The 70,688-nt window shown below is 50.6% G+C and overlaps 2 protein-coding genes across 6 annotated transcripts; both read right to left on the bottom strand.

Moving 5' to 3' along the window:
- Positions 1-18,047: 18,047 nt before the first annotated feature.
- Positions 18,048-28,726, bottom strand: KCNA2 (potassium voltage-gated channel subfamily A member 2). Of its 4 annotated transcripts, none has more exons than XM_030473206.1 (2): positions 28,638-28,726; positions 18,048-26,692 (listed from the first exon to the last, which is right to left on the bottom strand). In XM_030473206.1, the coding sequence occupies exon 2, from the start codon at positions 25,457-25,459 to the stop codon at positions 23,960-23,962; it is 1,500 nt and encodes a 499-aa protein (XP_030329066.1). In that variant the 5' UTR covers positions 25,460-26,692; positions 28,638-28,726; the 3' UTR covers positions 18,048-23,959. The 4 variants fall into 4 exon arrangements, with proteins under 4 accessions (XP_030329066.1, XP_030329064.1, XP_030329067.1 ...); XM_030473204.1 differs by lacking the exon at positions 28,638-28,726 and adding an exon at positions 27,484-27,769; XM_030473207.1 differs by lacking the exon at positions 28,638-28,726 and adding an exon at positions 27,252-27,410.
- A 10,129-nt stretch (positions 28,727-38,855) lies between these two features.
- Positions 38,856-55,809, bottom strand: LOC115602256 (potassium voltage-gated channel subfamily A member 3-like). 2 transcript variants are annotated; one of them, XM_030473194.1, is made up of 2 exons: positions 52,326-55,809; positions 38,856-42,909 (listed from the first exon to the last, which is right to left on the bottom strand). In XM_030473194.1, exon 1 carries the CDS (start codon positions 55,664-55,666, stop codon positions 53,897-53,899), a length of 1,770 nt encoding a protein of 589 aa, XP_030329054.1. In that variant the 5' UTR covers positions 55,667-55,809; the 3' UTR covers positions 38,856-42,909; positions 52,326-53,896. The 2 variants fall into 2 exon arrangements, with proteins under 2 accessions (XP_030329054.1, XP_030329053.1); XM_030473193.1 differs by having other exon boundaries at positions 38,856-42,867.
- Between the last annotated feature and the right edge of the window lie 14,879 nt (positions 55,810-70,688).

Below are 70,688 nucleotides of genomic sequence, written 5' to 3'. Positions count from 1 at the left end.
TGCTAACAGAGGACAGCAGCTGCAGAAAGAGGTTGATTTGCAGCTGTTTCATGAACTTGAGGTCCAGAATATATGTATTCCTTTAAAAATCATTCACCCCTGGGATGAAAACCCAAGTTTTCCCCATAACAAGTGTTATCTCAGGCTCACTCCTTTAGGGCAGGGAGGAGAAGGGGGGTTTGGTGGTGGATACCAAGGTTTGCATCAGCCAGGACAATGTAGGCACTGGAAAGGTCCCATTTGCCCTCTTGCAGCCTCCTCAGCCTGTTCCACTGCTGCAAACCCCCCAGTTTTCTGCTGGTTTAGAGCTCAAATGTGCTCATGGCAGAGATGGGGAAAAGGTAGGACTCTTCTTGGTGACATCTGTTAGATCATGAACCATGGAATCCCAGACTGGTTTGTGTTGGAAGGACATTACAGCTCATCCAGTTCCAACCCCCTGCCATGGGCAGGGACACCTTCCACTAGAGCAGGGTGCTCCAAGCCCCTGTGTCCAACCTGGCCTTGAACACTGCCAGGGATGGGGCAGCCACAGCTTCTCTGGGCACCCTGTGCCAGCGCCTCAGCACCCTCACAGGGAAGAGCTTCTGCCTCAGAGCTCATCTCAATCTCCCCTCTGGCAGGTTAAAGAAACCTCATTCCTGCAATGGAGACAGAGATGCTGGAGGCAAAAGGCAAAGATCTGGTTCAGGAATGGCCTGGATGGAGGTGAGGGTACAAGTGCCCTCTGCAAAATTTACCCTCTTTGAGGTGAAAAAGGGGAAAAAACACCCACTCAGCACCTTCATATAGTCCCTTGAGCAGAGAGAGTTTACGCTTAGACCTCTTAAACACAGCTACATTCATGAGGAGCAATTAGATACTGATACTCAGCTCAATGAAGTCTGAACCCAACAAGGTAAGATATTAAAAACAAGCATTTTCTTTAGTGAGAAGGTGTTTGCTCCTAACTCCAGGTGGCTCCTGGGGGCTGATTTCTCAATACTGACCCAAAGTGGTCCCCTCTATCTCTCCTCCTGCTCCTGCCGGCTCAGCAGGCAGCACCGCACCCCCACTTCAACAGTGTGTGCCCTGATACGAGGCAGCCAAATTGGCTGGTGTAAAACAAAACAACCCACAGAAACCCACCTCTCCTCATCCCCTCCATTAACAAACCCTCTTCCCTCTCCCTGGATCCCGCAGGGGAGGAAGATGCAGACAGGAGCTGCCAGAAATCTGTCACAACATCCCCAGCGCTGCTGCATGAGGAGTAGGGATCCACACCCTCAGATAGTCACATCTTGGGTTTGATTTCCATCTAACAATCCAAACACAAGCCCTCCTCCCCTGTAAGCTCTGCCTGGCCTCACTCACCTGCTTTAACCCAAGAACAGCATGTGTCTGGCTGGCACAGTAACACCAGCAGCCCCAGAGATGGTCTCAGACTGGTTTAGCTTTGCTAAAGGTCCTTTTCTAACCTCAGGCAGGGGGAGCTGCTCACCAGGTTATCAGCTTCAGGTGCCCAACTAGCCCCAGCTTTGGAAGGTTGTGGCTCCCCCGATGATGCTGGTGAACAGGTTTTCCTACTGGTTGGGACAAGATGTGCTGGTTGGGCTGAAAATCTGGGTGAGAATCTAGGAATTGGGCAGGGAATAGGAAGGAAAAGGATCTTGGTGGTGAGCAGCACCCATGGTGTTGAGCACCCTGTTTGGCTCTGGATCCAGTGCTGGTTGCAGCATCCTCCCTCCCCATTCCAAACTGCTTTACTAAGGGGGTGAAAAGGCATGATAAAGATGCTAGACCATCACTGGGATATAGACGAGAGTTGCCCCATCTTCTCTGCCCCACAGATCACACGCAGCGACAGGTTCATGCAGAACCAGGCAGGGCTCTGCAGCAAAGACCCCAGGACACACATCTCTGGAGATGTGATAGAGGAAAGGTTTGGAGATACTGTCCCATCCCCATCTTCCTCCATGGGCAGTGGATGTTGATCACTCCTGGAGGATCCTGGAGCGGATGAGCCCTGTTTGCACCCATAAAACTGCAAGATGTGCTGCACCCTCAGAGAGCTGAACCTTGGGGAGCCTCCAGAAGCAATTCCCAAGTGGGAAATAGCTCCCTGGATTGTTGCCTCTCCAGCACTGGCTTTCTCTGCTGGGATTATGAAGGAAAATTCCTTTTATCCTAACATTATTCACCTCGATGGCAGCCCACATTCAACCCAGCAACCTGCCACTATCCCCCCAGCTCCTGGACACTTCTTGGACTTGGACCTAAGTGTTCAAGGCCAGGTTGGATGGGGCTTGGAGCAACCTGCTCTAGTGGAAGGTGTCCCTGCCTGTGGCAGAGGGTTGTAACTGGATGATCTTAAGATCCTTTCCAAGCCAAACCAGTCTGGGATTCCACAATTCATGATTTAACACTTACTTTCCAACTCAAACCATTCCACGAGTGACTTTTAGGCAAAACATTAAAGCTATTTGCCCAGCAAATCCTGGCTTCATTGTACACTGACAGCCTGAGGAGGGGCCAGAAGTTGGATGTTTTGGGAGGGGGGAATGTCACTGGGGATCCCCTTGAATCCCCACATCAAACCAGAGCTGCACTGGCTTGGATGGAGGGACAGCCCTCGCTCCACTGCCTGGGCACCCCCTGTCCTTGCTGGTGATGAGAAAGACAACATACGAAATCCCTGTTTTGGGGCAGCAATGACTAATTCTCCTCCAGGAGCAAGGAAATAACCCTGGATCTTTCTCACGGAAGGGGTAGCCCTTGGTTATGAGGCCGAGTGAACCCTCAGTGGAAGCTTTGGAATTCCTCTCCTCCTCAGATGAGCTCCTCGCGCCTGATTTCTCCAACGACTAAGTAGGAATGAGGCCTCTCTCCCACCTCATTGGTACGACACATCCCTCGCTGGGATATCTCCATGAGATTCATTCCACACAAACATTTAACTTTTGTTTTTATTACCATTATGGCTGAATAACCTCATAGGGAAGCCCCAGTAATGGTATATGGCCCCACTGAAAGTACATGGCCCCACTGGTGATGCCCACTCATGCACAAACAGGGAAACTCAGCTTTTCCCATCAGCAAAAACCCAGGGCATCCACTGTTTGTGTCTTCCTGCCTCTCTACTGGTGCTGCTCCATAAGAGCACCCAGGTTTTGGGATGTGTGCATCCAAATGCTCCCCTCTCTGGCCTTTAATTTCCACCTGGGATGAGGTACACAAGGAAACATGCTCCCAGGAAAAGCAAAAAGTGCCATCAGTTACAAACCTGGTCTCTCAGAGCTTTGTATAGCGGCTGCTTTGGGCATGGGGAAACCAAGGCACAGAGGGATCATCCTGAAGGGGCTGAAGGAGCTGAGGCTGGGGCAGAAAGGGTGCAAACCCCTATGACTCCAGCTGTGGAATCAACAGGTCAAATCCTAACATGGGCTATCCCCAGCAATTCCGGCTGGCTTCTGTGCCAGGGGTGACTTAGAAGAGGAGTTCTGAGGCTGAATGATGGGAAAGTGCCCTTCAGGAAAAGCCTCCAGTTTAAAACCCCATTTTCATTTTGCTCTCCCCAGGGATAGTGAAGGAAACAGAGCTGCAAATCAACCAGGCTCGCTCCACTCCTCCTGCTGCAGGCAGGGAAACACGACAGCCTGGAAAGCCAGAGAGGCCTGGATCCTCCCACAGTGGGAACCTCTGGAATCAAGAGGCAGGGATGTCCTGTTTGGTGCTTCATCCCTCTGCATAGTGCAGTTCACAGGGCTGGGCTGTAGGACACGACTCTGCCATCACAGGCAGGATGCTCCTGGCTCTTCTGCATGGCCATATTGGTGGGACTGGTCCAGCACCAGGTTCAGGCTTATTTGAATGCGAATAAGATGCCACCAGCTTGAGAACATGCCCTAATCCCAGGGAAAGGACACACAGGGTTGTGGTGTGGGTCTTCTTTTCCCCAATGTGTTTCTTCCCCACTCTTCCCCTCCAAAACCTGCCTCCATGTCACCTGCTCCCCTTTGGATCTGAAACGGCGTCAAAATCCATCCACAGGCTGGTGGGAGTCGATCTTGATAGGGAGAAGCTGCTAGGGACAGAAAGGCAGAGAGGATTTTTCATCCTCCTTTCACAGTCGAGATTTTGAACACTTATTTTTGCCTCAGGGGTGTGATTGAAGCCCTTTAGTCGCCAGAAAAAGTGTCTTGCAGGGGGTTTGGTATCCTTTCTGCAAGCATCCTTGGGGTAAATTGCTTGGGGTGAACAGGAACATGGTGGGATTTGCAGCATATTCCTCAATCACTGGAAACCACTTGTGTGAACAGTGTTACCTATGGGAAATCACTCTCTTTTGAGCCACAGGCTGGGTTACAAGATCACCCAGTGCCAGGGATGCCCAAAGTGATGGCAACTCAGTAGGACACAGACCCAGGGACACACAGGCTTGGGGACAAGCCTGGAGCCAGGACTTACGCCATACATGGGGCTGTGAAGGTGCTGCAGCATCTCCTGCATGCTGAGACCTTCAACGTGCTCTGCACCAACACGTCTTCCTGATGCACCAGCCCTGTGCCACTTAGAAAGACATGCAAGGAGGGAAAAAATGCATCTTGCATGAGTGCCAGGTTCAGTTTGCTGTGCCCATAACATAGAATCCCAGGCTGGTTTGGATTGGAAAGGACCTTAAAGCTCCTCCAGTTCCAACCCCCTGCCACAGGCAGGGACACCTTCCACTAGAGCAGGTTGCTCCAAGTCCCTGTGTCCAACCTGGACTTGAACACTGCCAGGGATGGGGCAGCCACAGCTTCTCTGGGAAAAGTCTGTGCCAGCGCCTCAGCACCCTCACAGGGAAGAGCTTCTGCGTATATTTAACCTCAACTTCTCCTGTTCCAGTTTAAACCCATCACCCCTTGTCTTATCACTACAGTCCCTGACGAAGAGTCCCTCTCCCCGTCCTTGTAGCCTCCTTCAGACACTGGAAGCTGCTCTGAGGTCTCCACGCAGCTTCTCTTCTCCAGGCTGAACAGCCCCAATGTTCTCAGCCTGGCTCCATACAGGAGCTGCTCCAGCCCCTGCTCATCCTTGTGGCCTCCTCTGGGCTTGCTCCAACAGCAATATGTCCCCTTTTGGTTTTCCCTCAGCAACCCCGAGACCCTCCCTCCCTCCCCACTTTCTCACCCGTTCTCAATCAAGGCCCATCCCCTGCCAGAGGAATCCTCCTGCTAAACACGACCGCCCCTGCCAAGATAAAAGCGAAGCTGTGAATAATTCATGTTTCAATCTTTTTTACCACCGTCTGCTGTAAATATTTAAACACCACCAAGATGTCTAGAGCTGAATTTCGGGAGGATGAACCTGAGCAGAGCTTCCAGCTTAGGGGGCAGCCTCATGGAAGGGGAGTGAGCATGGGAAGGGTGGTAGATGCCATGGGGATAGGTTGGGACATTTATTTGGCTGTGTGTATGCTGGGGCAGGGACAAGGGAACTGATTTATATCTTGGTAAGGAGCAGATGTCCAGGGCTTTATCATAGAATCCCAGACTGGTTTAAGTTGGAAGGGACCTTAAAGCTCATCTAGTTCCAACCACCTGCCAGGGACAGGGACACCTTCCACTAGAGCAGGTTGCTCCAAGCCCCTGTGTCCAACCTGGCCTTGAACACTGCCAGGGATGGGGCAGCCACAGCTTCTCTGGGCACCCTGTGCCAGCGCCTCAGCACCCTCACAGGGAAGAGCTTCTGCCTTAGATCCAACCTGAACTTCCCCTGTTTCAGTTTGAACCCATCACCCCATGTCCTGTCCCTACACACCCTGATGAAGAGTCCCTCTTCAGCATCCTTTTAGCCCCCTTCAGATATCAGAAGGCTGCTTCTAAGAAAAGAGCAGTTCAGAAAGGGGTGATTCCCACTGTAGGGAAGCAGTGAACATTTTATCTAAAGGAGTATCCAAATGACATGGTTCAACTTCAACTCGCTTTCCCTCTTCTCCGTTGGCTCAAAACCTCACTGGAATTTCACCCAAATTTATGATTGCCAAAACAGTGATCAGCAAATTCCCTCTGCTCCAGTCTGCAGCTCCCTGTGCTCTGCTTCCCACCTGGAAAATCAGGAAACAACCACTGACATTAAAATAGCACATGGCCTTGTGCCATCTCCCAGCTCCTGGTGTAACATCCAGCCCACACATGAGGAGCTGGATATTTACTGGGGATATTTACCTCATCCCAATGGACTGGGAACATCTGGGAGCTCATTGCAGGAATCAGGGATCACCTCCAGGGATAAACCCTGTCCCAACACTGGTTTTGTTTCATTGTTATTCCCAGCGTGTAGGAGAACAACATGTCCCTGGGAAGCTACTGTGAGCCTGAGCATCTCCTTCTGTTCCAGCATCACATTCCCATAAGAATGGCTTGGAGCAATTATTGCCACCGTGTCTGCAGAGCTGTGGTGCTCCTGGGTCCTCAGCTGCGTGTCCCTTGCTGGCCACCTTGTCCCCCCGCACACAGTGAGCCTGCATGTCCCCAGGGCTCTGCTTTGTGTCCCTTTGAGGGATGCACTCAGCTGCTGAAATTCTGGGCATTCTCTTCCTGGACATTTAAGTGGTTTTCACCAGGATGGGGGTTTTTCCAGCTTTGCAAGAGCAGTTTTAAATCCATTGAGTGCTCTTTGCTTTTGCATTTCTGCCTGCACCAGCCCGCGGATATGAAGATGTGCTCATGGTCCTGTTAGTCCTCCTCCTGGTGAGATTCTGTTTGCAACCAACCTTCATCATCCTCCAGTGAAAAGAGGTTTTACTGCTGGCTCCAGCCCTTGTTTCGCACCCTGGCGTGATGTCCCAGCCACTGAGCTGTCACCCGGGGAGCAGGGACCAGCCACCACCAGCAGCTCCCACTCGTGCCACAGCTTAGATCTACAGCGGCTTTGAGGCCATCCCTGGACAAGAACCAGGTCCAAGGTACTTCTAAGGAGCCTGACCCTATAATCCTTCTGTTAAAGAAGAATTTCTTTATGCCACGTCTCTGGCAGTGTTCAAGGCTGGGTTGGACACAGGGGCTTGGAGCAACCTGCTCTAGTGGAAGGTGTCCCTGCCCGTGGCAGGGTGTTGGAACTGGATGAGCTTTAAGGTCCCTTCCAACCCAAACCATTCTATGATTCTATGATTCTAAGACAATGTCTGGTCTGGAAATAGCTTTTCCACCTCTGGAGGCTCTTTGTGGGGGTTGGTTGATTTTCCTCCCTAGAGTTAGAGTAAATGAAGAGTTTGGGACACCAACAAATTTTACAGCTTGAATATTTGAATGGGCGTTGCTCTTAAGCTAAACATTGCACTCAGGTTTAACCTTTTAAAAGCATTTTCCCAACCAACTTGGCATTTGAAAGAAAAAAGACTTTTGTTTTCCCAATAGGATGCTTTGAAAACTTCCAATCTTTTTCCCCACCTACATTCCCAAGCCAAGATATTAATCCAGACAATATGTTTCCCACAACAGCAACAAAAGGCATCAGTGAGTGAGTCATTATCTTTCTGTGAAATAAAGGAAACACTTCCCCAGCTCTCTGCTCAGTGATGGCTCTGATTTCTGCACCAGCCAAAGCAGTTGCGGAGGGTCCTGGCCAGATCTGGGGGTTTTTTGGGTGGAGGTGCAGGTTCAGGTCATCTGGGCAGGGTTTACTCCTTCCCCTGAGGCTGATGGATCTACAGCATTCTTGGCATCACAGGCTTTGCCTGGTTGGCTTATTCCACCCATCCCCGGAGATTTTGGAGCCTGTAAAGGGGAAGGAGAACGTGTATGAACAAAGCACTGATGTGCAGATCAGCTGGGGATGGTTTCCCAGCTCTTGGTTGCTCTCCCCACTTCTGGAAATGAAGAGAGAGGGAAATGTCCATGCACTGGGGGATTTACCAGTCTGTATGGACTGAAGCACCCCATGGGGGACACCACCCCTTTCAGCCCAGGGACCACACTGAGTGCAGCAGAGCCCACAGGCAGCTCAGATAGATAGATACTCATTCCATGGGAACTTCACTGTGGAACTTCACTATGGGAACCACTGACCAGCCTCAAACTGTCCCTAAAGCCCCAGGGCTGATGGGGGGAACCTGCTTGGCACTGCGCCATCAGCCATGGGGCTTCATTGCACAAGAGCTGGGAGCAGGATGGAGCACATGGGGTGCTGGGTGATGTTGCTGAGGGTGGCTTCAGAGAAACAGAGAAAGAGAGATGAGGGATGACAAAGAGAAAATGGGCAGATGAAACCCTTGGCTGATCAATACCCTGCAGAAGGCCGCGGGAAGGCTGGCGGGTTCACGCTGTACTGAGTGGTTTATAGATTTCCTCTAAATAGCAAGATGCAGCTACTGGTGTTCCACATTGGGAAGGGTACAAACCTGGCCTAGGGGGACAGGGGGCAGAGGTAGGGACTGCTGGCTTGGCCTCTTCCTCCTTTCTCCCCCAGCAAGCACATTCAGCAGCATGAATGTGAGGGGTGAATGGGAGGAGACACCCCAATAAATGCTCCTTCCCACCCAGAATAAAACACCTTATAACCACTGATGGTGTATTGTTGCAGAGGATGGGGTTTTAAAGGACCCAAAAGACACCAAGCACACTGTCTGGGAGACTTTGTGCTAAAGGGAATTGCCCAAGACATTGTAGGACAAAGAAAAGAGGCAGAACAGCCCTCCCTGCAGTGCACAGGGCCAAGGCGGCTTGTGGCCATCATCCTGCCTTAATGTACCCCCCACCTTGGCAAACTCCCAGCAGCAAGGACCCCAGAGTGGGCACATCCATCCTAGCAACACATCCTCTTCATCCCACTGAGGACCCCACAGGTAAGTGGGTGAGTAAGGGTAAAACCAGCCCTGTTGTCTAAGCAACATGGGAGGGAAAAAAATGGTGAAGGAGAGATTTTTCTGATACTTAAAATGCTCCGACATCATCCCGAAAGGAATTGTTCTCTGGTACCATCCAGAAGAGTTTGAAGAAGTTTCCATTTAAGCCAACAAAGGGTCAGGGTGAGAGGCTGGAGTCGGAGGGAAGTGACTAATCAATCACTCATCATTTATTTATAAGGATGGCAGATGCGAGCGTGAGCTGAACCGCTAAAGACAGCAGCCAGCTACAGCCATTGCAGGGGGATTTGGGAGGAAAAATGGACAACCAAGGCAATAGATTCAGAGAAAGGTCATATCTAGAGGGTCAGATCAATAGGGAGAAGAACCATATGAGACTTCTTGTCTCTCCAAAGGCCTCTGAAAATCTCCCTCTTGTTCCCAATGCTTTTACGAACTAAGCAGGGAGTCACTAAAAAGGAGTGGCCTTGCTCCATCCCCAGGACATGATGAAGAGGTAGTTCTTCACTCCTGAGACACTTGGGTTCAGCCTGATCTCCCTGCAGATGCTTCATCAAGTCCTTCACAGTGTCTTTTGCTCCTCTGTTGGACATGGAAATCCTCTTGTAGACTGACTGGGTGGAGAGGGCACATCTGTACGGTTTGGGAATGTGTAGCTATGAGGCAGTTCCAATGGGCATAGCCTTCAGCTGGTATTAAGAGAGAAAGGAATACAGGATATCCTGAGAAAGAACATCTTGTAGCTCCCACTTAGGAGTCTGCATGTAAACACATGCCAAATATTCAGGCAGAGTCTGCCCTCTCTTGTGGGACCCAAAGGCATGAGCCTTCCCACTCCTATGGGACTTGGGTACCTACAACCCTCACTATCACCCTCCTGCAGCAAAATTCCACCCTTGATGAAGCCAGGGAAGCAGGACCAGGATCTCCAGGCATTTTAAGGTCCATTAACTGTCAACGTACGGCCTGAGCCTCATCAGGCATGAAGTTGGAGTAAATCCAGCGATATGTGCAGGGTCAGGGCAGCGGGATGGTGGCAGGGGGATGCTGGCAGCACTGGGAACCAAAGGCAGGCTGAGCTGGGTGGTTGGGGATGAACCAGACCAGTAGCATAGAAAATACAGTGCTATGAAGCCCTGTTAACCCTTGCATTCCTGTGGGACCTTGGTGCTCCTCTGGGATCCACTTGCAGCACCAGAAACCACTGCTATGAGCAGTGATGACTCGAGGTAGAAGATGATCTGTATTTGGTGTGGGAAAAGATGGCACCTACGGGAACCTGGAACCGCTTGACTCATCTCCTCATCTCCCACATGTCTTCCTCTCTCCATACAGGCATCCCCAGGAGAACTTCATGGGGTCTTGTTGCCAAAAGCACTGTCATGGTCAAAGAGGCCTTCCTCCATGTCAATCATCCAGCTTAATTTAGACACCTGCCTTCAGGCCAGAAGAGTAACTGCCTTTAAAAGACCCATTTCTCTGCATTCATGGTGAAAGGAGTCAGGGAAACAAGCTCTGATGGACGAGAGATGCCCTCTGTTGGTGCAAAGGATGCCACCCAGCAGAGCCAATTGAGGACCTTACAGTCCTTTACTGCTCCCCAAACCCCTTCCCCCATGTGATTGCTGAGGCTCGTGGTGCTCACGATGTTGTGTTGGCTGGCCACCCAACCTGTCTACACTTGGCAAGAGCTTGCCTTTGGAAACCATCCGGCCAAGACATGAGCAGGCACTGTGCCACTGCAGCAGACGGTGGGAGCGCAGGCAGCCAGGAAAGCACATCCCAGCACACCAAGAGTACACGGCCCAGAAAAGAGCATCCAGAGGGGTCTTCTCTCTTGTCCATAGCCATGAAAGGCACCAGCTGAGCGAGCAGGGGGGATGTCCTTATGGCTTCACTGTGAAAATAATGGATGCAGGCATGAAGCTGGTGGTGGGAAGCAGTTACAGTCATGCGAACCACACATCTCAGCACTGCTCTGCCTGGGCATGCATCAAAGCCATCCCATCCCACACAGCTCCTGACAGTTAGGACTTAATAAGGGTCTTTCAGGCAGCAGTGCCCTGGAAATCCGAGTGGCATTCCTTGAACTAACAGTGAGCATCTCTGGTGCATCTGAGCTTGTTTCCCTGACTCCTTCCCCCAGGAATGCAGAGAAATGGGTTCTTTAAAGGCATGTCTCTTCTGGCCCCGAGGCAAGAGGCTAAATTAAGCCGGATGAATCATGCAGAGGAGTTTCTCTCTGCTGACCGTAACAGGGCTCCCAACACCCAGACCGAATGGAGAGGTCCTCTTGGGAATGCCTCTGTCAGCATGAGATTCCCCAGGGCAATGGGGACCCTGGCTCTAAGGCTCTTCGCTCCTAAAGAGCACCACCATGGTGAAAAATCCTCAGCTCCTGGCCATAGGGGTTGGTGTAGGGTGAGAGGGTCATCTCTGCCCAGAGCAGGATGAGGACAGGGATCAATAGGACAGCCATCTTCCTGTGCATCAGCAGCCTCTTAGAATATATTTAATACACTAAAACACATTCCCCCAATTTTCTATTTCTGGCAAATGAATGTCTAATCCTTGAGCCGCGATGCTGCAGCTTTGTGCTGAGCCGGCGCTTCTGCTGCTGCTGGGGAGGGAGAGGACGAGCTTGCAGGAGCCACAGAGCACAGCAGTGAAATGGAGCTGCCCCCAAGCCCCTGCCAGGGAGAAGCCACCTCAGCAAACCCTCTCCCTCCAGCCGAGCATCCCAGTGGCATCCCCTTTATCCTGCCCAGCACCAGAGCAATGCCTGTTATCCTGCCCAGCACCAGAGCAATGCCTGTGTTGTGGTCAAAGGTGCTTTTGCTTCTCTTTCTGGTTCTGCCAGGGGCTGTTTTCTTCTAGTGACAACTCCCACCATGGTCAAGGTGCCACCATTCCACCTGGGTACTGCTTGAGTTAAACCCATGCGCTGCTTTCCCTTACGGCATCATCACTAAGGCTGAACTAGGGCATGGAGGGGAAAAGATCTAAAACCAGTGCTCATTGGGATTTAATGGAGGTATTTGCATGTCCATGCATAAAGGGAGTGTGTTCATATACACGTCGCATGGTCGTGGTCTGGTCTGAGGTTCACACATGACAACCAATGCAGAGGAGATTCTCCAGTGCTAAAGGAGCTGAATGGCAAAGGCAACCAAAACCCCAGGTCCCACACATGATGGGGGGCTACGCACAGTAGGGAGCCCCTGAGCTGAGGCTGAGCGCACTGCAAATCCCCCTCAGACAGCAGTACCTATGTGCTGCTTGACATCAAACCCAGGCTCCTTCCAACACGAGCTGAATGCCAGCAGCACCCAGGAGCATTCATGTGGATTTGAAGTGCTCCCAGGAGCCCCAAAACCAAGGCACAGGCACCCGCTGCCTTAGGGCTGGGCTTCTGCTCTGTTAAACACAGTGCTTTCACCACGCTGGTGAAGTGCTGAATGCTCCATCCCTGGCAGTGTTCAAGGCCAGGTTGGACAGAGCCTTGGGCGACGTGGTCTAGTGTGAGGTGTCCCTGCCCATGGCAGGGGGTTGGAACTGGATGATCTTAAGGTCTTTTCCAACCCAAACCATTCCATGATTCTATGAGGCCAGCTTGTCCCCCTGCAAGGACCTCGCATCCCTTCCCACCGTGGGAAAGCTGCTCCTCACATAAATGTTCAAATGGCCAAAAATACTGTGATTTTGGCATCAGTCTGCTTCATTCATTTCAGGTTGAACAGGAATGTTGGGGGGGTTGTAAGGGTGGAGAGGGGTGTTCTCCTGGCTCTGCACTGGTTTGTGAGGACCACAAACTCAGGCTGTGCAGCACAGGGAGACTTCTAGAAGCCAAATAGTAAATTAAATGTCATTAGGGTGGTTGGGAGCTGAGCAGAGGAGGCCCTTGCCCTGCAACCAGTACAACTGCAGTAAGAGCTTCTGCATGAGACCATGGCCTGTGCTCCTCCAGTGAAATCACTGCAGACGGTTGAGCCATCTGAATCTCTTCTTTCCTAAAGCACTTTAGAGCTACTAATGAAAAGCACTGTGTAAGAGCCACATAATGTCATCATCAGAATAATAATAGTTACTATCAACGCCTGCTTCTTGCCAGCCTTATCGGATGCCACAACCTCTTTTTTGTGTGTGTCTGTCCTCATGCAATGATGCCCTGCTATACCAAATGCTCTGCTGTGGGGTTGTTTTTTTCGTCCTTAAGAGTTTCAGGGCATTACAGTAACCCAAAACCTTTAAAAACATTTGTGAGTAAAGTGCTTTGGGCTGCCTGGCTGGGAGATGTTATGCAAGTGCAGAGCATTCTTCTTATTTGATGGAGGTCCTTCAGGGTTAAATTCTCCTTCTGCCTTTTAAAGAGTGGAAATAACCAGCATGTGAATGCTCAAGAGCATGGGTCGGACTAGTCTGGTTGTGGAAGATGTTGCAACCATCTGGACCCCTTGTGCAGTTGCTGGAGGGAGGCCAACAGCCAAGGGGAGCCTCATCCCTTCATCCTTCAGAGATGCCAGTCTCTCCATTAAGCCTCAGGTGACCCCAGCAGACCAGACTGGTTTTAGAGAGCTGAAGCTGGAGAAACAGCTTCCAGCCCTGCTGCTTTCTGCTGGGCCTCCCATGGGGATAAACCACGAGGTTTGGAGCAAAGTCCTTCCACCGTGCAGTGCTGGCAGGAGGCAGAGAGCAGCCACAGCAAAATGGGAAGGCAAGCACTGTGGTCCATCTTCCCTTTCCACCTTCCTCGCCTGGTTTTGGGCTCCCCAGAACCCATCTCAAAGATCTCACCCAACACCAAGGACCTGGGACAAGCCTACCTCACCTTCCCCTACAGCAGCTAGAGGCGGGTGATGCCTTTTCCAGATGGGATTCAGCTGCCTAGAGGCATCTCCTTGGGGATGGGAGGATCCGCATTTAGAATCACCTGCCCAGAGACCAGCAAACACCTTTCTTTACTCAGACATGATTCACCCATCCATTCCCCACAGCATCCCTGGGGATCGGTGGAACCTTCACCATGGCCACACCATCTCCGAGGTCCTCTCCAGGGATGATGTGGGAGTTGAGTCGGTCCATCCAACTGATCCTTTTGTAAACCTGGACAATACGGGGTTGTATCTGCTGTTGCCTCCTTCTACAACTCAGCAATGTATTATCCCCAGAGCCAAAGCTGGTAAGCTGCGAGATAAAAATGCTATTTCTGCCCAGGATTTCTGCAGCTGCCTCTGAGCGTTTGCAGCCACTTTCTAGTTATTAAGGCTCAACTCTGAAGAACCGTGTTCCTTCAGCAGAGATTTGCCTTTAATTAGCCAAGGAGAAAAGGACACTGGAAGACAAGCCCGCGCCTAAGCGGAAAGGCTGCGCTCTCCACGCTGCGCCGTCGGCAGTTTTTCGTAGGCAGGGAGCAGGTGCCTGGCAGAACAGATTTGTTCTGCTTCCCTTGCCCGCCCCCCACCTTCATCTCTTCCTTAGGAAAATGTGTCCTTGGGGCCTGCTCCTGCCCGGTGCCTGTGGTCCAGAGGAGCGATGGCAGGAGGGAGGTGGAGCAGGATGACCTTGGCATCTCCGTCTCCCCAGACCCCAGCGCTGCTCTTGGCTGGAGCTGATTTTGGCTGCATTAAAGCAGCAGCAAAGCAGCTCCCTGCAGCAAACTCTGGGGTTTCTCTGCTAACACTGAGGCTGTAGTGCTTTATTCCCTGGGGTCCCTGTGAACTCAGCAAGCCATCCTTCAAACCAACAACCTCCCAAAGACTCGTCTGTATCATCATGGAATTCTGGCTGGGATCAATGCCCCCATCTCCTCTGCTCACCCAGGGCAGTGAGCAAGCTTTGCCCTAGTGACAGCCACAGAGAACAGGAGGGGGCAAACCCTGCTGAGCCTTTGGGAACTCTCCCACACACCTTGGTCCCAGCTTCTCCAACCCTTTGTTAGGATAAAAAACTGAGGCAGTCTCACCACGGGTCTTCTGGCATATTCCCAGCACAGGACACTGTGATGTCTAAGCAGGATCTTGCCTTCCTCATCAAATTAGGGTAACGTTGAAGCAAGGGGCCTAAATATTGGGGTAGCTCTAAATATTTGGGTAGAGCCGGCTTTAATCTGTGGCTCACACCTCATTATTTCATCTGCTTCATAGATGCAGGGCCTCAGAAGACTCTGTTCTGCACCTGTAAAAGCATAGATTTATGTTTCTTTAACACACCCAGCTATTGCTCTCATTTGCCTAAAGCCCCCTTCTCCTGCCCCCTACACCGTACCAGGCTGAAGAGGAGAGCACTGCTCCCAGGAACAGGTTTTTCAACACCCAGCACAAATGCAAAGGAGGGAGAAGAAGGAGTAAGGAGAAAGTGGGAAGCAGAAAGAGGGACCTGGCCTGATTTCCAGAGCTGTGGGATAAATGTGCATCTCAGCAAAAGCTGTGCAAGTGCCAAAACTTTGCCTAGAGGTTACCTAAAGATAGGCTGTGGGGGCCCCACTTCACACCCACCCTTGCAAGTTTTGTACACCCAACTGCTTGGTTAAGGCTACTCCAGATCGAGGGTGCTGCAGCAGTGATGGTTTGACTCTGCATCTGCAGAGCATCACCAGGAGAGCGGCAGCATCCTGGATGTGGGATCATTTTCCCTTCTCTGCTCTCAGCATCTTACTTAATGGCCTCTTCGCAGCTCTGGTTTGGGATGTGCTTTCAGGATCCTCTTTGCCAAATGGAAGCGGGCTCGCTAACAGACAGTCAGGAAGACTAAAAATTCCCACTTGTCCCAGGGGCACAGGCGATGGGCTGTAATGGGGTCCGAGCATCCTGAACTTTCCAGGACAAGTAATAAGAGGTAGTGCTTTCTTGGCAGTTGCATCTTGTCCTTCCTTGATGCAAATGAGCTGGATTTTGAGGGCTTTGAGCCCTTAAGCAGGGAGAGGAGCTTTTGCAAAGGTGTGTGGCGTGGTGCTCCTCGTGACAAAGAAAGAACATCACTGTGCCACCTTGGAGGTCTCTTTAATTTATGAGCTCTGGAGCAAATCCATGAGGGTTTTCATGGGGTTTTGCCTGGCAGAGAGGCAACACTCAGCAAAGAAAGTGGAGGAAAGTAGGTCATTTAGCAGAGGCGTAACCAGCCAAGGCTGCGCTCAGCAGGGACCAGCCGCTCGCCGCAGTTGGGATCACAGGCTGGGAGCTGCCGATGGTGGGGCTGGAAGGGCTGCTCGAACATGGGGAGGTCTCCGTGTTGGATGGTGTCGTTCTTCCATCCCTCTCCTCGTCTCTTTGAATGGTGTAAAAGGACAAGCAGCTCGGCTGGCAGGAGGATGCAACACCCCTGATGGCAGCTCCCGCATCCTCCAAGTGCAGCCGGATGGTGCAGCACACTGATAGACTGGCAATTTAAAATCATTACTGTAGCTGCCTCACAGCCTCCTCCTGCCAGCTCTTCAGAGAGCCTGTGTGGAGCAGACTAGTCTGCAAACTCCTTGTACCACTTTATGTTTAGATATTTATGAGGCCACAAGCCTACAGGATACAGATAAGAGAAAGGTTTGGCATCTGCTGAAGCCGGATGGAACTTCTCCTGGGCTTGGAAATGGGGCTGAGGAACACAAAATGGCCTAGTTTGGGGATTGCTTCCACTCAGCATTATAGCAAACACTGTGACATTTCACTCAGGATGCATTGCTCATAAACACTTATGTTACTTTTTGTGCACTCCAATGGTTTTCTACACTTAAATGTTCAGAATTGGCTGCTCTTAAATACCTCTTCTCCTCCTGACAACATCCATCCACAAGCTCAGCCACTTATTTATGCATTTTTGCTATCCCAGTATTGAGCTAAGCTTTGCGGTTTGCTGCAGCCATTGGAGATAGCTTAGCAGGATGTGTTACAGATGGGGAAACTGAGGCACAGAATAGGAAATGACATGCCCTGCGTCACACGGTGGCCTTAGAAACACTCAAACCCAAGGACTCTGACTCTGAGCCCACACCAGGGGCTCCTCCATTAGCAATACAAGGGGATGTGGGGGTGGTTGAGATGGAGGTTTAGCATTGCTGGGCTAACCCTTGGGTTACAAGGTGATGCCACTTCCCAGCGCTGAGCAGGACCAACCCATGCCATAGGAGAAGGATCTCTTCTCCTGATGTTTTACTCTCTAGCCCATGAGCACAGGGTTACCCTAGCTCTACCCTGCAAGAAGGGAAGCCCAGAGCAGTGGTGTTGCCTGTGAGAGCCACCAAGCAAACGGGCAAAACCCCAGCTCTACCCTGCAAGAAGGGAAGCCCAGAGCAGTGGTGTTGCCTGTGAGAGCCACCAAGCAAACGGGCAAAACCCAAGACACAAGTACCAAGGGCCCCCAGCACCTTCCCTGCCCTTTGCTGCCCCAAGACACTCCTCGCAGGAATGGAGAAGACACAACGGCAAGAGAAAATATTGCTATGGTTTCTCCCAAGGGATGGAGCAACCAAATCATCCCAGGGAACCCATCCCTACTCCCTGCCAGAGATCCTACTAGGAGACATCTCTGGGGACACGAGGTTTGTAAGCCCACAGAGGACATGCTACTAGCACCATCCTTACCTGTTTGCTTCTCCCTCTTCTAAGAGGGATCACCAGCTTCAAAACAATACCCATTGGGTACCTGCAGGTTTATCCCCCCAGCACCCCACATTCCCATTACCTGCATGGACATAGAATCCTAGCCTGGTTTGGGCTGGAAGGGACCTTAAAGCTCCTCCAGTTCCAACCCCCTGCCACGGGCAGGGACACCTTCCACTAGAGCAGGTTGCTCCAAGCCCCTGTGTCCAACCTGGCCTTGAACACTGCCAGGGATGGGGCAGTCACAGCTTCTCTCACATGGTCGATGATATCTAAGTTGGTGGAGTGGAGAATGATGGGGAATGTGGGCTTGACCCTGGCTCCAGCCTCTTCCCCTCCACCTGCATTGCTGCTGGATCCCATACACTCCATGCAGTGTGTCCACCCTTGCTGGTGCCCATCACCAAGACCCATCAGCTCCTCCAGGGGGTTTCCCCTTCCAACATTCCCTGGGGACTGGCTGATGATGCAGCACCAACTGATTTTTCCATTCTTCCTTTTCTGACAGAAAAGGCTGTTTCTTTTCTGACAGAAGGCTTAGCCGTACAGCAAAAACCCACCCAGACTACCAAAAATCTGGCTGTTTGTCTTTCCCTTCCCATCCCCCTCCCCAGAACTGATACCCAAATAACTCCTCAATAATATACATATTTATTTCCTCTTAATTAGTGCCGATATTTACAAAAATTGTGATACTCTGTGAAGAATAAATTATATACACTCATGAGAAACCAGACAGCAAATGCTCAGTTGGGCTATGTATGTACACAGATCTGTATACCTATATACAACGGTCAGCCTTATTGACTCGGGTGCCTCTTACCCTGTTATCCACCCGACCCCTAGACACCCCCAGGTCGTCAATAAGAGCAGTAATGTCTATACACACTGTGCAATTCAGATACAGCTGGTGTCTAAAGTTTTTGTCTAGCAAACGCATGGTTAAATGACTTGAAATTCCCACGAGTCCTTCTTTAACAGTTTATAGGCCTCTCTCCATTCCTGGTCCCATTTCTCCCGTAACCATGGAAACAAAAGGTTCAGCTCCAGCATCCTTAGGATGAGTCCTTCTTGGATTTCCTCTTGCTATCGATTCACTCAAATTAGGCACCGCACGCAGGGTTGATCCAATACCCATTTTTATCTCTTGTGCTTCAGTGGATGACATTGGAGGACAAGAGCGAAGTCTCAAGCAATGAGGGAGCAAGTGCAAAAGGGTAATTTACAGTCTTAGAGGCAGCAGAAGATTGAAAATAAAAGTAAAAATCAAAGAAACAAACCCTAAAAGACCAATCCCGACCTCAGGACAGCCAGGCAGGGCTGGGGAGGGGATGTGGTCCCCATGAGGGTCCATGTGTACAGACCTTGTGTGGTTACATGATGTCCAGCAGCTCCTACAAGCCAAACCATCCCTCTCCTGAAGAAAAAACATGGATAAGGGATTTATCTCTCATCACAATTGGGCTGGGGGATCTTGTCCCCGGGTGTAAATCAGTGCTGTGCTCTCAGGGATGATTTACACTGCTGGAGGATGATTCCTCTCCCCCATGATGGGATGCAGCAGGGTCAGAGCACACATTTCAGAGAAGGGGGGGATGAAATTTGGGCAGCCAAATGCAGTAACCTCATGGGGAGGCCAAGGCTGGGGAAGGGCAGTGCTTTGGCCAGGGCCAGAACAGTGGCTGGTGCATAGGGGGGAATCATTGTCCCCACTCAGGGACCCCAGCAGGGGACAGCAGCTGGTCCCCAGCCAAAGGGACTGAGGGACAAGCTCAATGTGGAAGAGGTCAAATGCTGCCAGGGGTGCAGGGACAGAGCCATAGCCTTATTTTGGGTGCAAAACAAAATAGTTTGGATCTGACTCCTTCTTTCCTCATCCCTCAGCCCCTTTCACCCTAGCAGCATGCTGACCAGCTCCCACTGACTGAACAAACCCCTGGGACTCCCCCCCATGGATGCAGATCTTGAAATAAACCCATCCCAGCTTCAAAACAGGGCGATGCTTTTTGCCACCACCCTGGGACCAAAAGCCAGCATAGCTCAAGGGACTTAAAATACTAACACTACAGAAATAAATCTTGAAAACCCCCACCCAGAGCAGCAGAGTGCTTGAATTCAGCTAAATCCCATCAACTTCTGCTCAGCTTTCCCTGCACATCACAGAAACAGTCGTGACAGGCCCAAGCTGGGGATTCAGGATCGAGAGCAGAGATGCTGTAGAGCTGCTGGTCTGCAGAGGCACGCAGGGAGCCAATGCCACCAGCTCTCAGGATGCTCCACTTCTGAGGCCAGATCTGGATCTCCTTTGCTTGGGCCCATCCCTAGGTGCATTGCCAGCTCTGGTAAAGACTTTGGTAGCAATTTCAAGGGCTGACCCAGGAATTATCTGACAACAAAGCAAGGCCCTTCCTGAAATACCTCCTCCTCCTCTCTCTTTTGCTCTCCTTCTGCGTATTTATGCACAAATATGCCCATATTTATACACCCACGTGCTACACTCTCAAAACAACAATCTAGAGATCCTTTGCTTCCTATAGCTCAGTGTTCAAATCTGCAGGACTTTGACACAGAACATCACTGCAGAGAATAGTTTTCCCAATAAAACACATTGGCCCATATAGATAATTTTTTCCCTAATCACTTGGTGGCGTCCAGCTGCTAGATGAACCTCACCCCATTGCCCTTAGCAGAGATTTTGGGACATATTAAAGGGCTGATGGGTTGCTTGCAGGCTTGGACATGTGGTTGGGTGTTAGAAGACAACCTGCACTATAATCACCACTTTCCATCTCTCCAAAACCATGGCACAAAGGATAATGCAAAAATACAGGGTCTTCTCCTCTGGGCACCAACCCAGGAGCACCTCCACAGACCAGAGGGCTTCAGTCCTCCATCCCACCCCTGGAGAGAGGCAAATATCTCCATGGGAGGAGGAAAGGAACCAGACACCTACATTAAGTGGCCTGCTGCAATCTAACACAGATGGTGGGACCCTCGCCTTCCCCGGTCCTTAATTTAGCATCCTCAGGCTGAGCTACTCTGCAGCTCATTTTTGCACCCTTTCAGAGTCAAGGGGAGTTTTGGATGCTCAGCATCTCTGCAGACACAGGCCCAGAATCTCCTAAACCAAATCCCTCAAGAAAAAATAAATAAAAGAGAAGAAGAAAACCTACAGTCTCCTGAAAAACTGGTTCAAGATCACATCAGTGAGTCAGAAGCAAAGCTAGAAATAGCACTAGAGCTCCGACCTGCAGGCACAAATCCCATTAAAAGCTATAGGGGAACCATTTGTCTGTGCAGGGGAGAGACTGGACCCTTCTGCTTCGTGCAGCCTCATGGATTGCCTCCAGCCACAGCCCCCACAGACCTTCCTTGCCCCAAACCAAACATCCAAGCGCTTATCCGGGTGTTTTCCTGTTTCCCCAAGGACAGATCAGAGCTATTCTCCCACCAGGGCTCATTTTCCCCAGGAACATCTGCACGGGTCTATGCAAGAGGTGCAGGATCCATCCTGAGGAAGGGACTGGCCATGGTCCTGCTCCAGGAGGAACGTGGCCTCTCACTTTTCGAGCCCGTGCATCCCTGCAATGCGGCTCTGGGGATTCCCAAAGCAGCCAGGACCTCCCAGCTTGGCGAGTGGGTTTGATGTGCCTCATCCTGCTCACACACCCACTTTCCCTTCCTGCCCAGCCTGGGAAAGCCCACAGGGACACCATACCCAAAACAACTCAAAACCCCATGATCTTCCTCCTTACTGAACCACAACAGCTGCCCCAAATCATCCAAAGCCCACAGCATTAAAAACCACCAGTGCAAAGTCCCATTGAGTGCCAGCATCCTCCCAAAAACCCTGCAGCAACCTGCCCTCAGCCTTGGTGCTTTCCCACACCCCAGGGATGGGATCACCCAGTGCTAGGAGCACCCATAGGTGGGAAGGCAAAATCCCAGTGCATCAGGCAGCTTCCCCGTGCAAACTCACATCCCTATGGACCCACCACAAGCCAAATCAATAGAAACTGGACAACTGCCCTGGGAATTGTGCCCGAGGCAGCAATTTATGCCAGCCCCATCCCATTTGACAAGCTTCAGAAGCAGAGATTTATTGCTTTCAGTTGTGTTGCTTCTTTTTGTGTGTGTTTTAAGGTGTTAACGGGCTATAGGGGCTCCCATTTCAGAGCTGCAGCAGTGAAGAGGGAGGAGAGGGCTCCTAATGTAACGAGATGTAATTAAAGACAGGCTGGGGGTCTCATGCTGCGTGGTGCTGAGCACCTTTGAGACCAAGCACATTGACGCTGCTGGTCCTCTGCACCAAGCAGGAGCCAGGACTCTCGCGCACTAAGTGGACACTTGGTATTAATTATAGCTTGGTGTGAATCAATTGATCAATCAAATAAAAATGAGGAGTGATTCCACCTGCCCAAGTGGAGCCACATCAGCACAAGAGGTGGATCCAGCCCCAAAGCAGCATTTGGAACCATTGCTGTAGAATACGCTAGCACCGTTTGGTTTATTGTTATTAGTATGGGTTTCCTCTCTGAGCTCAGGACAGGGCTGATTGACCTCCCTCTGCATGCTCTCCTTGTGTCCATACTTCACAGCAGTACAGCACTGACCATGCCCCAGTTCAGCCCAAATTTACCCCAACTCAACAGGCTCCTAAACTCCATCCCACACCCCTTGGGGGAGGCTTTGCTTGACCATGACCTTGGACCAGGTTTGCATCCCTCTCCCCTGACCTGCCAGAAGAACAGGGCACACATCCCTGGGGATTGTCAGCAGTGGGGGGAAACACAAGAAAAGGCAGACAGGGAATAGGGAAAGCAGGTGAGATCTTCCTGGACCGACAACTTCCCCAAGGAATGCCAGGATGAAGAAGAAGCAGAGACAACCTCAGGGTCTCTGCACCTTGACTCACCCCTCCTAAAAACTCTGGAAGAAGGCAAAGCAAAGGCTCAGAGGTACCAGCTCAGATCCAGCCTACCCTTAGCATGTGCCCTCTCCACCATAAAGGAATAAACCACCAGCCCTGAGGTTCTACATGATTGAAAAGGAAAATGTGCCCAAATGTGCCCAAAACACACCCTATCCTGGTAATCCCATGGGTGCCATGGGGCAGGTCATCCTGCTCCCAGCCCATGTCCCACCATCCCAGCACTCTGAACTGGAAAGCTCCCAATGCCTCAAGCACTCACATTTGCTGAGGATTTGGCCCTATAGTCACTCTCTAAATATCTATACACACACACACACACAAATTATATGAGGAAAGGCTGAAAATTGCTGACCAAACAAGTAGGAGAGCCAGTACGTGCTTTTCCACCTGCTCCTCATGCCCTCTCTGATCTACTGTGGGTTTCTGCTCATGACACCAAGATTAATGACTAATTACTCGCCCTATAATGAGCGCAGGTGTTTAACTTTCAGCTCACCTTCCCTCTCTTGCATTAGTTGGCTCTTGTGTCTGGCTGCTCAGACACTCAGGCTTTGCCTTGTTATCTATCAAACTGTTGTCAGCACATGCCTTCCCCATCCAGGTTTTAAATCTAATGGAGAGTTTTTAACTCCCATGAATCTCCTTCGAGCCACCGGAGAATCTATAAACACTATAAACATGAATACTGTATAGTCTACTAAGAAAATAGATATTTGTGTGTGTATTAAATATTCAGATTCATGCAACGAATATCCATGCAGCTGTACTGTATTACTGGTTAGATTTCACTGCAGTGTAAATATGTTATAGGCCACAGCATAGTTGCTCCAGTTTTTATATATATAGATATAAAAAAAAAAGATGCTTTTTCCAACTCATTTTCAATGTGTCAGTGGAGGTGTCTTTGGTGATCCTGGAAATATTGGTGATGGAAGTGTCATCTAGAGAGATGAATTCAGTCCAAGTGCTTGATTTATTTACTCATCCCTCCCGATGCCTGGCATAGAAAATTTAAGACTTAATAAATAATGTGCCTTCATACTAATTATCCCTCCCCTGGGCCTCACACTGGCATACTGCAGTGGCTCCAACTATTGCAGCATGCAGCATTTTCAGTTATGAAACACGAGCCTGGGTGATGAGTTCGCACTTGGCATTCCCGGGGCGGAAACCTGAGCCTTCCAGCAATTTGGACACACGACTCCATCTTCCCTTCATTAAGCTCTGCCTGACCTTTCCCAGCCGTTCCCCATGCCTGGAAGCTGGCTCTTACCCAGCTCCATGGGACAGGGAGCGGCGTTCGTGGTACCCCGGGGTGGTCTGGAGCTTCCCCCCCACATCCCCATCCCATTGCTCGATCACTCCGTATCTTTGGAAACGACCTGGGATGGGAGAAGGGAACCAAAATGGTTTGTTGTTGGGGTTTCTTTTTTGCACGAACGCTTATTGGGTGTGGAAATCAAAGGTTAAAAGTCACTTACACAGCTATTGCTTCCCATGCAGAACCAAATATACACTGTAGAAAATACTGTAGTAACTACAATGCAGAGCAGCACTCAATATCTGCAATTGTTCCACTTCAGCTTTAAATAGGTTACTAGATTTTAGCCACTAGACATCGGTTAGCATTTTGGTGATATTCACATAGTTTGTGTTAGCTAGGGTGCAATTGGCTGTCTTCAAGTTCTCCTCCCTAAAATCCTCATTGCTATTGTTTACGCCTTCCTGAATCTCCATATAATCAGACTTACTAATAGTAGAGGCACTTCTGCTTTTCTTTAGGTCAGGGGAAGAGGGGATCTTTGGGCAGCTGGTTACTTGCAAATATTGAGCCTGCTCCTCTCCCTCCGTCTCCCGGTGGTAGAAGTAATTGAAGTTAGACACTATGACGGGCACTGGTAAGGCAATCGTTAATACGCCAGCGATGGCACACAAGGAACCCACTATTTTCCCCCCGATGGTCGTGGGGACCATGTCTCCGTAGCCAACAGTCGTCATGGAAACCACAGCCCACCAGAAGGCATCGGGGATGCTTGGGAACTGGGACTCGCTCTCGTCGGCCTCGGCAAAGTAGACGGCGCTGGAGAAGAGGATGACGCCAATGAAGAGGAAAAATATCAAGAGGCCCAGCTCCCGCATGCTGGCCTTGAGAGTCTGCCCCAGGATCTGCAGCCCCTTGGAGTGCCGGGAGAGTTTGAAGATCCTGAAGACCCGCACCAAGCGGATGACTCGAAGGATGGCCAAGGACATGGCCTGCTGGCCTTGCTGACCATCCTCCGGCTTCTCGGCCATCTCCGTCCCTAAGGTGATGAAATAGGGAATGATGGCTACGATGTCTATAATGTTCATGATGTTGGTAAAAAACCCAGCCTTGCTGGGGCAGGCGAAAAACCTCACCAAGAACTCAAACGAGAACCAGATGATGCAAAGTGTCTCCACGATGAAGAAGGGGTCTGTGAAAGAGGTGGACTGCTGGTACCCCATGCTGCTGTTGGAGTAGGGGGGATGGCTCAGCCCGCTGCCATGCATGTCTTCGTTCTCATCCCGAAAAATGGGCAATGTTTCCAGGCAAAAGCTGACGATGGAGATTAAAATCACCATGACGGAGACAATAGCTATAATCCTGGCAGGGCCTGAGCTCTCAGGGTACTCAAAGAGCAACCACACTTGTCTCTGAAACTCATTCTCAGGCAATGGTCTTTCCTCTTCTTTGATGTAACCTTCATCCTCCCGAAACATCTCCATTGCTTCTTCCCCCAGTTCATAGAAACGAATCTCTTCTGAGAAGATATCTAAGGGCACGTTAACTGGCCTCCGCAACCTCCCACCAGACTGGTAATAGTACAAGATGGCATCGAAGCTGGGTCTGTTCCGGTCAAAGAAATACTCATTCCGGAGCGGGTCGAAATATCTCATTCTCTTTTTAGGATCCCCTAGTAAGGTCTCTGGAAACTGGGCTAATGTCTTGAGCTGTGTCTCAAAGCGCAGCCCCGAGATATTAATGACCACCCTCTCGCAGCATTCATGGTCGGTCTCAGGGTTATATGTGTCCTGCGGGTGACCGGGAAGAGCTGCAGCTTCATCTGCAGGATCTCCAGTAGCAACTGTCATATTGGGGTTTAAAAGAAATCCTTATGCTAAACTCTTCCCAGGGCCCAGTGGTGGGATCAGATTCAGGTCAGGGCTACTATCCTGCAGAAGGACAGGTACGTAGGTTTGGAAGTGTCTCATGAAAAGGCGAAGGGATGAGATAACAAAAAAAGAGAGAAAATAAAAAAAGAAAAGGAAAGAAAATCGCCCCTGCTGAGAAAGAGAGAGATGAGATAAAGTTGGAGGGAGGACAGCAGCTCTCTTCACTAGCACGTCTACCCCCTTCCTTGCAGGGGGTGTAATTTGCCTTCTTTGGGACAGAGTTCAAAAACTCCCATCTCAGCCCATTAGGTGGAAGAGAGAAAACACCTGAGGAACTGTCACCTATTCAAAACCAGCATGGAAAAACTGGCATTGGCAAGCCAGGACTATTATTTTGGTTAAAAATAAAAAATCCAATTAAAAAATAAAGAAAGGAGGGGGAAGGGAAGAGCAAGGAAGGAAGAAAAATAACCCCATCCAGCCCTAAAGTGGCGAGGGGACCCCGCGGGGTGCCGGGGAGAGGCAGACCAGGCTCAGCTCATTGCTCATTCCCAAGCATGCAGCTAAGGGTTAACATTTAACCGTGCAATCTCAGGCAATCTCCCCCTCTAGGAAATCTCTAGCTCTGGGTTTAAGTTCGGCACCTTCCCAATCCTCTTGCCATAAATCGAGGCGACATGCTGCCCTCCCTGCCTGCAGCCAACTGGGCAAGCTTTGCGGCTGCCCCGTGGACCACTGCAGTCCCCCTCCTCGACCGCTGGTGTCCTGGCTCCTGTCATCCTCTGCAAACCACCATGGCACACAGAAAACAAATCACATTACCTGGAGAAGCCAAATCTTAGTGTCTCTTTAGTAACACCGATTATCTGACCCTGGGGAAATCCTAGAGAGAAATACAGGCTTCCAAGATCCCCATAATTTCCTCTCTCTTCAAAGTTAAAAATAATGGTGAGTCATCGTAGAAAAAGGAGAAGGGACATAAAAGGGGTTAGATTCCCAGATGGTGGAAGTCAGGTCTTGTAATGGTTTGGACTGGAGAGAGAGAGAAAAGAGAGACAGAGAGACAGAGAGACAGAGTCTTCTTGGTAGCTGTTGCAGATCTGCACTTCAGGGCAGATGAGCGTCTGTCTGATGCCTCCGGTACGACGGTGAGAAGATGCTAAGCTCAGCAAACCCCGATGTCCCCAGTGTCCTCGGGAGGTGTGGCATCGCCTGGAAAAAACACCAAGAAGGTAACGAGCTGCTGGGGGCTTGAAAGGAGCATCTGCAAAGCCCTGGCTCCTCCAGGCATCCTGCTGCCTGGCCAACCCGCACTGCAACACGAGAGGAGGGCGAGAGCGCGCTAGCGGCAAGGCGGAAAAAACCAGAGCCCCATCTCCCTGCGCTCTCCCTCAGCACCACGGCGTGCAGCGGGGCAGGGCTGCCCCTGGAAGCCGGTGCCAGGCAGAGGGGGTGGGGGGGAACAACGCAGCCCCCATCCCTCCAAAGCCCCAGTGGGTTCCCACCATCACCAAGCACCCAGGAGTCGGTGGTACCCACTGGGTGCAGCTCCCACGCCATTGCGTCACTTTCCCAGGTGATTCAGGAGGCTCCGGCTTCATCCGCAACACTGAACCCCCCACTGGTCCCTGTGAGCCCCCACCAAAGCCACTTGCCCCCCCCTTGAGGGCTCCGATGAACCCTGAGCATCGTGGGCCTGACTGTGGTACCCACACGAGCTGTATCCACGTCCTCCCCATCCTCCCAAAAGCCAAACCTCTGACTGACCCACCCCGTGGGAATTTGACTCAAAGAATTTCTCATGGGGATGTTCAGGCTCCGGTCACCGGCGGGTGCGGGGTCATCTCCATCCCTGCTCCTAAGGAGCACCCATTCCCACAACCCTACATTGCCTCACACCATGGAGATGCTCAACCCAGAGAGGTCCAAGCAATCTCTCATTTTTTTGCCTTGATTCTTTTTTTTCCCTCCCAAAGAAAAAATAAACCAAAAAATCCTCTAACCTCCCTTCTTCAGCTCCAACTCGACTTGTCTACTTTGAGCCAGGATTACAGAACCAGGTAGGGGAGGCAGGTGGAAAATAACCCCATGGTCCCAACCTCCTCAGCAAAGATTTCAGCCGTCTCCAGGCCATTTATGCCTGTTGGTTCCTCTCTTCATCACCCGAGGTGCAGATATTGTCGCAGATCCCTCTTTTCTTGGAAATTTCCCTTTTCCGTGCAACCCTCCTCTCCCTTCTCCTTATGCACTAGAAAAAATAGTACAACCCTGACAAGGCTTGCAGCATCCAACCGCTTCGCTTAACCCTTTTCTGCCAGGCCCACAGCACAGGAGGTTGCATTTGTCCCAGTTTTTCTCCTTTGCCTGCATTTTCTCCCCATTACTTGCTCCCCAGCCACTCACTCAGGAGTTCAGCTGGATTTGACCTTCCCTGGCTCCTCTGAGCATCACACTAAAGCACCACAAACCCCATATTGCTGCTGCTGCATCTCTGGCAGCCACAAACCCCCATTTCACCTCAAATCAACCCACCTTCAGTTATTTTTTTTTTACTAAAAGCAGTTTTTTCTCCTGCCCATGCTCTTTCTCCTCCCCTTTCCCCCTTCCCAAAACATCCCAGCTTTGCTTAACAGCACAGAGATTTACTTTTCTTTTTAACATGTTGATTTTTATTTGCCATGAGGTCCAGGCTCTTTCCTTCCCAGTCCAAATCCAAGCAGTGATGCTCGGTGCTTATCGGGTACAGTTACGGCATCATCTGAGTTGACATCACACATCCCAGCACTCAGTTTCCCCTACTTTCTCCTCATTACATGCTTTCTGGCAAACACACCTCCCCCTCCCCCAAGCATCTTTGGGGTTAATTCATGCAAATTTGGGGTTGGAGAAGGGGGGGAACGGGGGGCATGGAGGAGGTGAAGATTTGCCCAAAACCCCTCAATTTCCCCCTGCCTCCAGAGAGCACTGCGGGCAGGAGCCATGCCTGTATTTAGGAAGGGTGAGATTTTGGGTGGCACCTCGAGGACAAGGTCATGTTTGTGACTAAACCACGACCCCCTCCATTTGCACAGTTTATGGCCGGGCTGTTTTTAAGCAGGGCAGGAAGGGAAAAGGATGGAAGGAGAGGGGGGGAGAAGAGAGAAAGGCAACAACTTACAATTGGCTCTGCAGTCAGGCATGCGGCGAATGCACAAGCAGCCGCTCTGCTCCGCGCCGCTGCTGGCACCTCTCACCTACAGCCCCCAAACTCCAGGAGTCAACCCCCGAAGGCAGCAGAGCTTTTCCATGAATATTCATAAGATTAATATGAGCGTCTTCCCCCCTCCTCCGCTCGCCTCCCTCCTCCCAAGCAAGAGACCTAGATTTCAACCACTGGGAAATAATCATATCCCTGGATACGTGATGCTGCTTTACTGATCCATACCATATTCTTGGTAATAGCCTGGATCTGCTCAGGGAGAGCTGGGGGATGGAGAACTACCAGCTCCATAGAGCTTTGGGGAAGGAGATGGAGCAGGACTGGACTCACAGGGACCACACTGCTCTGCTCTTGGCTGGGGTGAGGATGTAAAAAGCAATAATTTTATATCACTTTGCATTTACCAACCTCCCTTCATAAGGAGGAATCTCCCACCCCCAAGGAAGCAGATGGCCAAGCTCCTACAGAATCGGCATATCAAAACCTATGGATCAAACCCTGCGTTAGGGCGCAAGGGAGATACATCTGCTTGGACCCCTGCTTGGACAAAGAGCATCAGGGCAGCAACAAGTCCTGCAAGGTGCCTGGCACCCAGCAAACATGATGGATGTTCCAATGATTGCCTCCATTCCAGAGTAATGGAAAATAGTTCTATTCCCATACACAGTGGTCAAGGAGCTGCTGGTGCCAATGGCAATTGCCCCAGGGACAACAACTCAGGGTGGGATGGGAGGGCAGGCTCCACCCTGAATATCCAAGAAAATCAGTTCTAAGTATAATTCCCAGCCATACAGGGGGATGTGTGGACCTGGTAGGGCTAAACCATATTATTTTAGCTTCCCAAGGTGCCAGGAGTAGCGGGTGGCACAGAAACAGAGTGAAGGCAGCATTGGGGAGTGAGGAGGATGCTCCTCCCAGCACCCGTCTTGATCCTGCTCAGCCAGATCCCAATACTGAACATGAATTTCTATTCCTATGGCAAAATCAGGAATCCTTCACTTGCTGCTGCAAACAGCCCTTGCATGGATGGGTTTCCTTACTGCTTGTGCCCAGTGTAACAGGAGGCTCCGGATGAGGGGGTTTAATGTCATCTGCAGGGTTTTAGCCTTTTCTAAAGGCAGATCTGTCATAGCAGGGTAGGTTGAATCCAGAAAAGGATTTGCCTCAGGCTGATCCTTACGCAATACACAGAAACTGAGGCCTTGCAGAGAACAACTCTAGTGCAATTAGATTTCTAAGTTGTTATTCCTGCTGCCGCCTTGAGAAGGTTCTGCAAAACCAGGGATTCTTTTACATCCAAACAGCAACAGCTCCTCAGAAAGAGGCCGAATCCTGTCTCCAGCAAATCAGGGGAATTTCCCTGAATTGAGTGACGTTCCCCTGATTTACTATCCTAATTGTGGAGCTATTCTTACAGTCTGCACTCGCCTCCCTCAGCCACGCTGACAACTCCAGACGTAACCCAGGCTTTCAGAGAACTAGACAAGCTGATGCGCTGCACCCACTTGTCTGTTTTACATGGATTTAACCAGCCAACGTCTCTGCATCAGTATTGCAAGTAAAAAGTAGGTCTCTTCTGGATTATTTCTCTCATCCAAATGGACTTTGTAGTCACCCAAACTGGAAACCTTACCCCATTTGTGTGTGTGGCCCTAGGAAATTCACTTGGCAAAAGGATGTGGGGTAGGGGAACCTCAACCCACCCCACTCCTACCAGTTTGATGCCAGATAGGGACTTCAGACAAAGGCCTGTAGGGACAGGACAAGGGGAATGGCTTTAACCTGCCAGAGGGGAGATTGAGATGAGCTCTGAGGCAGAAGCTCCTCCCTGTGAGGGTGCTGAGGCGCTGGCACAGGGTGCCCAGAGAAGCTGTGGCTGCCCCATCCCTGGCAGTGTTCAAGGCCAGGTTGGACACAGGGGCTTGGAGCAACCTGCTCTAGTGGAAGGTGTCCCTGCCCGTGGCAGGGGGTTGGAACTGGAGGAGCTTTAAAGCCCCTTCCAACCTAAACCAGTCTGGGATTCTATGTTTAGGTTGTGCTGCTGTGGGCTGTAATGGTGGGCTGTGAAGAGCTGGGAGGGCTCCTGGTTCCTGGGAAGGAACATCACAGCCAAAGGAGAACCAGCAAATATGCCTGTCTGCAAAGTTAACATGAAGTTCTCCTTTTGTATTTCTCCAAGGTGGTTTTGGTAATAAAAGATGTGATTATTTTAAAAATAGCTCCTTTGGGGACCAGTCTGAATTATCATTTGGTTGACACCACTGAGTGGCAACCCTTTTGCCTCCGAAGGTGCTCCACCAGCCTGGACGGCCTGTCTGGAGAGGAGCTGGGCACTCTCCATTGAAAATAGAAGTCATTTAGCTCAAAACACAGTAAAGAACTTCAGGTCTTGAGTGCTCGGTGAGGTGACTGTGAATATTTCATGCCAGGCTGCTGCTCGCTCCAGGGTTGCTAATGGACCTGCTGGCGCAAGGCGAGCGTCAGTCCGGGAGGGCTGCTTCCACTCGGGCTGCTCCAGTTAAGAGGCTCTCAAAGCTGCTTTATTTCACTTGCACAAACCAAAAGGACAGGACAAGTCAAATTAAGGAACAGAGAAGAAATCAATAGCCTCCTGCCAGCCAGGCACGGGTGCTTTCAGCTCTGGAAGGAAGCCCGCCAGCTTCTCAGGCTGCATGTCACCCATGGATGAAGGCCCACCATCCCTTGCCAGGGCTGGGCATTATTTAAGGTGTCATCAGAGCCTCTGTGTCCCCACAGACTTGCTGCAGACCACCACCTCCTCGCCAAGGGGACCCAGCCGTGTCCTTGTGTCCTGCTCCAAAGGGACCAGGTAAGCAGAGTTGCTTCAGGGCTCCAAAAGTGCCTTGATCCAAGACGCCACCCAAAATGACTGCTTTGCTGAGCCAGGGCTGCTTGTGTCACCCCAAGAGAGAGGAGAGGCAATGAACCTCTCTCAGGTCTGAACCAGCTCATGCCCAAGGGAGCATCCCTCCTCCTCCAGCTTCAGAGCTCACCAAAAGGCAGGGAAATAGGGGAAAAGTTGAAACCCTCCATTGTTGAGCTTAGGGAAGAGAAGATTAAGGAGAGATGGGAGAAACCTCCAGTGGAGATGGCTGCATCTGTAAGCAGATTGCCTTTGCCTTGGGGGAGCAGTTAGGAGACCTCAGCGTCCCCTCTGCACTGCTACAATGGGACACAACCCCTTTTTAGCCATCAGTCTTGGAAGTGGCTCCCCATGCAGGTGATGACCAGCATGATACCGTCAACCATCACAGCACAAATGGGACAAGCAGCCCAAGAGATGCTAATTTTAGACCCTGTGGGTCTCATCCCCAGTGTCTGCTAGTGTCGGATGGGGACCAAGAGCTGTTGAAGGTCAGATCTGAGCCATGGAGTGAGAATTTCCCATCAGCCCAGACCTTCATCCCTTCCCAGGGCACAGCAGGACTGCTAATAAGACAGGGAGAACAGTGGTTTGAGGATGATTTGCCTCTTCCTTTCCTCCCACATGGAGATGCTGCAGGGAGGAGATGAAGCCGGTGGGGATGCTCAAGCTGGGAAGCACCTTCCCCTTGGGCACGATGGCACCATGGGCACTGTGGCAGCTTCAGCCACGAGATGGCACTGCACGGCACAGCACAGAGCGCCACTGAGCCCTGGGTTGGGCCAAGTTATGGGGCATGCCAGCCCCATGGCCATGCCAGATTATGATCCAGGCCAAACCATGGGTTGTGCCAAACCATGAACTGTGCCAGATTGTGAACTGGGCCAAACCAGGAGCTGTGCCAGATTGTGAGCCAGGACAAATCATCACCTGTGCCAAAATGGGCCAAACCAGGTCATAAGCTGTGCCAAATTGTGGATCATGCCAGATTCAAAGCCATGCCAAACTCTGTGTCGTGCCAGCCCGCTCTGGCTTGGTCTCCAACCTTGCCATAAGCCCCCGGCTGCCCTCACCCTCATGTCCCTGCTGCTCATTCCCTGTAGGGTCTCTCCTTGTAAGGTCTATGCCATGGTGGAAAATTCCTAGAAGAAAACCCCAGGTTTCTGTGCACTTTCCCAAAGGGTTTGGAGGAAATTCATCACTTTATGGCGAATCTCCAGCTGCGGGAGTGGATGGAGATGCCCCAGTGTGGTGACACTGACCTGGCCACACAAGCGTGTCCCAGCAGCTCTGGGCTCATTGTTCTTGCTGATGACATGGGCAGGTGACAGCCACAGGGCTGCAGGTGACCCAGAGAAGACACAAGGTGACATGCCCAAGTCTATGCAGGCAGGAAGCGTCAGAGCCCCATCTACTCCCCCTGGGACCAAGGTGTGCTCAGACCACACAGCCGCCTCCCCTCAATCCATGGGGAATGCCACCGGCTCACAGCATCCTCTTCCCATCATTTCTCTGTCGTATTTACTATTTCTTCATTTCCCACCCCCTCTTTTGGGAAGAGACAGACTTCCCCGTTTCCATGGAAACCCTCCCCCTCTCCCCTCACTTCTTCAAAGAGGTTTTCATCCGTTTCTTTCAAAAATAGCTATTTTTAGCCCCGGCTTCCCCTTCTCCCCCTCCCCACCCTCCGCTCCCAGCTCACGCTTTCCCAGACAAGCAGCACCCACCGGGGCTGTCGCTGCTGCTGAGCACCCATGGGAGACATGGCACCATCCATGTAGCTTGTGACTTGGCCAGGGTAACAGCAGATTCAGTCCTTGCTCAGGTCCATGGTCCAGATCCTGGTGGTTCCCTTAACTTCATATAATTGGGTTGGAAGGGACCTTAAAGCTCATTCAGTTCCAACTGCTGCCATGGGCAGGGACACCTTCCACTAGAGCAGGTTGCTCCAAGCCCTGGGGTTGTGGAAATGTTGGTGTGTAAAGGAGATGCTTCTGTTCTGCAGGAAGGTCCTGAGAGCATCTGAAATCCCCAGCACTCTGTAGGCTGGGTCCTTGGGAATAAACATCCTTGCTGCATCCTCTGTGATTCCACAACCCCATGAAGCCAGGGGAATATTTCCCTCCCTGCAATCACAGAGGGGACAGAACCCCAGGTAGCCCTGACCTGAAGCTCAGGAGCTCTGTGCACATTGGCTGCTGTTTGGCCCATGTGGGACAAACACAGGTTGCCCAAATGCAGCCAAAAAAGCCACAAACAGTGGTGCTCATCATCTGGGACAGACAAGGAAAGTGTGGTCCCCCCTTTGCAAAGGGTCCCCCCTTTGCCACCCCCATTGTGACATTTGTTGGTTGGTGTCTTCATCCCATCTCATTGCACGTTGACAATCAAGAGGCAACTCACATGTTAACACCTGAAAGGAGATGAATCTGCTTCCACCCTTCACAAACACAGGCAGAGCAGAAACCCTGCCTAAGCCCTTGGCGTCAGTGCTGCCTGCAGACAAGCGTGGGGAGATGCTGAAACTGAAGCACTGGTAGAAGAAATTCAAGAGTATATCAATAAATTTAACACTAGCAAATGGCCAGAAAGAGGTGGTGATAAGCAAAGGAGATTTCCAGGGGGAAATGATAACATCAGCAGTCCCACGGTTAAATACGACAGCAGAGGGATAGCCAATGACCCTTGCAGAAGGATGCCATGCCTCTCTGGTTGGAATCATAGAACCATAGAATGGTTTGGGGTGGAAGGGACCTTAAAGCTCATCCAGTTCCAACCCCCTGCCATGGGCAGGGACACTTTCCACTAGAGCAGGTTGCTCCAAGCCCTGTCCAACCTGGCCTTGAACACTGCCAGGGATGGAATAGGAAGATCCTTTTGGATACCAACATCTGTTTGATAGGCAGGAAGCAAAGAATTAATACCAGGCCTCCTTAGCAAAACAAGGTTTGAGGAGAGAGGAAACAGCCAGTAGGGACCTGACTCCGAGCTGGAAGAGCCCCTCTACAGCATTCTGGAAAAGACACGGTTGGAAGAGCTTGGATGCTCTGGCTTGGAAAGAAGGATACGACACAGGTCATTAAAGTCCTTCATGGTGCTGAGGTGATTAATCAGTATTTCTTCATAACACAGGAAGGAAATGGCACCCAGGGAGATTTTCAAGCAGCAGATTTCAAGGCAGGGAGTGAAGTATTTACTGCACATGCTGAAGCCACGCTGTCCTCACATGGGGATGCCAAACATCAGCCAAAAGGACAGCAGAAACCAGCCCTTCAGCAGCCCAAATCCTCCAGACCCTTGTTTTAAGATGAAGTTATACATCACAAAGCCGGCAGCATCAGTGCTTGCTCCATGTGCAGCTCCAAACACCCAGCACTGTGTTACTGCCACGGTGGCATTTACCTGATGGTGTTTGTAACCTCCAAGATGAAGCATAAGACATCCATCCTGCTGTTATGCCATGTTACCCCATGGCTGGCCTACATCCCATCACCCTCTGCACTCCCCTCAGCCTTCCAAAAGCCAACAAGTTGGTAGATAAAATCGATCTCGGCGGAGATGAGCTGTTGGCACTGACCATGTTCAGTCCCTCTGCAGCTCTTTGGTGCAATGTCTTCTCCATCACCCCAGGTATGGGCTGGAAACCCTGCAAAACCCATGGGGTCTGGGTGTGCGCCTCAAATCAAGCTTCACCCCTGGGTCTCAGTGATGGGTTGGGTGTGGGAGCATCCCCCTCCACTCATGGTGGTGCCATGGAAGGTGTCTCCTGCTGCTCTTCAAGCAAACTTAGGTGGCATGTGGCAGATACAGCCCCTGTGCCTGTCCTTCCTCCAGGGCTGGTTGTGGTTGATGGTATTCATGCCACCATCTGCATCTCAAACCTTGTGACATCCTGTTTTTCACGGGTGCTTAAGCACCTCCCCAGTTAACCACAGCCAACCGAAACCTGCAGCTGGAGGCACCACAACCCTGAGGGGAGCTGATAGAGAAATCAAGGTCATGGCAGAGAGAAAAGCACCGAGAGCTACTAAAACCCCACTGCTGTGGCTCTGAGCTCCTCTGAACCAGCCCTGAACCTGCTCCTGCCACCAACAGCAACACCACTTGGGCCCATCCAGCACAGCCACTCTGAGATCATTTGGAAATACTTGTGCTGAAGCTCATTTTGCTACTCATGGGCCACCCAGCACCCAGCACCTGGCTCATCTTCCCCAACAGATCTGGTGCTCACAGCAAACCTAGAAAGCAAAGAGAGACCTAACCCATACAAACCAGCCCCAGCACCCAGCACTTGGGATAATAGCCTGTGCTCCTGGCTCAGTGAGCACTGAAACCAAATTCCCCATGCAGGAGCCTGGGCTATTGGACACAGCACAGCAGCACTTGGATTTGCAGTTCAAGCCATCTGAGTGATCCAGATCCTGAACCAGATCCAGCCTTCCCCAAGCTCGGGTGCCTCATCCCAAATCTCAGCTGGAGTTTGGGCTGAGCCACGGCTCCACTCATTTCATGGTCTCCAGCTGTTTTCCCCAAACCAAGAATGTGCATCCTGCTTTGTAAACTGAATCTGCAAATACCAGAAACAGGTGACTTAAAAGCAAAAGAAAGCAGAAAAGGCTCCAGTTTTCAGTTGCTTTTGGGCATCCTCTCCTCAAAAGTTGTGGGAGTGCAGGAATGAGACTGGGCACTGCTCCTGCTGCTTAAAATCCCTCTAAAATCCTGAATTCTTTTTCCAATCTCGCTATTTTTAAGACAACCAGTAACCTTAAAAACAACCTTTGACATTATTTGGCCACATTCACTTTTGGGTGAAGCTCAAAGAAATGGTAAAAGGTTTTCAGATGAGCTTCAAACCTTGTTTGACAAGATCAGGAGGAGCAGGTCAGCTCTGAAGTGGGAACCTCTGATTGCACTCGCTTTGCCAAAGCATTGCCAATGACATTCCTTTTTCTGACACAACATCCTCTTCTAAAGGAGTGAGTTTTACTCTTCAGAATGACAGTAATTTCAGCTTATTTCATCCTGAAAAATGAGCTCATCCAGAGGATGCATCTCAATCCTCATCCTTGTACATCCTTTGCATCCCCAACTTTTCCCCTCTGCCCCGTTTAGGTTTCAAACACCACACACTGTGTTTCAGCTGTTTTATTGAACTTTGCATATGAAAGAACAATTTCAAGTTCTAATGAAAAAAACAAAAAGAAAACATAAAAAAAATAAACTCAACATCAGGTAAAAAAATCACACAACCAAATAAAAAGAAAAGAAATCACTTGTTTGACTGGTAGCTGAACACAAGGCCCACACCACGGTGGAGGTCACCAGGACGACGGGATGCAGCAGCTTGTTTTAGCATCAGACTGGTACCAAATGAACGTGTTTAAACTACTGCAACACAGCAAACACTGGCAAAACCAGAGTTTAAAACAAACTCAGAGTAACAAGACTTCCCTTTACATCTCCAGTCCGAAATTGCATCATTTCTGTGGCACCTATTCGCCAGGATTTAGCCTTCTTGAAGAGAAGGCTTTAGTTTTTCAGGCTGATACCTTGAATTTCACAAGGCAACATTTCATTGCTCAAATACACCCAACATGTGTTCCAGTTGAGACAGTCATAGAAACAGTTCAGTATTACCCACATGAAGGAGGGGAAGCAAAGTAAAAATCATATCCAGCCACTTCAGCCCCTGGAAGATCCCATGAAACTAAATTGCATAGTAAAGGATAGGAAATTAAGAAACATGAGCTGCTCCTCTCTTGGAGGTCAATGGTTGATGCAACGTCTCCCATTTGCAATGTGTTGGGACCTCAGGTGATGAATTAAGATGCTAAATTCAGCTGTGGGAATGTCTGACCTTCAGCAGTGAAGGTGATTTTCCTGCTAGACCTGAATAATCAAGTCCCTTTCCAATATACTAATGGCAGCACAAGGGACACGGCAGCAAACACATCATTTTGCATTAAAACTGCCCCATTTCAGGCAGTGCTTCATTATTTCCTGGCTACATTTCCCCTTAATACCATTCACTTGCTCTATCAATGATGTGGTGTTGCCAGATACATTGCCCCGCTCTGAAATCATCCTCAGGAATAGGAGTGACATTTAAAACACAGCATCAGTGGCCTGGCCTTGCAGTGGTCAGAGAGATGATGTGTTATGGAAAACACCAGGAGGTGACAGCAGCATCTCAGACCGTTCCATTAAAGATGCACTGATGATAGCATCTTGGGGAAAGCAAAAAGAAAAAGTGAAAAAGAAACGTAATTTACCTGTATCAGAGGTTGGGAGATGAAAATACAGGGATTATCATAGAATCATAGAATCCAACTGGTTTGTGTTGAAGGGACCTTAAAGCTCATCCAGTCCCAACCCCCTGCCACGGGCAGGGACACCTTCCACTAGAGCAGGTTGCTCCAAGCCCCTGTGTCCAACCTGGCCTTGAACACTGCCAGGGATGGGGCAGCCACAGCTTCTCTGGGCAACAGAGCTGTGCACTTGAATTTGAATCCCTCTCAGAACACATCCACGTGTGTGCACTCATTAAACCTCCAGCGTGCTCAAGGCTGGTCTTGGAGACATTATATTGCAAGTTTTTTGCCAGCATCTGTGGGCAGAGGTAGAGGCCAGGATGGTCTGCAGGAATCCTGACTTTTACCCCAAAATCCAGCAAAGCAGGCTCACAGTATTTCATATGTTGTCCCTGAAAGCTTCCTCCAACTAAGCCCCATCCCACTGGCTGCATCCACTGAGCCTTTGTCAGTGCCCTCAAACACTTCCTGAGATGTTTGGCTTTCTAATTTCACTGTCTTCTTCAAACACCTTCACGCTTGTTCCTACAACACGTGGCTTTACATGACCCTATACCAGCCCAGCTCCCTGCATCTCCTTTTCCTGCCTATCCACCAGGATGGACCCAATGGCAGAGCTCTCATCACTTTAATTGCACCCTGAAATGAAGAGCTGGGAGTGGTGGTGTACACAGCTTGCTGGAGATGGCAGCTGTGCTGGGCACAGAGGAGGAACGTCTACGTGTTCAGCGTCTAAAGAGCACGTCTGATGCTCAGCATCTCAGAGCACGTCTTTGAAGGGCTATGAATAAAGATGAGCAGCCTGCCTGCCTTCGGATGATTATGGGAATCAAAGCACGCTGGGATTTGGATCTTCTCTTGATGTCAGCCATCATTCAGTCACTCCCTATTATGTTTTTTAATCGACTGGATACATTTTTAATTTGCCTTCCCTTGCCAAATCCAGCCCTATGCTCCAAATGACATTTCAACACGCCTATGGCCATACAATGGTTATCTTTAAGACGCACAGGGCAAGTCAGAGTTGTGGCAACACATTAATGTACTGGACTGACAAGTAAAGACTATCAAACTCTCAATTAATCTGAAATAGCACATTAACAGTTAGCTGGCTCAGCGACCAAGCAAAAGAAACCCAACAGCATGGAGCAACACAGTCAAGGCCAGTAGGTACAATACCAAGAGGAGGTGGAGATTTGGCAAGATTGGCATCGGTGAGAGATGTCCATGGGGTGGGTTTGGTGCTGGTTGGGAGGAACAGAGCAGCATTCTGCTGCTGGGAGCCACCAACCCAAATGATGAAGGGGTCTGGTGTTTCCCATCATTTTGCTCATCAAAATATGCTCTTGAACTGTAACAGAGAGACACTTTAACAAAGTGGCTGTTGCAAACAGAGGTATCATTATGTTACACACACACAAGCCATAAAAAAACTCTGTAACACCAGTGAAAAATAAAGATCACTTTAGTACTGGTACATTCTATCCCCCGTTTTAAGGGCTACTAGATCATGTTCCAAAAGAAACTAAATTTAACACCTTTGGGACCAGGGCTTCCCAAGATCCAGGTCTGTGTTGCGATTCAGAAAGTCAATTCTTCTCCCGTTAATGTGCCATTTCCACTGTGGGCAACCCAGGGCTGTCTGGAGGGCTGTGGGGGGAGACTGGGTCAGACCTTCAGTGAGTCCTTTGGCTGTTTGCAGCCCTAGAATCATCAGCATGGTAGAAAAGTGCTTTCTGGGTCGGTCCCTCAAGATTTCAGAGTTGCTAAAGGCTTTGTTCAATCTCCTTTGCAACCCCCAGAGCACGCTACGAACCCATCATGATGTAGAGAATGCTGCAAACAGATATCTCTTACAGGTTCTTAGTGGTTTTGAAAGTGAGATCTCCCCAAAAAGCCCAGTCCCACCTCCCCCAGCCTGCTGGCAGCTCCATCCATGGTAACGTGGAAGAAGCCACTGCTCAGTTATTTGGGGTGATGGAAACAGGCTCAGCCCTTACTCACCAAACACCAGGGAACTTCTCTGGTCTCTTTTAAAGGGTCTTTTTAAGGTTTCAGACTTTTTATGGTCTGACCATTAATTCTGGTGCTGGGGAGCTGCAGGATGAGACAGCCTGGGGAGAGCACAGGTGCCCTCTCAGGGGATGGGATGGATGCCTGGGAGGTGGGATTTGGCTGAGCCACATTAAGACACAGTTGGTCACAAAAGAAAAAGCTCTTTCAGCCCATCCTCAGGCTGCGGCAGTGCCGTGGTTACTGCCAGATCCCGAGGGATTTGCCAGCAGAGCTGGAGGATCCCATGGAGGAGCTCCCTTTCCCTACCCTGCTGCAGGCTGCCTCCAGGCAGGGCATGGTCAGATGCGAAGTTAATGAGAGCCACCATCCCAATTAGCTTTGATTTGTGCAGACGCCTTTCACACCAGATTGATTTCACACCATGGAACGCTTCACTCCATGATTCCCTGACATCCCTCTGTCAAGCCTTGGCATGCCCAGCAAATCCCTGCGGGATCAGAGATCTGCATCTTGGGCTCTCCCAGCAGCCCTGGTCCCCAACCCACCTCCCTCTGTACTTCATGCTGCAAAAACCATGGTAAAACCAAGTACCATCAGCACCAGCCCTTTTCCAAGTCATTGGAAAATGAACTGGAAAAGTCATTTTTGTGGCTCCAGTGACTACAGGATTTCTACCATGCTGGGACTAAATGCAAACAAGCCCAAGGAGCAATGTCCCACTAAGGGCCAGATCCATACTTGCTCTTCATTCCCCAAGGTGGGCAACTCAGCTTTGACTAAAACTGGTGGGTTTTCACTGTTGTTTCTTCTCTCACTGTCCCAGCCTGTTCTCCCCAGCCTGTACCTATGCAAAGCCCAAGAAACTTCAGTCTCTGGGACCCCCAAACCCTGCTCCCAGGAACAAGGTCTTTCTCCATCGCTAACAACACATATGCCACCACAGGAGGAGGAATCCAAGCCAAGAAATTATCCATGTTTAAAAAGTAAACAAAACAAACGTGACCTCACCAAAGCCAACGCATTCCTTTAAGAACCACATCATTTCCCTAACATGAAGGGAACTTCTCAAACCTCATTTCGGCTGAAGTTTGCATTGGGGACAGCCAGAAAGGAGGATGCTGAACTACAGACAGGTCTGGAGCAATCCCAGCCCTGAACAGTGCCTCAGAAACCCTTTTGGTTCATCTTCAAAGCTCTTCTGCAAGGAGAGACACATGGTGCAGACAGCTGGTTGCTTTGCCATGAATATTCCCCTGAGTTTTCCCATTTCAGAGCCTTTCTTCTATGTAGGTTGTTTATTTTTAAGTGCATCCTCACTTGGGTTGTGCCTTGAAGCATCCCACATGTGTCTCCTATGAATGTTCCCCATCTCCTGCCTGGTATGTGGTTTGAAATGAAGGTAAATAGCTCTGCTCAGGTTTTGGTGCTGCCCTCCAGGCAGAGTGGTCTTTGCTCCACTTTTCAGGTCCCCAGTGGGGACCTCAAGGCTTGTTCTTGGACATGGACCCAAAGCAATTAGTAACATGAATTCAAGAGTTCAATTCTGGTTCACATGCCTAATGGTTTTGTCTCCATTACCTCCCCTTGGGCATCCTCTGCTTCAGAGCAAGCTCCAGCTCACTTTGGTTGGTCCAGTCCAAATTAACTTTCCCCAAATCATTCCTGGCGACTTATTGCAATGCAGACACAGAGGGTCCCGGGCTCACCTGAGTCCCACCAACAATGCTGTTGTCACCGTTCTCCTCTGATTGATAGAGTATGTGCCCAGCAGGTTTTAGTCTCAAAGCTGGGATGGAGGCAGCGTGCAGAGGTGGATGAGGCTGGGGCAAGAACAGGGAGCCGTCAGGAGAGACCATCAACCCCTTTGCCATTTGCATTTATGCCTTTGCAGACCACTTATTCCTTTGCAAACCATCTATTCCATTGCACTGGGATAATATTTACCCCTATGGTCCTAGGAAATGGATCTAGGTCCTAGGAAATGCAGTGAGGTTATAGAAACCCCAGGTTTAACAGCTTCACAGCCCAGTGTGGGCAACCCACAGCTCTTAACCTGCCACAGAAAAGACCTTGGCATGCAAAATGAAACAGCAACAGCAAAGGAGTGATGGGCTTCCTGTTTATTATAGTATTAGCAAGACAATACTATAATATTCCCTCGGGATTGAAGTACCATGGAACAGCAGAGAAGGGCATATGGGCTCTCATGAAATTCAGAGGCACGACCAGCCAGGATCAGGTTTTTATGCCTTTTCCACCCCTGGAGATCAGACTTTTCCTTAGCTTTTCATGGAGGGATCCTGAAAGCAAGGCACAACTTGTGGACTGTTCAACACCACTTTCCTCAGCATCAGCGGAGATGTTCCTTTCTTAATGAGAACTTAAAATAAATCACAACCTTTGGTACAGCACATACCTACTCATAAAGCGCATTTACAGGAAAGTCAGGAAAATGGAACAGGAATTATTCACATCCCAGTGATGAAAACAGCCCGTGGCCTTCCACAGGGAACAGTGAGAGTGACTGAACTTCTCCCATCTCCCTCCCACCCCAAGCAAAACACTTGGACTGCTTATTAGCAGCTCTGGTTAATGTTTCCTTTTGGGTTGCTTCATCCTTCAAGAGATATTTTTAAATTCTATAAAAAAAGACTAAAATAATGTCCAAATGATTTCCACCTCCCCTCCTCCTTCCTGGCTTTGTTCAGTCTCATTATATTGCACATGGTTTGAAGATAATCTTCTGGCTGCAAAGATGTTCCCTTCTACATAATGCACTTGTTAGAAAACCCAGATAACGTGGCAGATATTTCATAGATGAAATATGAAATGGGTTTAACTGGGGAGGACAGACCCTCTGTCGCTTGGGTCCACAGCAGCATCAGTCACCGTGTCCATGATATTCGCCATCTCCTTTGAGACATTTGATTTCTCAACACAGTCCTGAAGGTCTTAAGTTTGAAACTTCTTCTGTTATCTGTTGGGCAGAGCAAAGAACCACTTTTATGCACAGCCTGGCCTGGAAAACAAGCAACAATTGATTATTCTTTTCCCAAGATAAAGTAGAAGAGAGGTTGCACATTGGTCCCCTTCAACTTCCTATCCTTATTCCCCACAAATGAAGATCTGCTCATTAGAATTCTTTCACAGACTACAAGCAACACAGTCAAAGGGAGCTAAAGATAGAAAGAAGATTCATTAAATGTATTCTGGTTCTTAACTATTATCTCACATTAATGGCAAGTTCCAAATCCAGAATAATTAGAGCAAAATGGGTTTTCCTCATCATGTTTTTATCTTAATCAAGCTGGATTTGTTCCAACCTGATATGATTCACATGATATTAAGCAACTGGTTGATCTTACAGTGGAGATGCTCTCACAGAGCTCAAACCTGAGACCCCGTCTTGACGCAGGGATGGAGAGTTCTAGTAAAGGGCAACAAAAAATCCCCCAACCTCTGCTGCTGAGCCCCTGCAGTGCATGAATCCACCTGGTATTGCATCACGTCTGCTTTGAAGCCTAATAACTCTCATGAAGAGAAGGCTCTGGGGGGACCTTATCGCTCCTTACAACTGCCTGACAGGAGGATGGAGCCAGGAGGGGGCTGGTCTCTGCTCCCAAGGAACAAGGGATGGGACAAGAGGAAACGGCCTCAAGCTGCACCAGGGGAGGTTTAGATGGAGCTGAGGAACAATTCCTTCCCCACAGGGTGCTCAGGCATTGGAACAGGCTGCTCAGGGCAGGGCTGGAGTCACCGTCCCTGCAAGTGTTCACACACTGTGTATACGAGGCCCTCAGGGCCATGGGTTAGTGGCGGCCTTGGCAGTGCTGGGCAACGGTTGGACTTGATGATCTTAAAGGTCTTTTCCGAGCTGGTTCATCCTGTGATTGTATGATTCTATGAAGGGACTCATCCTGACTCCTGTTTTACTACAGTGAGATGCTCTGCTCTGTCTTTGAGACACTGAAATACTTAGAAACTTCATGCAACTGTTTATATCCCTTTTGTTTTCTCTGCCTTTAGTTCAGACCATGGCAATTGGAGCATCCCACCTCCTGCATCCCAGGCTCTGCGCTTGCCTGTGGATGGGGCTCAGCCAAATTCCCTGAGGGTTTAAGCCCTGTATAAGTCACAGGAGTCACACACCCAAATTCTGGCCCTTTCACAGTTAGTTTTCAAGTGGGAATTCATAAAGCTTCCTATAGTGAAGTTCATCAACTATATTAAAACCAGTGTGTGGTGCACACTAATAAGACAAGCGCTACCACCAAACCAGATTACGTGAGCTGGATGCTTCATTGGCAGCCGGTGATGAGACAAGGGAAGGAAGGATCTGTATTCCCAGTTCAGAGCCCAGACTAACGCACTGGGACCACCCTGGTCCCAGCTCATCCCCAAAAATGAGCCTACTTTCCCCAAAGGGAAAAGACTGGATAGTATCGATGTGTTGAGGAGGATGAGCCCTGTGCTCCGAATGTTGCAGGGATGATGTTGCAGGGATGATGTTGTAGGGATGATGTTGCAGGGATGCTCAAAGCAGGCAGAGAAAGGAGAGAGGTGGGATTTCCCACCAGGAGCAAAGATCCCCTTGCAAGGCAGCGTGGCACTTTGGGGAAAATAAGCTACCAAAGAGGTTTAATGCTCCTTGCAAGGGTCTCAGACCATACAGTTATTCAAGCACTGGCTTATCCTGAAGTGCCAGAAGGACTATTCATATATACTTTATATATACTTTATATAGAATATATATAGTATATATATTTTACTTTATAAAAGTAAGTATTTTACTATATAAAGTATATATATTTTACATATATACTTTATTAGAATGGGATTACACTTCCCTCCCACCTGCCAGCAGGGAAAGGCTCCTGCTTTTTTGCAAAGCAATGATCAAACTATCGGGACCCTCAAGAAACGCTGGAGTATTGCACAAGCACAACCCAAATTGCACCTTCAGCTGGCCCAGGAAATAATGTTAGTTTAGCTGAGAAAGTGATGGCAGAGTTTGAGCTCTGCAGATCAAGTGGTAAATAACAATTTCCTCAACCTGGGCAAATAATCCAGCACTTTGGGGTGTTCTGGTGCCTTTTCAGGCTGTATCCTTGCCCTGGCAGAAAGAAACCCAAAATCCTAAGCCTAACGATGACGTTATTCCACCAAATTCAGCAAGACCCGCAGTGGGAGTGAGAAGTAGGGAGCATTCAGGAGATATTGCTGCTCCGGCTCCTGAAGGGATCCAGATGTCTTCCCATCATATGGGGGTGATGAAATCCTCTCCACTCCAAGAAAAACAGAGGATATTAAACAACAGCCACAAAAATGAGATGTTTTTAAACCGGTCAAGCCAGATAACTTGTATCCAAGCATTAGCAGTTAGTGAAGCAGCTCGTGATACTGCAAGTGTTGAGCATCTCTTGAGCCCTGGACCTGGTGGAAATCCAGAGGACTGGAAAATAGCTCCTGTTGGGCCAGTTTGTTAAGGGATAAACAAAGTGACCTGCAAAAACAATGGGTCTGGCCATCTGTCGCTGATCCCAAACAATATGCTGGAATGGCTGAGAGTCTTAATAGAGAATTAAAGAGGAAGATATAATTGATGCCAATCAGTGCAGAGTCAGGGAAAACAGGTCTTATCATATTAACTTGATAACTCTTCTTCCTGAGTTTGGCTGATAAAGGGAAGTGCTGTGTAATGCTCTAAGGGAGCTGCATGACAGCTTGGTTAAGGAAAAGGAGCAATAAAGTCAAATTCCCAGGAGATATCACAACTCAGGAAAGCAGCTGAACCCAGGTCGCGTTCGCTGGTCCACTTCTCCTCGGGCATGCTTTGTTCTCTCAGAGCATTTTGCAACCAGGATGGGACAGGCACCACTGAAAGGTTTCCAGCCCCAGGAGAGAAAAGCCCAGGCTCATTTCAGACACTGCAGAAAGAAGATTTCCTCTTTTAATTGAGAGGCTTCTTAAGTGCAAAACATCATTCAGACACCTGAAGGGTAAAGCACAAGCGCTGGGTGCCAGCACCTACCAATGCACGCAGCAGAGGTAGAGAACCCCTCTAGCCTGCAATGCTACACCCAAACTCACAGCAAACTTCTTTCACACCCCTCCTACAAGCTCCACTTTGCAGCAGGCAGGTTCATTTTAAGCCCAAACTTCCTACGTCTCGTTTGTGACCTGCTGCAACAGCTTGAGGTTCCAATCGTTGCAGAGCTGCAGCTCCAAGCAGAGAGCAGGGAGGAGGAAGAAGAGCGATTTCAACTAGGAACGCACAGAGATTTCAGGAGAAATGGGCAATAAGGATGGAAAAGTAAGTGCAAAGATGCAAAGTGAAGGAATCAGAGGAGAGGAGGATGGTTATGGGATGCGAGCTGTAGAGCAGAGCTGGCATTCACAGGCTTTCCTCCAGCTAAGGAAAATAACTGCAATTACTGAGGTATCAGGGGGAGGTTCTGAAGGCTCTGCAAGCTTCCAGAAATCTGAACTCCATAAATCCTTGAAGGATTCTTTACTTCTTGCTCTGTGTTTTAAAACTGCCTCTTCCTTCCACAGTGTGCTTCATTGCAAACACTTTGTGAAGCTGCTCAGTGTCATTTACAGATGGGGAAACCAAGGCCTGGAGGAGCTGAGCTGCCCAAAGCCACCCAGCAGACCAACAGCAAACACTGCAGGGCTCCCTCCCTGCAGTTCTGGGGTGCAGGGTCACATGTTTTCATGGACTAACAGCCCAAATCCCCCCGAGCAGCACAGCAACGCCCACCACTCTGCAGTACACTCAGTTCCTTCATTGGAAGCAAGTTAAACAGCAAACGCATCTCTCTGTGAACGCAAAAACCACTTTGCAAAGCATCTTGTCCATGCTCCACTGCAACCTTTGGCTTCCCATGAGAGCAAGATCCCAAGCACAGACCCTCCTGCTGGCAGCTCTTTTCCCCCCATATAAAATCATGGAATGGTTTGTGTTGGGAGGGACCTTAAAGCTCATCTAGTTCCAACCCCCTGCCATGGGCAGGGACACCTTCCACTAGAGCAGGTTGCTCCAAGCCCCTGTGTCCAACCCGGCTTTCAACACTGCCACGGACGGGGCAGCCACAGCTTCTCTGGGCACCCTGTGCCAGCGCTTCAGCACCCTCACAGGGAAGAACTTCTGCCTAAGATATAACCTAAATGTAAGATCTAACCTAAATGTCCCTTATTTAAGTTTGAACCCATCACCCCTTGTCCTACCACTATAGTCCCTGCTGAAGAGTCCCTCCCCAGCACCCTTGTAGCCCCCTTCAGACACTGGGAGCTGCTCTGAGGTCTCCACGCAGCTTCTCTTCTCCAGGCTGAACAGCCCCAGTTTCTCAGCCTGGGCTGAGCCTTCAGACCTTCCGCCACTGATGGAACTGTAACACAACCCCAAAGGATTTTCCATATCTATCCATGATGCTGCTTCGCAGGGAGCAAAGCAAAGCAGCTGGTGCTGGTCAGCACCAAAAGGAAACTGATTGCACTCTGCATCCTTGCCAGTGAGAGCAGATAGCCACTCGCTAGTCTAGTCGTGTGAGCCATGCACCCAAAGCAAGTCTTCCCACCCAGCATGTGTTAAAGATGCTAAAAATGAAGAGTAACAACTGTAGAAAAGCAACAGACACGACAGAGCTTAAACATGCTCAGAAAAGCATCTGAATTACAAGGCTTAAGGAAATGAATCATTCTTAAACAAACCCAGCAGCGCCGGCTGCCGTCTGCGGCGCTGAGCCAGGGTCTCAAGATCAGTGTGCAGCAGGGTCAGGTGAAGACTATTCCCATTATAAGCAGGGGAATACTGGCCATCAGGAAGTATTTTAGCTGCTCCCAACCCGAGCGACAAGCTGAACGAGATAGGAGACATGTTTTAATCTACTCGAGCATGTCTTGGTTCATAAGAAGGAGAAAGCTGACAGTGCCCTGCGGGGAGGTTCATGCGTGAAGGTTTCCCTGCCTGGCTGCAGAGCATCCTCAGCAGCAAAGTCAGGCTCTGAGCAGTGATGAGACACAGACTCTGAAACATGTGGGTCTCATAAAGCAGCGCCTTACAATGGAAGGAAAAGCTCACAGGAGATTTCTCAGAGCATTTGTGGCTGAGTTTTGCCAGCAATAGGGATAAACCAGCTCCAGCTACCAGGGCAGAGTGGGACCCCACACACATCCCTCTTCCACATGGAGCATGGTTCTCATGAGCAAAAATGGGATTTGCTGGGTAACAAAGAGCAGGAGCCCTGACACTGTCCCAGTGCAAAGCAGAAAATCAAGGCCCATCAAGTGGGATGAATATTGCTTTGACAGTTACTCATTTTCCTGTTTGGGAAGCCAAGGACAGGAGTAAAAGACCCCAATTGTATTCCAAGCTCCACCACAGTGGAACTGGGAGAGACTTAACTGGAGCAAGAGCCAGATGCTGTGGAGATGGGGCTGGTGCTGCTCTGCAGGGAACATGCTCATGCATGAGGTACCCCCCATCCTCATGCCTGTCCTATTTCTGCCCCAAGAAAACCCTCCATCACCACCCCCAACATGAAGTCACAACCCTCCCAACTCCTAGAGGATTGATTCCCAGCTGGGATGAGGCACCTCAGGGCACCCACCCAAAACATCCCTGAAATGTCCCTGTCAGAGCAGTGATGGGTCTCAGACCAGGCTGTTTTCAAGGAAACCCTCCTGCCACCCATCACTCAAATCTGACTTCACCACTGGCACTGGGAGAGGGCTCATGCCACCAGACACCCACAGTGCAGCACCTATCAGCCTCACTCAGACCCATTGGGTGCTGCAGTGGTGCAGCCACTGCCACGTCAACTGCACTCAGAAACAGGGAAAGGCAGCAGCAGCATAGAATCCCAGACTGGTTTGGGCTAGAACGGACCTTAAAGCTCACCCAGTTCCAACCCCCTGCCACAGGCAGGGACACCTTCCACTAGAGCAGGTTGCTCCAAGCCCCTGTGTCCAACCTGGCCTTGAACACTGCCAGGGATGGGGCAGCCACAGCTTCTCTGGGCACTCTGTGCCAGCGCCTCAGCACCCTCACAGGGAAGAGCTTCTGCCTCAGAGCTCATCTCAATCTCCCCTCAGGCAGCTTAAAGCCATTCCTCTTGTCCTGTCCCTACAGGCCCTTGTCCAAAGCCCCTCTCCAGGTTTCCTGTAGCCCCTTTAGGCACTGGAGCTGCTCTAAGGTCTCCCCTTCAGGAGCCTTCTCTTCTCCAGGCTGCCCCAGCCCAGCTCTCTCAGCCTGGCTCCAGAGCAGAGCTGCTCCAGCCCTCGCAGCAGCTCCGGGGCCTCCTCTGGGCTCGATCTAACAGGACCCCCACGCCTCCAACAGCATCCTGTCCTTAACACATCCTCCAGCTATACACCCCTCAAAGTCAAGCCGAGCATCCCGTTCAGACTATCGGTGAGGACCCATAGCAGGGAAGGGTGCAGAAGATCAGTACCATCAGTAAAAGAGACAATTTGCAGGATATCGCCCTGCCCACAGCACTCTATAACGTCCAGAAAGTCCCTATTTCCGTGCACCCCTTGCCCATACAACTGCCTTTGCATGAGGCTGCCGGTGCACTGAGCTCTGCTTCCCAGTACATGCAGCAATTGAGACAGCTTTTTGCACTCACAGCTTTGCAACACACCCAGAGATCACTTGTTAAAGCATGGGTTGTGCTGGGAGCCTCCATGTGCCCGCACCAAGATATGCAGATTTTAAAAGCTTGGCAGGAAGAGGGCTCCAAACTACACAATTAAACAGATTTCGTGTAGAACACTCTCTGTACACACCAACCGCTGCAAGAGACCCTTTCCCTGCCCTACAGCTCTGCCAGGAAACACCCCTCCACTGCTGGTGAGCTCTGGGTTGCTCCTTCCCTTCTGCTGGGGAAGCCCCTTGTCTGCCCTTTGCCTCTGCTGAACTGTCCATAAACTGGGGATTAACAACAGAAACCGACTTCTTTTGTCAAGTGATGGAGCAGGAACAATTGCCTGTGAAGAAATTTAACCCTCCTGGAGGAAAGAGATATCTCCAGCCCTTGTTAGTGTCCATACATAGGGTGGGATGGATTCTGCCCTGCTCCACCCCACCCACCTGAACAGCACCTACTGTGCTGGAGAACAACAGAAGTCAGGCCTGAAAACACACACAAAAAGGGTAAATAACAGGAGAAAAAGGTGACAGTGCCAAAGAACCAAGTGGAGGGGCCACGCTTACGGTTGCTGTGTGTCCCCTGCATCCCCTGGTACCAAGGATATGTTTTGAGGCGGCATCCAGGGCTGAAATAGGGAAACAGGTCCTAAAACACAAGAAGAGGGAAAGGGACAGGAACCTGGGAAAGGAGGTAGGAGGCTGATTAACGCTCTGTATCACTCAGTGCCCATACGTAAACCAAATATATAAAGCATCCAGAGGCTGCATCTCTGGGGCAGGATCTGTCTGCTCCCATCCCTGGCTGCAACAGTGTCACCTTCTCTCTTAGATGATGGGTAGGAAGGACAGGGGAGGAGGAGGACATTTCAGAGACCATCCCTGCCATGCTGCACATGCAGACAACAAGCTGAGGAGTCCACACACAGTCCACACACTTCAGGGACCCTGCCTTTCCCCCTGCTCACTCCCTGTGCAATCTGAAATGCCAGCCAGCAGCTTTCAGTAATACACTTTCCTCCATCTAATGCAATAAGCTGAGTCTAGGCAAGCCCTTCTTCTTGCAGAAAGCAGGCAGGCAGCTCCACTAATACTAATCTCCTAATGCTGCCCCTCTAAGCACATTAGAAACAGTCGAGTCCAGCATTCTGCAAAGGCTGAGGCTCATCTTTAACTCCCCAGTGATGGTTAAAACAGTCCTGGGTCCTAATAGGAGGCACATTGCAAGAGAGCAAAGGAAGTTAAATAAGCAGCTGGCTGCAAAGAGAGCAATCTTTCAGTGATCTCTTCAATTCCTGGCACAACACAGGCAGGAGGCAGTTCAAGAGGAGCTGACAGACTGAATGGTACCTAACGGGGCAGCACAAAGGGAAGAAGCAGACAGAAATGGGGCAGACCATGGGAAGGATATCCCTGGGTTTCCACTGCCAGTTTTTGGGGTGTATCTTAAAGATAGGGCAGCAGTGCTTCATGTTTGTTAGTGATAGCATTTGTTACTGGGGCAAAACTGCCTTTTCATAGAATCATAGAATCATGGAATGGTTTGTGTTGGAAAGGACCTTAAGACCACCCAGTTCCAACCCCCTGCCACGGGCAGGGACACGTCACCCTAAACCATTTTGCTCCAGTGGATGAAGTGGTTTCCTTGCCACCTCTCCCAGAAAGCATCTTTTACTGTCAATAAAATCCATTGGAAATGATTCTGCCCCTACAAAGTAAGGCAGGGATTTGTCAGGAAAGCAAACACCAACCTGCAAGGTTTCTGCTTATTTTAGATGGCAGAGAAACCAAAACCTGCTGTGCCACTTCCAGGAGAATGTGTGGTTTCCTGCCACAGGGAACAGGCAGACACAATCCCAAGTGGGGCTGTTTCCACTGCTTTTAAACTCAGCTCCTCCTTTTAGGAATAGGATTGGGGGAGAGCTTTAATAACAATAAAAAGTGAGAGCTTGTAGGCAGGAATGACATTTCAGCCTGCTGGCAGTGTAGGGAAAAGGCACGCTGGGGTGTTCCCAGTTATCCCAGACAAGGGATCCCAGTTATTCCAGAAGGGATCCCAGGTTTGTTACCTCCAGAGCATCTCCCTCATAAAGACCATTTGTTAGATCATTGAAAAACTAGAGTAGTTCAAATAAAACTGTCACATACCATTAGCCAAGAAGCTGCTCTGATGTTTTTCCTGGTTATAAGGGATTTATTAACTGGGGCTAAGGCAGAGTACTACAAACTGTCCTGATCCTTTAAGTGTGGATAAAATCCCAGCTAAACTCTGATTCTGGCATGGACAGCATCTCTCAGGACAAATTCCCCTTTCCATACACATGGGAAAGGTTTGACTTGCACAGGTTGGGGCCAAATCTCTCTTTGTCTTAGGAGGTGTTTACCAGCCCTGGGCAGAACACTGCCTTGAGGGAAATTGGTTTTACTTAACCCAAACCCCAACAGAACAGAGCAGAGCTGGAGCCAAGGCGCTGCTTTCAGCCTGCTTCGACGGCAGAGGTCAGATTGAAGCATTAAACCACTGCAAAGAACCTTTTTAGCACCAGAATTGAAGAAATCCAGCTGCAAAAAAATAAGCAGCAGGGTTTTCATCCTGTGTGTAGCACTAAAAAAGCAAATATAATCAGAGGAGCTAGGGGATGTTATCCCACTTTAACACAGAAATATCCCAGAGCAGCAGGGGGAGTGGAAAAATAAAGCTAAGCAGTGGAAAGCACGAGGTTTGTCCCCAAAATCAACATTCCTTCATGGTGCTATTAGACACTACCCCGTGCAAAGCTCACCTGATCCCATCAGATGTCCCATGGCCCCTGGTGCACACGTAAGGATGAAGCCGGTGTGTTTATCCCGGTGGGGGTTTGGTTACTTTTCCATCCTGCTCTTTACACATCTGGTTTCCAAAAGCTGCCGGAGTTTCTCAGCCGAGCTTTCCCGCTGGCTGCTCAGAGTCATTTCACACGGGATTTAGGGAATACATGGGGCGCAGGGCTGTTCTTGGTGTTTGCAGATGAGGCTCCATCCCCAAATCTCAGTGCCAAGGTGTGAGTTCCTCTGCAGGGAGGGGTGGGTTTGGGGTGTGCTTATTGCCTACGGGAGCTTTATTCAGCAGAGGGAAGCCACATCGGGGCCATGGGCTGGGAATGGAGTGCTGGGATGGGGTCACGTAGCAGGGCTGAGCTGCGGTGTCCTGCGGGATGATGGGGCTGGAACCATCTGGAAAGGTTTTTTTGCGGGAAGAGCGAGGCTCAAGGGGGATGGGAGAAGGGATGCCATGACAACCTTTGGGGGTTTCCCAGGAAACCAGGGTCGCCATGGCAACTGCATCACTCCGGTCCGAATCAGTGACTTCCGCTGGAAGGCGTGTTCACCACTTTAATCTCCTTGCGATAAGCGGCTGCATCTCTCCCAAACCCAAAACACAAGGAGGAAATATCCCTTTGTCTCCAGCCGGGTTGTTGGAGGCTGCAGAGGAGCTCATCACGGATCCTGCATCCCCTGGTCCACGCCGGCATCGCTCCCCGTGCACCATCAGCTCCTGTAACCATCCCCTTTCACCTCCCTCCTCCCCGCACCCAGACCCGTTGCATGGCCGCAGATCTGATGTTGGATGAAATGATGCCAAAGGGTTACAGGGGAAGGGAATTAAGAATAGAAAATGAGGGTTTGGAGGTTGGTTTTCTCTATTTCAATCAGCAGTGGCTGCACTCGGTCTCCAATCAGATTAGGATTTCCTAAACCATCTAAAGAAGGAGAAAGGGAATCTGTGATGTGCCCGTAATGGCACATCACGTTTTGATATTAAGCATCATTTAACAATGTGGTAACAAGAGACTCTGCAAAATTAAATGGTCATTTCCTCCCACCCCGCTTCCAGCATGCTCTGCAACATGTTTTCCTCGTCTCCCCACCCAGTCTGGGGTTGTTAATCCAACAAGTGAGTTTATGTGATGGAAGGGAAATCGGCTACACGCTGCCTTAGGGAAAGCGGGGGGGAAATTCGGGAGCAAAGCGAGAGGTCCCCAAAGGCAAGAAAACAAAAGCAGCCCTGCAACACGTTGCAGAACAACCACTTGTTTCGGCAGTAAGTGGGTTTTGTCTTCATCTTCCTTCTCTTTTACCTTTGCGTTGTTCTCTGGAGATTCTGAAATCCTTTATTTGGCTCTTTAGAAAGGAAGAAGCTAAAAAAATAAAAGTCTAAACCCGAGGGCACACAGAGACCGACGATGGTGCATGTTCCACACAACACCGAGGACACAGTCACTTTGCATTATTATTGTTGGTTTGATTTTTTACCTCATCCTCAGATTTTGGTGCTGTTTGGTTGGGTTTGGTTGAGGGGGGAGGGGGTTGTTTTTTAAACATCCGTAAAGATCTTTTTGATGTTCACACAGTTGGGATTGTTCGTGGTTGTGCAGTTGCCTGTTTTAAAGGCAGCCTGTTTGAATGCACTGTGGTTGATCCCCCCTTCCTCGATCACCATGTACTCGGACTTGCTGAGGGTGGAATTGCTGCGAGCCTTCCTCATCTCCTCGCTGGAGGAGAGGTGCTGGCAGCTCCCGACGTGCATGTACTGGGCTTGTTCCTCACCTTCTGTCTCCCGGTGGTAGAAGTAGTTGAAATTGGAGACTATGACAGGCACGGGAAGGGCGATGGTCAGTACCCCTGCGATGGCACAGAGAGACCCCACAATCTTGCCCCCAATGGTGATGGGGTGCATGTCCCCGTAGCCCACTGTGGTCATGGTCACCACAGCCCACCAGAAGGCATCGGGGATGCTACTGAAACCTGAACTGGGGTCATCGGCTTCTGCGAAGTAGACAGCACTGGAGAAGAGGATGACGCCGATGAAGAGGAAGAAGATGAGCAAGCCCAGCTCCCGCATGCTGGCTTTGAGGGTCTGCCCCAGGATCTGCAGCCCCTTGGAGTGCCGGGACAGCTTGAAGATACGGAAGACCCTGACCAGACGGATGACTCTGAGGATGGCCAAGGACATGGCTTGCTGGCCATTGCCCTGCCTCTCAGCCAGCTCGGTGCCCAGCGTGATGAAGTAGGGAATGATGGCCACAATGTCAATGATGTTCATGATGTTCTTGGAGAAGGTGGCCTTGCTAGGGCAGGCAAAGAAACGAACCAGCAGCTCGAAGGAGAACCAGATGATGCACAAGGTCTCCACCACAAAGAAAGGGTCAGTGAAGGATGACACCATGGAAGCAGTCGGGGACGAGGAGTTGGTGAATACATCAGGTGGGAGAGGACCACCACCCATCCCAAAGGTCCCCCCAGTTCCCTCATAGTCGTGGTCATCCCTGAATTCTGGCAGGGTCTCCAGACAGAAGATGACAATAGAGATAAGAATGACCAGGACAGAGACAATGGCAATGCCTCGGGCTGGCCCAGAGCTCTCGGGATATTCAAATAGGAGCCACACTTGGCGCTGAAACTCCTTTTCGGGAAGCGGCCGCTGCTCCTCCCGAATGAACCCTTCATCCTCCCGGAACTTCTCCATGGCCTCCTCTCCAAGCTGGTAGAAGCGGATCTCCTCGGAGAAGATGTCAATGGGGACATTGACTGGTCTCCGGATGCGCCCACCCGACTGGTAGTAGTAGAGGATGGCGTCGAAACTGGGGCGGTTACGGTCGAAGAAGTACTCATTGCGCAGGGGGTCGAAGTAGCGCATCCGCTTCCGAGGGTCCCCCAGCAGCGTCTCGGGGAACTGCGCCAGGGTCTTCAGCTGGGTCTCGAACCTCAACCCCGAGATGTTGATCACCACCCGCTCGCAGCACTCGTGCTCCCCGCCGCCCGCGGGCTGACCCGTGGGGACGGCGGCCGGAGTCTGGGGGTGATCGTAGCGGTCCCCCCCGAGCACAGGGTGAGGATGCTGCTGTGGTTCCTCCAGCAAAGGGTCGCCGCCGCCGCCGCCGCCGCCGCCTCCCACCACGGTCATGCTGCCTTCCTCCCCTTCGTCACCTTCTTCCTCCTCTTGCTCGGGGGCCGGCTGCGGGGCGGCGGGGGGCAGCGGCTCGGTGTAGCCCAGGTTGTGGTGGCTGCTGGTCGAGCCGCCCCGCGGATGGCGGCTGCAGGAGGAGGCAGCCGGAGAGTGGAGCAAGCTCCGGCGCTCGTCCATAAAGGTGTGGGGCGGAAGGGGAAGAGGGGCGGAGGAGCGGAGAGGCGGCAGCGAAGCCTCTTCTTCCTCCTCTTCCTCCTCCTGCGGGCGGAGAGCGAGAAGCAGCCGCTCAAGTGCTCCGGCGGCCGCCGCGGCTCTGAGGAGCGGAGGCTCTTCTCAAAAAGTCCGCCCCCAGCGCTGGCGCCGCCCCGATCAGTCACCGCTACAGAGACACCCACAGCACCCAGCGCTGCCCCACAGCACCTCACAGCACCCAGCGCTGCCCCACAGCACCGAGCGCTGCCCCACAGCACCCGGACCTGCCCCAACAGCACCACACAGCACCCAGCGCTGCCCCACAGCACCCGGACCTGCCCCACAGCACCGCACAGCACCGAGCGCTGCCCCACCGAGCACCCGGACCTGCCCCACAGCACCCAACCCTGCCCCACAGCACCCCTCCCAGTGACATGCTCCCGGAGCATCTTTTGATGCTCAGCGCGTTGCGAGCAGGGAGAGGTTTCATTCCTGGCAGAACCACTGGGAAGAGTGCTCCTGCCCTTCCCATGGGAAGGTGAAATGTGATTTTTCTTCTTAATTTAAGGGTCTGCTGTTAGTTCCCAGTCACCGTTTCCAGCCATGGCGGGGCTGTGGGTAAGGGAAAGAAGCAGCAACAACCACAGCCACCAACAGTTGTTCTGAATCAGTGTTTTGACTGGTGCTGGGGATATTTGTTTGCCGTAGAGAAGACAGAGCGTGTGCATGTGTCTGTGTACATGTGCCTTTGTGCACATGCATGTGCATGTGTGTGTTTGCACATGTATGCGTGTGTGCATTCCCCTGGGAAAAGAGAAATGAAGCTGAGCCAGCCTGAGCGAGGCAGCTTCAGTCTGCTCCCAAACCTGCACTTCAGACTTCCTGCAAGGAAGCCAAAAGGCTCCGAGTTTTGCTTCTTTCTCCCTTCAACTGATCTGATAGAAATAGTTCAATTCTGGTCAAAAGGGTTGGGGTTTTTTGGCTCTGCAGGAGCCAGTGCTGGAAAATGCTCCAGCACCCAGAGATGTGCTCCAGGGACAACCTCTGATCCCTGCACCCCCAACAGGTCCCCGTTTTCTTACACCCCAACAGTAGAAGCGCTTTAAACCCCATCCACGTGCCAAGTGGGATTTGGGCACCTCAAGTTGCTCCTGGATTTGGGAAAGAGCCCGACCATGAGAGTTTGGAAGAGGCCGTGCTGCCATTCCTATTTGGATAGGAAGGCTCTGCAGAGGCGTCTGGACAGGCTGATCCATAGGCGGAGGGCAATGGGATGCAGCTCAACAAGGCAAAGTGCTGAGTCCTGTACTTGGGCCACAACAACCCCCTGAAACACTCCAGGCTTGGGGAAGAGTGGCTGGAAAAGGACCTGGGGGTGCTGATGAGCAGCTTGTGCCCAGGCAGCCAAGAAGCCAACGGCAGCCAATGGCCTGTACCAGCACCAGTGTGGCAGCAGGGCCAGGACAGGGATTGTCCCCCTGTGCTGGGCACTGGTGAGGCTGCACCTCGAATCCTGTGTCAGTTCTGGGCCCCTCACTGCAAGAGAGACATTGAGGTGCTGGAGCGGGGCCAGAGAAGGGCACCGGAGCTGGTGCAGGGCCTGGAGCACAAGTGTGATGAGGAACGGCTGAGGGACCTGGGGGGGGTTTAGTCTGGAGAAGTGAAGGCTCAGGAGGGACGTTTAAGTTTTCAGACATAAAAGGGGAGACTGAGATGAGCTCTGAGGCAGAAGCTCTTCCCTGTGAGGGTGCTGAGGCGCTGGCACAGGGTGCCCAGAGAAGCTGTGGCTGCCCCATCCCTGGCAGTGTTCAAGGCCAGGTTGGACACAGGGGCTTGGAGCAACCTGCTCTAGTGGAAGGTGTCCCTGCCCATGGCAGGGGGTTGGAACTGGATGAGCTTTAAAAGTCCCTTCCAACACAAACCACTCTGTGATTCTGTGATTCTGTGATTAACCCTTGAGCTGCCCCTGGTGCTTTCAGGTTAAGAAAGATGCCTGGAAACAACAGTTCACATCCAAGCGTGAAGCCCTATTTCCCACAGGTTTCATGACCATGAAATAATCATCTCCTCACTACATCCACGTGTGGAGCAGTTGAAAACTTGTCTGGCTCATCTCTTTGCCAGGATTCCTGCCAATAAATCACTGTCATCTGGTCTAAGGCAAACAAACACGGCTGCTTTCAACCATAAACATTTAGCGATGACAAAAGGCTGGAGGCAGCTTCCATAACAGCAACCATTTACTCTTGATCTCAATCACGGGCAAACTCTTCGGAAACAGAGACCGACATGGCTCTGGCATGCTGCTAGGAAAAGCCCTTCCCTTAAAACCAGGAGGAGGATTAAGCCCTTATCCCCATCAGCTGCAGCACGGCAGCACACATTAACCATGGAGCTCTGGGCAGCTTTGGTTTGGCATCTCACTGCTTCAAAGGATTTCTCAAGGGGCTACAGCCTGCTGGCCCCAGGCACTGGTCCTGTTTGCTGCTCTGCTGCTTCCCATGATCCCATCAAAGCCAGCAAAGCTGTGCCAGGCCAGCGGCATCACCTCCTCCCTGGTGAAGTCCCCTCAGCTCTTTCCTTCTCGTGTGGTCCCATCATAAGCCAAGGTTTGGTTCATTGTTGGGGGTGCAGCAACAGAATCACCTCCTGTGTGGCATCAGCCACCACCAGCCCTGGATTGTGCTCCCCGGAGGGGTTTGAATGCACCAAGCCCAAAATGTGTCAAGCAGCAGAAGAGATGACATCCCAAAACAAGGCCAGGTTGGACAGAGCCTTGGGTGAAATGGTCTAACATGAGGTGCCCCGTAGCAGGGGGTTGGAACTGCATGATCTTAAGGTCCTTTCCAACACAAACCAGTCTGGGATTCTATGGTTCTATAAAACCAGGAGGTCTGAGCACAAGGGAACATAAGGCCATGGGAAGGGACATCTCTCTGATGTCCAACTATGCCAGTTCTCTCCTGCAACCTGGGAGCAAGTTGTGTGAGCTGCAGCACCAAACCTGCTCCTCGAGGCTGTGGCTTCTGTGTCTAATGCAACATGTCGCAGTCCTCCCACTGCCTGGTTCCCTCTGCTTTTCCATCCAGATCTTCTGCTGCATCTGGTCTCAACAAATGTAATTTCATTCCTAACGGCCATTTAAGAAACCCCCTTGTGCAATGATCTATGAGCTGACCTATAACATCAGATGCAGTTTCTACAAAGCAGCAGAACAAACATCACTCTTTTCCCTCTTTAATGGCCTTTTCAGGGTGGATTTCTAAGCAGAAGGAACACACAGCTTTCCTCTTCCCACAGCCAGACCTGGACCATAAGGGATGCCCCCCAGCATCCTTCCCCAGGAGGACAAGGCAGCACAAAACATGGAATCATAGAATCATGGAATGGTTTGGGTTAGAAAGGACCTTAAAGCTCATCCAGTTCCAACCCCCTGCCACGGGCAGGGACACCTTCCACTAGAGCAGGTTGCTCCAAGCCCCTGTGTCCAACCTGGCCTTGAACACTGCCAGGGATGGGGCAGCCACAGCTTCTCTGGGCACCCTGTGCCAGCGCCTCAGCACCCTCACAGGGAAGAACTTCTTCGTTATATCCAACCTAAATCTCCCCTGTTTAAGTCTGAAAACTTAAACTTATCTCAGGACCTTCAACCCAGCCCTCAGCTATTCCCAGGCACGGAGCTGCTTTAGCACCCTACTTCCTCCTTGACATCTCGCCTCCCTCTTGCTGAACCCCATCGCCTCTCAAGCAGCCTTTTTGGGGTTGTCCATCTCCCACCAAACCTCTCCTTGTCCCCCATTAGCAGCAGGCAGCTGAGCAGAGGGGTCCAGCACCCTGGTGCTGCAGCAGCAGCATCTGCCCTGCTCTCCCCTCCTCCTGTTTGAATGGGAACCTGCCTCCATTGAGAAATCTGGGACAAATCTGCTCCTCCTCATTTCGGAGGATCGGAAACCTCTCAGCTCAAAGGCTGTTACAGTAATACCTTAATGCACTCTAAATGCATTGTCTCTCCTCCCATGGCAGGGAACACACAAAGCCCCAACTGCTCCATGGAGGCAGCATTAACCCACTGACAGGGTTTCTCATGGCATGAGAAACATGAGCTCTCCCTCTGCTACTCATAACATAGATGAACATTACAGATCCAGGCTCCAGGTTGTCACTCGGGTCACTAATCACTGCCCAGAGCCTTTGCAGACAGGCATGTTGGTGTCAGAGAGTTCAGCATCAACCCAGCTTTGCAAGATTAACTCGGAGCCTATACAGCTAAAATATGCCTTACACAGCTAAAACACATGGATGGATGCTCTAACCTGCTCTGTTTTGATTGTTTCAGCCACCTTCAGCCCTCCCTGAGCCCTCAGCTGGTTCTTCCCCATCACATTATCCCTGATTTAATTAGAAATATGTGCTTGGCAACTGAGGAATAAGTCAAACAACACAACTTCAGGCTCAGCCTGAGCAGTTCTGCCATCCTCACCTTCTCCCTCATGGAGACAGGAGATGGGAGCATCCCACAGTCCCTGAGGCTCTCATGCTTCCAGGAGAGCCATGATGTTATCCCAACATACACCAGGATGGGGTCACTGACACCACTCCCAGAAATCTGGCATCCCATCTTCTCTGCAAGCCACAAAAGCATACAACGAGCTCTGGGATAACAGCTGGGATAAGACAAATTCTCCACCAGTGCCACTCGTGGAGGCAGAAGGAGGGGTGGGAACTGCATCTTCATTACCCAGCATGAATTTAGTGTTCCCACTCCGGTGCACACAGTATTCCTGTCCCTGTGTTAGTCAGACTCTGGGTGTAACTCAGTCATGGAGTGAATCCTTCAATCTCTCCGTGCCTCAGTTTCTCTGTACATTAAGGGAATATTTCTCGCCTCCCACCTCGAGTCTATTTAAATCCTGCACCAGAAGCCTTGTGCCGTGCTCACGGCTGCAGAAAATGAGAAAAACACTGAAATTTGGAAGAGGGAGGAAAATTGAACGCTGTCTAAACACCGCAGCTTGCTCAGCCCTCAGCACAGGTAAAGATCATCGCTGACAGCTCCATAGGGATAACTGATGCCTCTCTTTAACAGGGTATTCAGCATCAAGCACAAGAAGACCCCAAACACTCTGGGATCCTCTCTGCCTGTTGCAGTCCAGTTACTAAAGGCAGCACGTCTTCAGAGAACAGTCATTGTGGTTAATAGGTGGGGAAGTGAGAACTGAGCTGCTCACCGAAAATAACAGGAGATATTTCTCATATTTCTTGCTGTGGGTTTAGCAAGGTTCCTACTTGGCCAACAAAGAACAAGGTTTGGTGGCTAAAAAAGATCAGCCAAGTTACTGTGTATTGCTTAGTTATTTCACCCAGTGACTGTTGGCTTTAACAGAGCTAAATCCCATCCAACCCTTTTGGGGATGGAGGGGTTACAAGTCAGGCTATAGTGAGACCTATTTTAATATCACAGAAATGTGATTAACTGGGTGGGATTATGGTGGCCAAACACTGTTAATGCAGATTCCAGTGGAATGGGGATCATGTTCCAATGGCTTCACAATGCCAGTGAAATGATACCCAGTGACTCCTTCCGCAGCTCCTGTTGCACAGCATTAGTTGGTCATTAAGAGGTAAGGTTACATTGACAAAGCAATTTAACCACAAATCCAGGGAGACAACAGGGCAACGTTACTGTGTTTTCATTAGGAGGGTAAAAGTGTCCACAGGAGTGGAAGATGTCCTGCATGTCAGTGATGGGGACGAGCAAAGCAGGGGAGTGCTCGGGTGCCAGGTCATAAAGACACAAACCCCCACTTTCTATAAGCAAAAAGCATTGTGCAGGTGAGGCGTAGCCATTCCCCCCCTGAATAATTTATTCCATGGATGTCACTTGTCATTGGGGTTGGTGATAGTCACCCAGGAGGATGGGCACAGCCTTCCCAGCCTCCTGGAGCCGAGCGAGTGGCAATGCAACCCCATGGCAGTGCGAACTCTGGATATCAGCCCCTAAAAACAAACCCAGCAACCACTCGCTGTATAAATCACTGTGGTCAGAACACTTCGTCCTAAAATACGCGATCAGTCTCTTCCCAACAGTTGAATTTTCAGAGGATGCTCAAGATATTCAGGGTGAATTGGTGCCAAATTCCCTTCAGTGGCACAAACAACCCTGACTTTGCTTTGCACAGAAACGCTGGAGAATCTCTAAGTCACCCTGTGCCACAAAGCACTTCTTGTGCAGACTCAAAGGTTGATTTAAAACATGCACTCTCCGCCTTTAGCCACTTGTATTCCGAAACCTAAATTGCATCACAGAAATGAAGTGATTTTCCTGTGCTGAGATGGAGCCTGTTTCAATCCTCCCCTGCCCTGGCACCAGGCACCAGCAATGAGATCAGTGGGAGCTGGGCAAGGAGGAGGTTTATGGCGGGCACGGAGCTGTCTTAGCTGAGCACAGGCTCCCCGTGACAGTTCTGTGCTGCTGGGAAAGCTAGCAGGGACTTCCAAAGTGTGTTTTGCCTCTTGCATTTCTCCGCCTTTCCCCAATCCTCCCAATTTTGCCGTGACTTTTCATCTGCTAGTTCAGTGAACATCATGTTAGAGGGGACAGAGATGAAATCTAAGCTTGCAGGAGTTGGAGCCCGGGAGCAAATAAGGGATGAAGCGTTGCCATCATGTATTCAAGTAGGACATGACTTCCATCAACATACGGCTTTGGGATCATTGGGAAGAGCCATCATTTAGCAAGTTTGGTGTCAAAAAGGAGCTCGCATGAGGAAAGCAGCTTAATGCAAACACACATTCACCTTGGGGACAAGCCAGCTCTTGGAGAGCCACATTTGTCCCCCAGAGCATCCCTGTCCCCTAAGGGCTAGCAGGATTAGGGGAGCCCAACACAGCTCTGAGTACCCACACCCCCAAAAATAGAAATTGAGGAAGATCTCTGTGTTCCACCAAAATCACACAAACTGTTTTGCCCGATATGAAACTGCTGATGATTAAAATGGGGAACACAGGGTGGAGGAGAGCTGAGAGAGGACAGAAAACCCCTTTTGTAGCTCATCATTTTATGCCTCTAACAAACACAGGAGCAAACTCTCTGTGGTATAATTAATCTGAAGCCATCAAACTTCCATTAGAGTTTGATAAAGTCATAGAAAGACACAGGGTGACTCCTGCCCGGCTGCATGTTACAAGGATGCTCCAGTGGGTTGGATCCCCCAGTGACGTGGTCCTCAGGCTTTCAGTCTCAAAGGGAATAGCTAAGTAGAAGATTAAACTTGCATAGGTCACCAGGCAAAACACATCACTGCAGCCCTGGCTTCCTGGCCTAAGTTAGTACAGTGCTTTGGAACAAAAACCCCAATGCCCCATCCCTGGCAGTGTCCAATGTCAGGTTGGACACAGGGGCTTCGAGCAACCTGGTCTAGCGGAAGGTGTCCTTGCCCGTGGCAGGGGGTTGGAACTGGATGAGCTTTAAGGTCCTTTCAACACAAACCATTCCCTGACTCTATGATTCTAAGTGCTAATATTGTCATCGTTCACTTTCTAGCTGGCAATCCAGGAGAAATTCTCTCCTGCTTGAAGGCCCTGCTCTGTGTCCTCAGTGAGTTTAACCCTCGATCACCAGTGCTGGGAACTGGTTTGTTATAAACAGCCCCTCCTCTGCTGTAACATTGCTTTTGGGGGTAATTCTCTACAGAGGAGATGCATCTGCACAGAGCTTGCAGTTTTCAAACACAGGCAGTGGGTTTGGGTTTGGCTGTAACATCTGGATGCTGGCGGATCTGCATTTAGCTGAAACATCTGATGCTGGTGGATCTGCATTTAGCTGGAACATCTGGATGCTGCTGGATCTGCAAAGTCTGCAGGTAAAGCTTCCCAGTCATGAGGAAAAGGCTTCAGTTCCAGCTGGAAAAACCTAAGCCAGAAAATATTTGGAGCAAAGGAATGAGTGCAGCATCATGGAGGGTCTGCAAGGGAGGTCAGAGCCCCCAGCTCTGCAGCTCAACCCTGTAACTGGTTTTTAAGCAGGTTTCCTCCTTTTTAGCTACAGCACTTCCCCTCCGGGATCCCCCTTCTTGCACAGCACATTCCTGAGAAACCCTGCTCAGAAATTGCCTCATATTATGGGATGTTTGGAAGGAGGAATGCACCAAAAACAGGGTGAGAGGGAGCAGATGAGTCACTTCTCTGTCTTCTTAAGCCCTCTCCTCGGGAGCAGGGGTGCAATGGCGGGTGCTGGTGACACAGTGCTGTCAGGAGAACACCCATGTGTGCCACAGGGACCTGCTTCATTCTGCTGACCAACATTCTTTTTGGCAAGAACTAGTAATGACAAAAGAGATCTGCTAAGAACTAACCCAGGATGCTCTCAAACGACTTGTCTTATGCAACCTGCAAAGCAAAAGTAAAAGCCACCGCATTCCTCTTTGTTTCCCCAAGCCCCAAATGACCAACATAACCCATTTGGGGGTGATTTCTTTGCAGGGTGAGGGGATTCCTAGAGCCTGGCTTTATCGTTTCCTTTGATGTAGTAGGAAAAGCAGGTCCTGGCTCAGCGTGGGGACACCAGGAAGGCTGATGTGCTCTGTCACCTGTGACAGTAACCCCAGCAACAGCTCTGCTGCCGGCAGAGATGATGCTGACTCACTGCCTGCTTCGCTTTTGCAGCTCACCCTTCACAAAGAGCATTGCTGGAGGAGTCCTGCTATTCCCTTCCTCTAACCTTCCCCTTTCAAATAACCATGAAGAACCCTCAGTTAGAACTGAACACATGAAAGAAAGTCTCAGTGAATATCAAGGCAAAGTTTAATTCCTTCCAGTTCCAAAGGCAGAGCCCACCACGAATTCGCTGAAGTCATTACAAAGAGAAATGACTCCAGAGAAGGGTTTGCTGCAAATATAAATCACTGAATTATGAACAGAGATGGCAAGAAAGGGGAGGAAGCTTAAGAAGACCCTCTTGAAAGAAGAATTCTCCCCAAAATGACAAAGCTTCTTCTTCTTCTCTTTGACCTTAGTTCTTTGTCTGCTGCTTGCTTCCTTTTTTAATGCAAATCTTCTGCTTTCTCTGTTGTTTTGTTCCTTTTCTTCTCTTGGGGACGCACAAAATGAGATCCAGAACAGCGAGAGATGAAATCAGTCGACTTTGCCTTTTTCTCACAGCTTTTGCTTCTGGTAAGGTCATTTTGGCCGGAGAGTGATGGGAACAGCACAGGAGGTGCTGGCAGGCGCAGGACCCAAGGGTCCTTCCAGCATTCCAGGGGGGAAAGAGCAGGGAAGGAGCCGAGATATCACAGGGGTCCCCACCAGGGCACACTTCTGCAGCTGGGAACAGTGCTATGTGACACCCTGATGTTAACAGTGAATTTGGTGATGTTTTTTAATTGTCAGGATTTATTCCTGCTTTTGATGCACCCATTTGGTCCATCATGAGGAATGTGCTGAGGTACCCCCAGCACACTGTAAAACTCCCCAGATGGTCTTGCCAGATGTGGCCAAGTCTGGGCTGGGTTCCCTCTCCTTCTGACCCCCCAGTGATGAAAGAGCATCACTTTTCACTCAGAGGGTGAGTTTCCAGCCCTCGTGCAGAGCAGAGCCAGCAAAATCTCTGCACGAGATACTATTATTGATATTATCTTCCTCATGAGGTGCCTGATGGTTTCGGGGAGAGGGAAGAGCTGAGATGTGAGTCATGGCTGGGAAATGCACGAGGGTGGCAGAGCCTGGTAGAGAAAATCAGCCCCAAAGATCCCTCCTTGCTCAACACTTATCCTAAGCCAGAATTCAACAGGGAAATCCTGCTAAATCCTCCACTTTCTGCAACACACACAACCACGTTCAGCACAGAAGGAACACAAGGATGCCAGAGCCCAGGGCATGTGGATAATGTGGGTCTGGAAATACAGTGGGATAGTGAAGAAGCTCTGCTGGTCATATAGATCTTACTCATACCCTACGCACATCTTTCTTCCCAACTCACCCACGTTCAGGTGACAGCCATCACCTATAGATAAGCCTCCCTTGGAGCCTCTGTGCCATAAGGTCAGGTCCCTCCAGCCCCAGCATGCCATGGAGATGCTGGGGCAGACCCAGCCTGCTTCTCCTGATCGCAGCATGGGATATGGGTGAGAAAATGTGCATTTTACCCCATGTCCCCTACAACAGGGTTTCCGGCTGTACCTGCCTGGGCTGCATCCCCAGAGCGTGAGCAGCAGGTCAGGGAGGGGATCCTGCCCCTCTGCTGCGCTCTGGGGAGACCCCCCCTGCAGTCCTGATCCAGCTCTGGGGCAACAGCACAAGAGAGATGTGGAGCTGCTGGAGCGAGGTCAGAGACCACCACAGAGCTGCTGCGAGGGCTGGAGCAGCTCTGCTCTGGAGCCAGGCTGAGAGAGCTGGGCTGGGGCAGCCTGGAGAAGAGAAGGCTCCTGAAGGGGAGCCCTTAGAGCAGCTCCAGTGCCTAAAGGGGCTCCAGGAAACCTGGAGAGGGGCTTTGGACAAGGGCCTATAGGGACAGGACAAGGGGAATGGCTTTAACCTGCCAGAGGGGAGATTGAGATGGGCTCTGAGGCAGAAGCTCTTCCCTGTGAGGGTGCTGAGGCGCTGGCACAGGGTGCCCAGAGAAGCTGTGGCTGCCCCATCCCTGGCAGTGTTCAAGGCCAGGTTGGACACAGGGGCTTGGAGCAACCTGCTCTAGTGGAAGGTGTCCCTGCCCGTGGCAGGGGGTTGGAACTGGAGGAGCTTTAAGCTTTTAATAGCTCCATTATGGCAGCAAAGATGGCGAGAGGCATCTCTGCAGAGCTGAACTGGAAATGCTGTTTAAGGAGGATGATTCACAGTGGCTCCCAGCCCTGGTGTCAGCCGTGGCTCTGCGGACAGGGCACTGCCCTGCACTGACATTTCATCATGAGGGAGCTTGGAAGGACAGCTCAGAGCAACCAGCATCACCCAGCTCGCTGCAGCGTAGAGGAGAGACTGAGGTTTGGACCTGAGGCGTTCTCTGCTCATCTGAATCTCCAACACAAAGAGGTGAAAGGGGTTTTCAAGCATCAAAGTTTGCAGGAATGTCCCAAAATGTGATGTGGCGATCCTGTAAACATCTCATCCACCAGCTTGACTCAAGGACAGGGATAAAGCCACAGAGGAGGGACAGGAGGATGTCCTGGAGCTGTATTTTGGAGGCTGTTTCACCAGTTAAAGATACCTGAACCACAAATCAGAGTGAGGAAAAAGCCAGGAGGCTCGACCCAGCATCCACATCTGCGTCTGGCTTAGCCCATCCTCCTTTAGTCCATTAAAGAGATGACTTTGAGACTATTTCCCAAGGTGATACACAAAATGGATGGGTGGGGGGCTGGGGGGTAAGGACTAAACCCCATGTCCCCTCATCCCTGTCACTGAGGCTCTGCGATGCCCCTGGGGAATGGTGCCTCAGTCTCCCCATCTGTAAAATGGGTTGCAGGTATCAATCTTCCTTCATGAAATGCCCTGAAACCTAGGGAAGACATGATTATTTACACCACCTTAACAGCATTTTAGAGCCCATCAGGACTGTGGCTAGATTTCTAACATTTGTTAGAAAGAGCTAAAAGCTTTTTCCACTGGTTGCTTGAAGACTTTCAGGCTCTCTTCGATGTGCTGTGGCTTATAGCCCTTTCATGTGATTCATTTTCATTGCTGCTGCCGGTCTTTAAGAGCTGCCACACACACTTTGTGAATGGATTGGAGGAGATGGAGCAGTGATTCCCCCCTGAAAGCTGCTCCAAGTCTCATTAATCCAAATCCCTGCGGGGTGAAGTCTCAGCCTCACACTTGTGAGTGAAGGAGCTGAAAATAGCAACTTTATAATGATAATAATAATAATAAATAACAGGGTGGATGCTCGAAACCATGAAGTGCCTCTGATGGGTTTCGTGTGTGTGTATGTGTGTGTGTATGAGGGAAGGTCCCAAAACACAAGTGACAGCAATAACTGAGGCTTTTATCAGAGCGTGAGTGTGAGGAATAATTCAATCGCTGCCGTGTTACATACAGCCCGATTTAGCCCCTCATTATGCATTTGGCAAGTGCTTGGCATAACGAATCCATTTAAAACAGCACAGGAGACTCAAGTAATTCATAATGAAACTCCAAATCAGGATTACAAGGGCAAGACTAAGCCTCTCATGCTCAAATGAAGGGGATGGAGAGGGAGCCTGTGATGAAGATGAGCTGAGGGTGGGCAATACCCAGAGAAGCTGTGGCTGCCCCATCCCTGTCAGTGTTCAAGGCCAGGCTGGATGGGGCTTGGAGCAACCTGCTCTAGTGGAAGGTGTCCCTGCCCATGGCAGGGAGGTGAAACTGGATGAGCTTTAAGGTCCCTTCCAACACAAACCATTCTAGGATTCTATGAATAGGCTGGAGGAAGCCTTGAAGCCTCTGCCATCCCTTTCCGTGTGGCCTTGGATCAGGGATTTGAGTCTCTGGGGTTCTGGACTCTCATATCAAAATTGCATGTGTGGTATTTCTATTTCACAAGTGAGAGAGACAAGGTCTGGTCTGGGATTGCTCCTGGGTGTCCCTGGCTGTATCATGTCTTTGTCTCTCTATTCAAGAAACAGCCCCACATAGAACCATAGAATCATGAATAGTTTGGGTTGGAAAGGACCTTAAGATCATCCAGTTCCAACCCTCTGCCATGGGCAGGGATGCCTCGCACTAGAACATGTTGCCCAAGGCTCTGGTTTCTTCTGAACTTACTCCCATAAAAGCCCCTTTGCTACTATGGCATATGAGCTGACTGCAGCAATGTCATCCCTCTCTGCTGAGCCACAATACTTACCTGTCCCCCAAATATCACACAGTTTAACAGGCTTAAAACAGTGAGATGGGGGAAGAGGCATCAGATGAGTCACATTGGTGAGATGGGGTATCCACGGCAGGATTGGGGTGGAAGTGAAGCATGTAAATCCCAAAAGGCTTCACAGAAATCCCTACGTATGCCATAAATCCAGCACACGATGATCAGAAATGGGCTGCTGCCCAAGAGCATGGAGCAAGGCAGAGCCTGGCATAAGCTGCGCTTAAGTCGGGCTTTATGCACCCAAACCAGCAGAGGAAGGTAAGAGCACGTTCTCAAGCAGCTGTCTGCTACCTCTGTGCATGTTAGGAATTATCCAGCTGGGATTAGCAGTGCCTCCCACCCCTTCAAATTTAAATACAGGGTTTCAGGCTAACAAAACAAAAAGAAAGGCAGAGACAAGGCTTTGCTCAACTAGAGCTGGATAATTAGGGATGACTAAGAAGGTGTCCTGTGGGAAAGCGCACAGAGACTCTTGCAAACCCTGGCTGACAAAGACACTGCAGCCACAGGACGGGTCGTGTGGGGCTTCTGGCATTCTGCTGTTCCAAGTTACAGCCTCTTCATTCCGAGTCTCCAAACATGCTGCTTTGTTCAAACATCTGGATTAAAAGAGGAATCTATAGAGAGTTTGCTGGGCTGAGACCACCCATTTCCTCCTGTTGCTTTGAAGAAGTCCCAAATACACACAGGAGCCAAGTGGGTGCCCCATGGGATACAGGCACAGCTGGGAGGGCTGGAAAGTCTAACTTGGCTGGAACACTTGGGTTACTTCAGGAAAACCAGGCTGGAAAGGGGCTTTGGACAAGGGCCTGTAGGGACAGGACAAGGGGAATGGCTTTAACCTGCCAGAGGGGAGACTGAGATGAGCTCTGAGGCAGAAGCTCTTCCCTGTGAGGGTGCTGAGGCGCTGGCACAGGGTGCCCAGAGAAGCTGTGGCTGCCCCATCCCTGGCAGTGTTCAAGGCCAGGTTGGACACAGGGGCTTGGAGCAACCTGCTCTAGTGGAAGGGGTCCCTCCAGCCTGGCCTAAGGGATGTTCTGCTAACACAGAGTTTTCATCTTCAGTGAAAACAGAGGGCTGAGGGCATCTCAAGTGAGATCAGAGTTTGGATAGAAGACGTTGCTCTTGGTTAGCTGAGCCAGCGAGGGAGTGTGTGTGCCCACACATGCGTGTCATGGAGGAGAACTGGGACACAGGGAAGCGGGGATCGTGCATTTTGATAGAAATTAATGTGTTCCAGTGACAGTTCTTCATTAATATTTTGCAAGCTGCAAACCCAAAGGGGACCCAAGGTGCTGAGGAGCCCTCCATGGACACACACAGCCCGTTTCAGGGTCACGATGCTGACACTGGGTGAAAACCAAGCCCATTCAGTGCTGGATCGAAGCATCTTCAGTGGCTCCAGCGTGTCCCCCCGTGTGACCCAGAAGGAGAGCAGGTTTATAGGTTGTCACGTAACCTCCTCCTGCCATTCTGTGGCTATGTAGGACACAGAGCCTCCAGGGAGGCTCTACCGCTGACATAGTGTTCTTCATTTACTGAGGGTTGTGCTGCAACATGTTCATCAGCAGATGGATTATCTGGGCCAAATCCTGCACTCGGGGATACCCAACACATCTCCTGATGGCTTCATTAAGCCTCCTGATCGTGCTGAGCCACACAGGCAGCGTGACACTGGGATCTGTGTGCAGCCTCTGAACAGCTTCCCATTGTCCCATGTGTCCCATGTAGCTCATGTGTCCCATGTGTCCCCAGCAGGCTGTCCCAGCACACAGGGATGGTGGGACAGGACGGGACACAGCCACCAACCACCCACAGTGGGGACAACCCTCTTGGTATGACAAGGAGCATGTGCCCACCCCAGGCACTCGGAAAGCCAGAAGGAAAAGGATAGGGAATGTTCAACCACCTCCCCACCATGTGGGCTTGGGGTTGTTGTAAGTTAAAGGATGGGGTGGTCAAGGCAGATTTCAGCCCTGCTTGTCATTTACCCTGAATCCTCCCCAAATCATAGACCTTGAGAGAAGCCAAGTCCCAGATGCGCCTGTTCAGCTCTAAGAGAAAATGATTATAAACCCTTTGCTAAGGAAAACCAACTCTTCCTTACCCCACCACCAACACAAATTGATGTCCTCTCCCTTGCTGGGGAAGGAGTTGACCTTATTTCCAGCT

This window comes from Strigops habroptila, chromosome 18 (assembly GCF_004027225.2).
Source record: "Strigops habroptila isolate Jane chromosome 18, bStrHab1.2.pri, whole genome shotgun sequence".
Taxonomy (NCBI): Eukaryota; Metazoa; Chordata; class Aves; order Psittaciformes; family Psittacidae; genus Strigops; species Strigops habroptila.
Note: the sequence above shows the minus strand (reverse complement) of the source record. Positions and strands in the feature narration are given on the sequence as shown.

Bases quoted from the DNA above. Each gene is read 5' to 3' on its own strand.
- KCNA2 (XM_030473206.1), bottom strand. From the start codon at position 25,459: ATGACAGTTGCTACTGGAGATCCTGCAGATGAAGCTGCAGCTCTTCCC.
- LOC115602256 (XM_030473194.1), bottom strand. From the start codon at position 55,666: ATGGACGAGCGCCGGAGCTTGCTCCACTCTCCGGCTGCCTCCTCCTGC.